The sequence below is a fragment of the Ornithorhynchus anatinus genome, chromosome 18, assembly GCF_004115215.2.
Source record: "Ornithorhynchus anatinus isolate Pmale09 chromosome 18, mOrnAna1.pri.v4, whole genome shotgun sequence".
NCBI lineage: Eukaryota > Metazoa > Chordata > Mammalia > Monotremata > Ornithorhynchidae > Ornithorhynchus > Ornithorhynchus anatinus.
The window spans coordinates 19,152,068-19,224,156 of record NC_041745.1 but is presented as its reverse complement, the minus strand read 5'-3'; the positions used below and the strand labels follow the sequence as shown (position 1 = coordinate 19,224,156).

General features: G+C 45.7%; 1 protein-coding gene across 1 annotated transcript; it reads right to left on the bottom strand.

Moving 5' to 3' along the window:
• Positions 1-33,745: 33,745 nt before the first annotated feature.
• SUCLG1 (succinate-CoA ligase GDP/ADP-forming subunit alpha) lies at positions 33,746-66,438 on the bottom strand. Its single transcript, XM_029046480.2, has 9 exons — positions 66,328-66,438; positions 60,047-60,150; positions 55,207-55,323; positions 50,143-50,355; positions 49,938-49,995; positions 40,922-41,005; positions 39,553-39,704; positions 35,797-35,985; positions 33,746-34,124 (listed from the first exon to the last, which is right to left on the bottom strand). The coding sequence occupies exons 1-9, from the start codon at positions 66,383-66,385 to the stop codon at positions 34,098-34,100; spliced, it is 1,002 nt and encodes a 333-aa protein (XP_028902313.1). The 5' UTR covers positions 66,386-66,438; the 3' UTR covers positions 33,746-34,097.
• Positions 66,439-72,089: the final 5,651 nt, after the last annotated feature.

Here is a 72,089-nt window from a genome sequence, read left to right as displayed (position 1 = left end):
CCTAAAACAAGCTTCCGGGTCACATTACCACCCCCCGCCAAACCCCTTCACAGTTGCCTTCTCTGGTAAACTCAGGTGGAAAAAGTAGGTCAGGGTTTAAAACCTCAGGTACTTCTGGAATTCCTTGTCCCAGAAGTATAGTATGTCTTCCTACTTAGACTATGGACCCCGTGTAGGACAGGGACTCTGTCAATCCTGATTAACTCGTATCTCCCCCAGTGCTTAGAACAGTGTTTGACATTAGTAAGCACTTAATAACTAAAATAATGATAATAATATGCTCTAAGCAGGCTCTCAGTACTGAGTCCATATGACTGAGCTTTCTCAGAGCCCTGCCAAACTAAATATTAAGTGGGAAAGGGCCACCCACAGCCCCTTGTGAACCAGAGACTCCTGAAGCACTGGAGACAAGTCCCCTATCATGAGTAAGGCACTCTCCAAGCTCGTGGAATCTTGGAACCAATGCATCTGCTATAGATATGCCCGCCTTATAACTCGGAGGGCTAGACCAGCAATTTAGCCAGAGTACTGTCTTCTAGCTTCTGTCTCTGTGACATCTTTGTCCATGCACCATGCTTAGAACTAGCAGAAAAAGGACCTTGAACACAATGCCATCTCTATCATTCTTAGACTGGTGCATTCCAGTTGCCACAGAATTATTTTCTGCCTGGATTGGCAGAAGGATGTCCTAGATGATCTTCTAAGGTCCCTGCCAGCCAATTCTGAAGGAGTGGCTTCCAATGTAGACAATCACTTACACACACACACACGCACACAAACACGCATGCACGCACACACAACTCTTCCTGGTTTCCTTAGCCTTGCTTTTTATTTCTCCTTAGTGGATAATCCAAAAGCTCTGAAAACTGAAGCTCTGCTGCACTTCAAAACCAGATTGCTTCTTGACCCTTCATGATTACAGTTCTAGTGGGACCCACTGGCACTGCACAGAAATGGAAAACAATCAGGACACCTCCACTCACAATGAGTAATTGATGGGTGGACCCTGAAAGAGCGCGAGTCCACACCTTCCATTAAGGGTGTATGGACTGGGGAGGAGAGGAGGAGGACTCCTATCGCCTTGGGAAATTAACTTAAAGATGAGATCTGGCAGCCCTTTAAACTGCCGTTTGTTAAAGCACTGACATATGAAGAGATGGACTCTTTCTAATTCTGTTTACTAACCAATTTTCAATGGATTGATATGAACCCTATGTTATTTCCTCCTGGGCACTGATGACTCTTCAGATTTTCAGCCAGAGGAACTTTAGTAGGACTAGGAGTAGTTGTCGTATTTATAAGAGTCTACCTGGTGCAGTACATTATACTAGGCATCATCATTATCATCATCATTGATATTTATTGAGCACTTATGATGTACAGAGCCCTCTACTAAGCACAAGGGAGAGTATGATCAACAGAGTTGCTAGACATGTTCCCTACCTACAATGAGCTTACAGTCTTAGAGGGACTTGGGAAATACAGAATACTGAAGTGACACATTCCATATTCAGCAGACTGGGCAAAGTCCCTGTTGTCAGCACAGGAGCAGGGCTAACTGGAGTTGGGACATTGAGGTTGCATGCAGGGGGTAGGAGAGAGGGGACTTCCTGAGATTGGTGATTCCTGGGTAAGAGCTCTAGGGGTCAGTTTTAATGATGGGGTGGAGGTGTAGATAGCCTGTATCTCCTTTCCCTGCTCCCCCAACTAGACAAAGGGCAGATTGCTCTGGGAACCACCAGGGTGACACTGGATCCTGCAGATTTCCTCCCCGTGAGGGCTCCAGCAGAGAATGACCCTGATCTGGAGATCAAGCCTCCACCCAACAGACCCCAGTAAGAACCTTGCCTACCTGTTTTCCAAACACAGATGACCATTGGGTTTGGCCTCAATTTGGTGATGAATCCCCAAAGTGGAGATGGAACCAAGCACAGTTTGAGTGAGTTCATGCCCAGTTCTGACCTGGGATTCACTTGGGATTCTTCACCCACATCTTATTGTTCAACTGTAAATGCTGACTATAGAAACAGGGAGCCCCATCCTACACCCCAGTGCTACTGGTTGGACAAAAACTCTTCTGAGATGGTTATCTATTTATCTGGCACTTGATTTTGGAATATGCCTACCAACTCTGTTGTTCTGTAATGTCCTAAACACTTAGTACAGTGCTTTGCACACATTGTGTTCAATAAATATGATCAGTTGATTGGCTGATTGGAGGAAAAAAGTGTTGGGATGGAATACCACCATGCTCAGAAAGAGTAGGCATTGTTAAGCGGGCACTTAAATGTCCAGAGATTGTCCAATTCTGAGCAGCGGCCAAACCCAAGCAGTCTGTAAAACCCTGAAGCCCATGATCTGTCAAGAGAGAAAGGACCTCTCTTTGGCTGAAGCAGACAGGCTAAACAGGTATTTGGACTTGACTGAAGACAAGAACCATTCTGAATAGCAAGCTTATTTGGCTATTGCAATCCAGCAGTTTAACAGCCACCAAGTTCAGTGAAAGAGGAAGCCTTTTATCTTCTTTGTAAATTAAGCTCTCGGAATCAGAAGCTAAGGAGCACTAATGAGGATCCAGAGGAATAGGAATGCTGAACTACATCCAGGGGACTATTGGGATTCACCAATTTCAAACAGCAAAATGTAGCCAACATAAATTCTAAGTTTAACCATTGCATTGAGCAGGGGAACAGAGACACAAGGGAGAAGGGAGAATGTCAGAGTGAGCTCCGGGCATGGGGAATTGAAGGTTGGGAAATGGAAAGAGATGGAGGGGGAGGAAAGGCAAAGACATTACACCATAAAACTGTCTGCTCCCTACCTCTGCCAGTTTCCTTCCCCTCCTCACACTCCCACAGTGGGAAATTTTGCTTCAAACTGTTTTCGAGTTCCAGGCTGGTCTGAGATAAGGGTGGGTCAAAATAGACACTCATTGCTTGGTTGGACTGAAGCTTCAGGTGGTTAAAAGTATTACCTCTTGGGGAAAGAGTGTGGAGTTGGGAGTTAGTAGGCCTAGATCCACCCCAGCTCACTGTAAGACCTTAAGCAAGTCACCTCAGTTCTTTGGGCTTCAGTTTCTTCATCTATAAAATGGGAATAATAAAATTGCTCCTCACGGGGATGTTGTGGGGATAAAATGATACAAATGATATGAATGCCCTTAGGGAACATAAAAACCCTCACACAAATTCAAGGTACTATTATCAGCACTTAGAATTCAAGTTCACTTCAGCTCCTTCCTTTTCTTTCCCAGTCCAAGGGCAAATATCTCTCCTCTCCCCCATATACCATGGGAGTCACTTGCATTGTGACTCTGCAGAACTTTTCCTGGAACATTGCAAATTTCAAGGAGATGAAAAAGGAAAGGGTCTCTGAATAAAGAAAGTCCATGAGGAATGAGGGAGAGAGGTTTGTAAGATGGAGCTTAAGGTCCTTGGAGCTGCCAGACTAGGGCACAATCTAGGTGGGCAGCTACGTTTGCTAAGCCTTACCCTCTTTCCCCAAGGTCAGTGAGGAGGGCAGGTCTCCGGTGCCTACCCCTATTTCGGGTTCTTCTTGCATCCTGACAGAGTCCCATTCTTCTGTTCCTTTTTCTCCGACAAGACCAGATCCTTTCCCAAAGAAGCATATTCACTTTTGGCTGGGTGCCCTACACTGGAGGCACATAAACTGGAAGCAGGAGGCCCAAGAGAAGAGAGCGGGACAATAAAAGTTAAAAACAGCAAAAGGCAAAGTCAGCGCACAATCAGAAGGATGGATGCTATGCTCAAGTAGCAACATATGCCAAAAATGACCTACTCTCTCCCTCTGAGTGTGGATTCAAAGTTTTGTAAATAGGTTTCATAAAACATATTTCTGGCTTGGTGAAGGCACCAGGCTTGCTGCAATTGCTGTTTAACTGATGGTGCTTAGGATGATGTATGAATTTAAAAGAGGCAAAGTCAAAGCACATCGCCCATTTATTTTGGTATTATTATTCATGAAGCCCATTCAGAGCTCAATTCTGAGGACATTTGTAAGCTGTTTCCAAAGACCTGGGACCCCTACTGTAATAAACAAGTCATTTAGATGGGGAAAATGAAAAACCTGCTCTGTCTGTGAGATGAAGACGTTACATGCATGAGCAGAGAAGGAGTGATGAAATGGGATTAGGGTAACCTAAACGCAAGGTTAAAATACGTGAAATTTACTGAGCGATGAAGAGAGCAAAACATCAAACAAATGCAAATAGCAATTGGAAAAGCCTGGGAAACACTGCTATTCAATAAGGAAACAGCATTGGGACTTGCAGGCAGACTCTGCTTTCTCTCTTCATGCTTTTGTCACGGCATACAGCTCAGATGTAATCGCTGCCCTTATTACAAGCTTCTATTCTCCTAGAAGCAAAGCAGACTAGGCACTGAACTAGATTTGTTTCTCACAGTGTTCGTGCAATAGAAATGCTGGGTTAGCACACCATTGAGTCTCATAAGTGTTACAGGAACTGCTATTACAGCCTTGGAAATAGTCACTCACCATCTCCAGAGGGGAAAAGAGTTTCTGCCAGATATGTAAAAATTATTGCTCATTTCATTCATTTTGTGGGCACTCTACTTTCCCAGGTGACAGATGGCCAAACTGAGGCTTGTTCTGTGAGGCTTCGGGTGAAAAGCCAGGCATCGTAGGCTTCATGGTTCTATTAGGAGTGAAAATAAACTGGAATGGGTCACAACAAAAATTCCTGGAATGACCATCATTTAATCAATCTATAGTATTTATTGATTGCTTACTCCTCCTTTTTCTCCACTCAAGACAGATACACACACACACACACACACACACACACACACACACACACACACCCCTAGACCACTTAATCTGCTGCTCTAGGACACAATTATATGCTTGGTTTACAGCCCTTCAGTTCATGAGGCTTGGACACCCTTGGTATATAGCCTTGACACCAGAATTTTGAAACCATTCCATGAGGTTCGGACACTTTTTTGTTTAATAGGATTTGTGAAGTGCTTACTATGTGCCAAGCACTGTACTAAACACTGGGGTAGATACAAGATAATCAAGTTGGACACAGTCCCTGTCCCACATGGGGCTCACAGTCTAAAAACTGTAAGTAGAACTCCTCATCTTCCCAATCAAACCCTGTCCTCCCCATGACTTTTCCATTACTGTGGACAAAACCACAATTCTCCCTACCCCGCCAGCCCAAAACCTTGGCATTATCCTCAGCTCATCTCTCTTTCAACCTACATATTCAATATGTCACCAAATCCTGTCAGTTCTACTTCACGACATTTCTAAAGTCCACCCTTTCCCCTCCATCCAAACTGCTACTATGCTGGTCTAAGCACTTATCCTATCCTGTCTCATTTGCTGAATCTGACTCCCTACTACTCTCCCTGCCTTCTCTTTCTCCCCACCCTAATCCTTACTTCACTCTACTGCCTAGATCATTTTGCTAAAAAAAAAAAAAGCCCAGTCCACATCTGCCCACTTCTCAAGAACCTCCTTTGGTTGCCCAACCACTTCTACATTAATCAGAAACTCTTTACCATCAGGTTTAAAGCACTCAATAAGCTTTCCCCCTCCTACCTTGCCTCACTGATTTCCCATTACAGCCCAGGTTGCACCCATTGCTCTTCAGAGCACCAGGTTTGCTCACTGTGCCCTGATTTTGTCTATCTCACTGCTGACTCTTTTCCCACATCCTCCTTCTGCCCTGAAACCTCTTCCCTCTCCATCTATGACAGACCACCACTCTCTCCACCTTCAAAGTCTCACCTCTCTCCTAAGAGACCTTCTACGATTAAGCCCTCTTCTCCCCAACTCCCTCTCCCTTCTGTGTCATGTTATACTTGAATCTATGCCCTTTGGATACTTGACAGTCACTCCACCCTCAGCCCCCAGCACTTATGCACATATCTGTAACATTTATATTAATGTCTGTCCTCCTGTAGACAGTTATGGACAGGAAGCATATCTCCCAACTCTGTTGTATTGTACTCTCCCTAGCACTTAATACAGTGCTCTGCACATAGTAAGTGTTCAATACATACTACTGACTGATTGCTTGACACATTCAATTTGAATTGTTGGTGGGACATCCAAGCGACCTATCTTGAAGGCTGGAGGAAAAACAAGAAGGCAGAGAAGGAGAAAGATCTGAGCTGGAGAGGTAGATTGAGGAATCATCAGCACAGATTTGGAAGCTGAAGCTGTGGGAGAAATAATTCTCCAAGAGAGCAAGAGAGAGGGAGTAGAGGGAGAATAGAAGCGAAGTTGGAACTGAGCCCTGAGGGACTACCACAGTAATGGGGGGAGATGCAGAAGAGGTTTGTTCCAATTTGTACATTCCAAGTACTTAGTACAGTGCTCTGCACATAGTAAGTGCTCAATAAATACTACTGAATGAAAAAGAGGTGTCAGTAAAAAAGACTGAGAAAGATCAGCCAGTGAGTTTAAGAGGACTACCAGGGGAAGACGGTGTCCGTGTAGCCAAGGTTACATAATGTTTCCAGCAGAAGGGACTGGTCCAGGGCTGAAAGCAGGATTAGGATAAGGTAGAGTCTATTTGTTTTGACAAGAAGGAGATCACTAATAATCTTGGAGAGGGTAATTTCACTGGAGTGGAGGGGCTGAATCCAGATTTCAGGGAGTAGGGGGAGGAATAGGAGCCTCAAGAGGGTCAGGAACTATGTCTGACAACTATACCTACGCCAGCGCTTAGGAACAGTTTTTGACACTTAAAAAGTGCTTAACAAATACCATTAAAAATAAAAAAGTAGGGCCCACACATAGTTCCTCCTCTTCCTACCAGCCATATCATCCAATTTGATGCCGGCCTAACACCTGCTCCCCCGTGCGTGTCCGTACTGCTGAGATGGATAGATAAGTCTGCCCCGTTGGGCCTAGTACTGGCAGCAGAATTCTCCAGTCTGGGAGTTGCTTCCATTCCTGACTGCTAGTAGCCCTGGGGGATTTATTTTTTGTTTGTTTAAATAAAGAGAATTTAGAAGAGAAGAGAAGAGAAGTCATCTCTTCTCCCTGGCTGCCCAAAACCAGGATCAGAGAGAGGGTTCAGGGTTTGGTGAGGAGCTACAGATGCTTTCCTGCTTTCCTCACTCTGGCTGCCGGTTAGGAGCCCACACTGACAAGTGGGGAGATGGACCGTGAGTGTCTGTGAAGTGCTTAGTACAGAGCTCCATCCAGAGTAAGCACTCAGGAAATGCTCTTGATTAATTGATTTACTGAGAATTAACCTGGTTATCTAGAAGCCCAAGGAGGGACCAGAGCAAGGTCTTATATATACCCAAAGGGAGAGCATGATTACCTCCTTCCAGAGTCAAGCCCCAAAACCATAAACTACCCACTTTCTGACACATTAGCCAGGGGGACAGTATACCCGCACCTGTCCAACCATCAACAATAGTGATTTTCTGACAGATGCCGCAAATGTCACCTTCAGAAAGTGTTGCTCAGGAGAAGAATGAGTTGAAAATGGAATCGAGATTTGCATGTTAACAGGCTCTGGCTCTCACACAGGAGAATTCTTTGAGGGAGGGAGGCATGAGTGAAAGGAGACATGACAATAAAAAAAGGGCTAAGGGTAATGAAGAACAATTGTGTGATAGCGGCAAAGGGAGGCACGCCAGATTGCACAAACCTAAGCAGTTGGTGGTTACTTTCCAGGGACTGTAGAGCCCAGTTCCTGGCAGGCAGAAACATCAAGCCCGGCGAGGTGAGATGTGAAGTGAAAAGCACTTGGCTAAGTCAGAGTCCCTAAGGTTAACTGGAAAGACTTCCACATGTTGACTTTGGGGCTGAAGAAGGCTGGAATGCCTCCAGGGTATGCCCTGAAAACTGGCAGGGAATGGAGTATGACCAAGACCCTGGCACAAGGTGAGAGATCAACTCAGGCTCCACAGGGTCCCTGGAGTGAATCTGTTCTAATAATAATAATAATGTTGGTATTTGTTAAGCGCTTACTATGTGCCGAGCACTGTTCTAAGCGCTGGGGTAGACACAGGGGAATCAGGTTGTCCCACGTGGGGCTCACAGTCTTCATCCCCATTTTACAGATGAGGGAACTGAGGCACAGAGAAGTTAAGTGACTTGCCCACAGTCACACAGCTGACAAGTGGCAGAGCTGAGATTCAAACCCATGACCTCTGACTCCAAAGCCCGTGCTCTTTCCACTGAGCCATGCTGCTTCTCTATTATTATGGTATTTGTTAAGCGCTCACTACGTGCCAAGCACTGTCTTAAGCGCTGGGGTAGGTACAGAGTAATCAGGTTGTCCCATGTGGGGCTCACACTTTTAATCCCCATTTTACAGATGAGGTCACTGAGGCACAGAGAGTTTAAGTGACTTGCCCACAGTCACACAGCTGACAAGCGGCAGAGCCGGGATTCAAACCCATGACCTCTGGCTCCCAAACCCGGGCTCTTTCCACTAAGCCACACTTCTACTCGGTCCCCTGTTAGGGCCAGTACGTTCCTAAGTCTGTCCGGTTCACAGAAAACTAATTGTAAGCTCCTGAGGGCAGGGATCATGTCTACCAACTCTGCTGTATTGTTGTCTCTTGAGTGCTTAGTACATTCATTCATTCATTTAATCATATTTATTGAGCGCTTACCCTGTGCAGAGCACTGAACTAAGCACTTGGAAAGTACAGTTCAGCAATAGAGACAACCCCTGCTCACTCTGGGCTTACAGTCTAGAAGGTCATCAAGAGTGGGTAGAATGGGTATGGAGGCTAGGTGGAGTGTGATGTGCTGAGAGAGATGGATGGGCTTGAGAGAGCAGAGGTCTCTGTGGGGGAATAGTACAGATTTACAGGGAAGAGGAGCGTGGGAGAGGAGGCAAGTGAGAAGGCTGTGGTCAGAGAGAGGGATTTCAGAGTTGGTGAGGGTGGAGATTGTTCAGCAGTTAGAGATGATGAGATCGAGTGTATGTCCAACTTGGTAGGTGGGGGAGGTGGGGTGAAGCAGGAGGTCAGCAGAGTTGAGAAGTAATAGAAGGCAGGCGACAAAGGGGTCACCGAGCTCTGCACACAATTAATGCTCAAAAAATACCCTTGACTGATGTGGAGTGGGTGGTTATCTGTCCAGCTTTTCCTAGACAGCCTAATATTCAGCTGTCCGCCCCCTGCCCAGGACTTATATACTTTAAATGCACACCCTCCCCAGACTTTGGTTCCTGAAGCTGAGATCTGTGGCTCAACACAAATGTCCTCACTGTTCACAGGGGACTGGAAGAGAAATCCAGTTACTCTGGAAGAAAGCAGGTAATCAGCTCAGCAATGGTAGAGTTCTGCCAACTTCTAAAAACGAACTTGGCCTGACCACCTATGACATTATCATGTTATGTGATGTGACCAGCATAACAATCATAACCTAAAGTACGTCTATAACTTCTGGATTGACAAAGGGGTGTCTGGTACTTGCAGTGGTCACCCTAACTATAGAACTGTGAGGGAGTCAGCTTGTTCACTCACAGGCAAGGAGGATGAGTTAGACTCCCTGCTATTTGTAACTACTGTTCTGTTGTTAAGATTATTAATGAGGTTGTTGGTTTTTGCCACTATTTCTGAGATCACCATTTCCCTGTACATGCAAGTAACCAGAAACCTATTTAATTTGCAGAGCCCTTTCAAAGGAGTTTCCAATTTGAAACTAATGGTGATTTAACTATGAAATGACCACGGAGTCTTAACCATGGGGCAATAGTTCTGAAAGGGGACAGAGCGAGGCAGATTTGTGGATAGAGCACGGGCCTGGGAGTCAGAAGGATCTGGGTTCTAAACCTGGTTCTGCCACATGTCTGCTGTGTGACTTTGGACAAGTCACTTAACTTCTCCGTGCCTCAGTTACCTCATCTGTAAAATGGGGATTGAGTGTTAGCCCCATGTGGGGCAGGAACTAATCTGAGTAACTTGTATCTACGCCAGGGCTTAGAACAGTGCTTGGCACATACAAAGTGCTTAACAAATACCATTATTATTATTCTTATTATCATGAGATAATATCATTATCATTAGTCAACTGGCCATATGAGTCAAGCAATCCTAGTTCTTCGTCGCCGAAGTCTCACTACTCTTCCATAGGCCTGTCATAATAATAATGTTGGTATTTGTTAAGCGCTTACTATGTGCGCTGGGGTAGATACAGGGGAATCAGGTTGTCCCACGTGAGGCTTACAGTTAATCCCCATTTTACAGATGAGGGAACTGAGGTCCAGAGAAGTGAAGTGACTTGCCCACAGTCACACAGCTGCCAAGTGGCAGAGCCGGGATTCAAACCCCTGACCTCTGACTCCGAAGCCCAGGCTCTTTCCACTGAGCCACGCCGCTTCCCATACTGTCATGGAGTATCAATCAATCGATCATATTTATTTAGTGCTTACTGTGTGAGTTCTGTGAGTTCTCTGTACTAAGTTCTGGACAGAGAACAATATAAAAGAATTAGTAGACACATTCCCTCCCCACGAGGAGTTTACAATCTAGGGGGGAGACAGACATTAAAATAAATTACAGGTATGGATGGATTCATTCATTCAATCGTGTTTATTGAGAGCTTACTGTGTGCACAGTAAGCATTTGATATAAGAGCTGTAGAGCTGAGGGTGGGGTGAATATAAAGTGCTTAAAGGGTACTAATCCAAATGCAAGGGCATTGAGAAAGGAAGAGGGAGTAGGTGACTCTTTTTGCCCACTGTGAATAATCCGGTGTTCTTCCTCCACCCCTTCTTCTGCCTTTTGGCCATTTCTCTGCTTGTGAATGCCTCCCATTGAGGGTGAGCTCGCGCAGAGAAAGGAAGGGAATCCCCAGTCAGACCCCCTGGGCCTGTTGTTAGCAGCTCTGGTCAGAGGTGTGGAAGGCCAGTTGGCTAAAATGCATGGCTAAAATGAGGCTGTTGCATTTTTTCTGCGGAGTTTGACTTTCTACATACTTCCTGATCATCATTAACCAATTCCCTTACGACCACAGGTAACTGAGAGTTATCCCTTTGTCTGATGAGATCTTTGTAAACCCAGAGCTGGTGATGACCAAGCAAAATCTAGGACTGTCCTCCTTCAGTGAGCATCTTTCAGTTTCTATCCTTTTATTTGACCCAAACAATCCTGGATCTGATTTACTTGGAAATACCATTTGATTCGAATCTGTCTCAACCAGGCAATAACAAACTGTTTTTGATGTTGGGTTCTCTCCAGAGGGGCTATGGGGAAGTGGGCATGGAGCATGGTAATTCTGGGATGTCCAGCTGTCTGTCACAGTTCAGAAACCAGGACAGTTCCTTCAATTTCCTATCCAGGATGCCCCCAGATGAACCTATGAAGAGAGAAGTCAGTCCCTTCACTCACCTGCCCCTTCAGAGCTCTGTTCCCTGGTAGGGCTGGGGCTAAGGGTGCAGGTGTGGCTAGTATAAGTGGATCCAGGGGATGTCATGGGATGGATTTGTACTAAATGTAACACTTTGGCAGGTTCATCTGAAGTTTGCTGACTGATACTATTCCTCATTTTTCATTTGTTCTGTTAATATAACATTTTTATTCACCTGCTGTTGCCAGTGACACACAACCAGCATTGCAACTATCTACTCACCCCAGGAAAGGAACTCACAAAAGCCAAGTAGGTTAAACAATACACTTCCACCCATTCTAATGGAAATGCAAGGCCTGATTCAGGAAACTGGAAGCTACTTCCTCCCACTCTTGGGTGCATACTGCAGACTGTTTCCCATTCTGCTGTAGAGGAACAAAGAGGCAAGGGAGTAGGTAAAATGAGTCAAGCTTCAGCCTACTCTCATCCTTGTGTTAGCTTTAAAAAGGGGACAGTCGGGGCATGATGGAGAGAGCTCAGGGGTATTTTGGGGTGAAGATTTATGGCTCTGTCCCCTCACAAACAGAGAGAGGCCCTTGCTGTTCCTTCCCTGGATTCCACAGACAGTGACTCTCCCCTGCTTCAAAACCTTATTAATAGTAATAAGGACGGTATTTGTTAAGCACTTACTATGGGCCAAGCACTGTTCCAAGCACTGCCATTGTTCTCATCTGTCCATCTCCCCCGATTAGACTGTAAGCCCGTCAAACGGCAGGGACTGTCTCTATCTGTTGCCGACTTGTTCATTCCAAGCGCTTAGTACAGTGCTCTGCACATAGTAAGCGCTCAATAAATACTATTGAATGAATGAATTAAACAATAGCCAATTCAAATGACTTTATTCTCTGGGAGGAAAGGCTGAAGTAAAACATTTCTGAAGCCCGGAAATAAGTTTTCAAGGCTCCAACTGACCAACCTAGCACCAGGAACCCTTCCCCTTTCCCTTGAAATCTAGCCTCTTCTGGACTGGAGAGATCTTAGACTGTAGGCTCGTTGTGGGCAAGGAATGTGTCTGTTATATTATTACATTGTACTCTCCCAAGTGCTTAGTACTCTTCACACAGTAAGCACTCAATAATTACAATTGACCAATTGGAGTGAAGCTTCCCACTGAATTCAGAATCAGGCAATTCAGAAGGGGATATAGCTGGCTAATTCTATTCCCCCATCTGAGAATGTGGCCTGTCTCTAAACAATTCACTCTTGCCTGGTTCAATATCAGGGAGCTTATCTCAGTTTTCTCATTCGCTTCTTTCCTCTTCTCTCTCTTTCTTCCTCTTCTTTTCCTGTCATCTATAATTCTCTCTACCACTCTCCTTGTTTTTAGTCATCCTCACTAATGAGGCCTAGTGGAAAGTGTGCCTGGGAGTCAGAGGACCTAGGTTCTAATTCCAGGAGCTCTACCAGTTGCCTGCTCTGTTACCTTGGGCAAGTCACTTATCTTCTCTGTGTTTCAGTTTCCTCAACTGTAAAATGGCGATTCAATTCCTTTTCTCCCTCCTACATACACTGTGAGCCCCATGTGGGACAGGGACTGTGTCCAACCTGATTATATTTATCTATCCCAGTGCTTGATTCAGAGTAAGTGCTTAACAAATACTGTAATTATTATTTATTATAACCATGAACACTTATGTGGCTATATCTGCCAGTCCCTTCTCTTTTTTACTTGTCTCTGCTGCCTATGCTCTCTTTCCTCCGTCTCTCATTCTCATCTTCCGTCTGCCTCTGTTTTTCTTATCTCTTTCCATGTCTCTTTCTCTCTGTTTCTGTTTTTCTCTTTGTCTCTTTCCTGTCTCCCTGGTCCAGCCTCCCCCACCTACCAGTGAGAAATCTGAACCGCTGAGGTGACTTCCAAGCCACATCAATCACCTCCAGTGCTGTGCTGCTTAGGCTTTTGGGAAGCTTCTGCCTCCAGGATGTTGCTTCCCCAAGCTGCAGCTGTAAAGAGCTTGTTCTTTTATAAATTAGGAAATGAAAACCCATTTCCCTAAATGGAAGAGAGGTCCGGATACTGTAATGTCAACGAGTGGCTCATCATCCCCCGCCTCCCCCTCCTTTCTCCTCTGCTCACGCCCTCCATGCAACTCAATTGGCTTATTTAACTACCCAAAAGCATCTCTGACTAGAGAACACTGAGCTCTGAAGTCTCCGCCAACTCTCAGAGGAAGGAGATGGCACAGCAGAGCTTGCATTTGATATTTCTTTTAAATGGTCGATGGGGAAGAATCCGAGGGAGGGAAAGCTTGGCATCCACAGCAATGACAAAAAGATTGAAAATTTTGGGTTTTCATTCATTTTCCCTAATCAAGGGATGACATTCTCCCACCCATGTTCTATCCCCACCTGGTTTGCCCCCCAACTTCATAATAAATCCTGCAGATTTGGTGGAAAAGACAGTAAAGGTGACTAAGAGCTACAGGAGTGGAGTCCTGTCAGAAACAATGAGGATAAAGGCCCCTAAATTAAATTAAAAGTTGGACAAGATGAGGATATGAAAGGAGAGCCCAAGGCCAATCATATGAAGGGAATGGTTGAAAACTCAGTTCTTAGGGGTCAATCAGCACCACCAGGTCCTCTTCAGTGGAAAGAGAAAGGGTCTAGCTCTGAAATGGCAGCAAGGGTAAAGCATGGCAGCAGTGGTATTTGAGAAGCAGCATGGCTTAGTGGAAAGAGCATGGGCTTGGGAGTCAGAGGTCATGGGTTCTAATCCTGCTCTGCCATTTGTCAGCTGTGTGACTTTGGGCACAACTTTTAAGAAATGATGCATGAAAGAGAATGCTCAGCATGTAATGAGATTGCAAAGTTAAATTAGATCAGGGTAATAATAATAATGACATTTGTTAGGCGCTTACTTTGTGGCAAGCACTGTTCTAAGTGCTGGGGTATACACAAGGTAATCAGGTTGTCCCACGTGGGGCTCACAGTCTTAATCCCCATTTTACAGATGAGGTAACTGAGGCACAGAGAAGTTAAGTGACTTGCCCAGAGTCAAACAACTGACAAGTGGTGGAGCTGGGATTAGACCCCATGACCTCTGACTCCCAAACCTGTGTTCTTTCCACTAAGCCATGTTGCTTCTAGAATTCTTATACCCAATTCTCTGGTGTACACAACCAAATATTTCCTAATTTCTTAAAAGTTGCTGGTAATAATAATGTTGGTATTTGTTAAGTGCCTACTGTGTGCAAAGCACTGTTCTAAGCGCTGGGATAGATACAAGGTGATCAGGTTGTCCCTCATGGGGCTCACAGTCTTCATCCCCATTTTACAGATGAGGTAACTGAGGCCCAGAGAAGTGAAGTGACTTGCCCAAAGTCACACAGCTGACAAGTGGCGGAGCCGGGATTAGAACCCATGACCTCTGAGTCCCAAGCCCGGGCTCTTTCCATTGAGCCACGCTGTACCACGTGTGATCCAGGTGTTGCTGTAGAACGATGAGAAAAGAGTGTTGTTACATAGAGCTTGAAACTATGCAAAGGAAGCGGGGGCTAGATTTAGAGTGGCCATTTGTAGCTCACTAAAATGCAGGACATCACTGTGCCTTCCCTCATTCTCCACATTTTTATATTTGCTTTTTTCCTCACAAATCACCTGTAATTTCAGTGGTTTGGGAGCTTCCAACTGTCTCTCAGCTAATAATAATAATAGCAAATAAAACAATTGCACCTGGAGAGTTTCCAGGACTCTACTAGTTTTGACTATGTCAGGGAGAGTCCAACAGAGGCATATCCATTCCAATTCTAGCTTGAGTAGTGGCTAGCGAGTGGAAGGCAAACTCACCTGTGCTGGGCAGCAGCGGCATGGGAGAGAGTCAAGGGCGGAGACTCAAGTTGACTGCGCCGAAGGAGGCAAAACACCACTTCTGTATTTTTACCAAGAAAACTCTATGGATCCACCCCCAGAACAATTGCAGATGGAGGTGGGGCATTCTGAGAGGGATATGTCCATGGTGTCCCTATGGGTTGGAGACAACTAGACAGCATAAGACAAGACAAGACCCAATTCTTGAGCCATTTCCTTTCTCCCTGCTTTGTCTTCCTAAAAAAGCCCTGACTTTGAACTGCCTCCAAATAAAGTAGCTGAATGTTTTCTCAACACAACCCAGCTCCTCCAGCTAATTCAGTCCCCTCCTTCAGGCACCTCAATAAGACGGTATGCTAATGAACTGGAAAGTTATTAAGGAAAGAAGTTCTTGGGTTGTGTACACTTTGTAATTATTGACCACCATGACTAATTTTCCCCAAGCAACCCAGCACAAAAATTGACTTAGGTTTATGAGTAGTGTTGTGTCTCTGAACGGGAAAGAACCCAGGTTTTTGATGGGAGCTATGACAGAGTTCAGTTCCCAAGAAGCCATGTTTCATTTTTCAGCCATATTGCATAAAGCTATCAAGAGAAACATTGCAGGACCCTGCAAGGGAGCAAGGGAGTCTGAAAAAGTGCAATCGATAGTCTTTTCATATTAATCCAAGCATAGATCTCCCAACATCTACTATGATGCTGACTTTATAGCAAACATAAAGCAGCTATGAAAAGTCCAAATGCACTTTCACTTTTTTGTTACCAAACTAAATAATGATAATAAAAATAATAGTATAATTGTGTGATTTGTTAAGTGCTTACTATGAGCAAAGTACTGTACTAAGTGCTGGGGTAGATATAAGATAGGTCTCACATGGGACTCACAATCTAAATAGGAGGGAGTTCTTCTTTCAACAGCATCTTGCTTTGAAACCAGCTAAAACCAAAATTGTCATGCTAAATGTCTGCTTGATGCCTAGTTACAGTGGCCACTGATTGCACTGGATAATACCAGATCTTCCTTTCCCTAACTAGAAATAAAAGCCACACCGTGCCTGCATTTATGTAGGTTGGATGATGTAACATTATGGAGTCATAAAGAATCTAACAAAGGCTATTTACAGAAACGAGCGAGGTTTGGACCACGCATCTGCAAGGGACCCCTGACCTTCTCCCTTGTGCCAGAGCATAAGAGATCCCTGTAAAAATAGGTCCTCATAACAAGCCCCAGGACCCAAAGGCAAGAGATGAGGCGGAAGGAATCTATGCGCTTAAAATAAAACTTCCAGACATAAAGTATCTAGTGAAGTGTCGATAACAGGCAGGGGACAGAACAGCTGAAAACCAGAGCAACTGGTATAAAACTGGACATCCTATACCTAGAGTGTGACCTTTTCACAAGGCACAGAAATAAGTGTTACTGTTCTGGCCTACAGCTTAGCGTTCTTCAAAATGTCTCAGACTGTGTGGAAATCGCAGGTAGAGCCAGAGGATAAAGAGGAAAGAAAAAGAGGGAAGATTTAAAAAGTGGGGTGCACAGAGACTGGCACTATGGATCTCCCAACAGGGGTGGAGGACTTGTCCCAAGCCAGTGGGGAGAGAAGAAAAAGAATCAGGAACTGATGCAGAGCAGATCACAGTAAGGATTTAAAAAGCTGGAAAATCCAATTCGTGAACAAATGTTCAAGAAACTGGGGCCATTTAGCCAAAGATGAAACATAGGAAATGTGTCCAGCTTTTCTCCATCGGCACTGGGGAGAGAAAACAAGAAAAACGGATTTCAATCACAATGTGAGGGATATAGAGGAGTTTAAACTAAGTGATCCTATAAGCATTTTAAAAACCCAGAATTCACCCTAATTCCACCTGGGACATCAGGATTTCAAGATAGCACAAGTTTCTTCATTACCCCATCCTGACATTCAGCATCCTGAATTCTGAAGCTTCCGGTTAGAGTATGTAGGGGTCCCTTCTCTGGGTAAGGTTGGGGTGGGAGGCGACTCAGGATCTGGAGTCTATTTCTACAAGAATGGAGGTGGGAGCTGTGAAAGGAACCAGTGGGTGATGGGGTTTGGGCAGGACAGGTCATGGGAAGGGCTTAGCTCGGTAGTCCTCATTCTCATTCTCAAGGCTATCTTTGAAACCAGAACTGCTGACCCACCCTCCAGGAAAATCTCCTCTGAATCCTAATGTTGCTTGTCCTTGTGATTTGGTAGTGTATAAGTAGCAAGTTTGAAGAATTCCAACTCGACAGGCTTTGAGCATTATGCAAAGTCCTAGAAACAATCATTTAAGAATTACTGAATGTAGATGGCTGCACTAGAGACCCACACCCAAAAAGACATGCAATTTTTTTTAAAGTGGTATTTGTTAAGTGTACATCATGTGCCAGGCATGGGGTTGATGCAAGATCATCAAATTGGGCACAGTCCACGTCTTACGTGTGATTCACGGTTTCAACCTCCATTTCACAGATGAGGCAACTAAGGTCTAGAGAAATTAAGTGATTTGTCACACAGCAGACAAGTGGGGACTCAGGATTAAAACCCAGGTCTTTCTTACTCCCAGGCCCATGCTCTATCCACTAGGCCATGACTGCTTCTTTCCACCAGGCCATGCTGTTCTTTCCATTACGCTACACTGCCAATGATTGTGATACATTTCAAAGAATCGGCAAGGTGCTAATGGGCTGACTATAAGTCTAAAGAAAGCTGAGGTGCAGCCTAGCCTAGTGTAAAGAATACTGAGGACCAGGGCTCTAATCCCGGCTCTGCCACTTGCCCGCCATGGAGCAGCGTAGCCTAGTGGATAGAGCATGGGCCTAGGAGTCAGAAGGTCATGGGTTCTAATTCTGCTTCACCACTTGCCTGCTGTGTGACCTTGGGCAAGTCACTTAACTTCTCTGTGCCTCAATTCCCTCACCTGAAAAATGGGAATTAAGACTGCGAGCACTACGTAGGACAGGAACTGTGTCCAACCCAAACATCTTGTATCTACCCCAGCGTTTAGAGCAGTGCCTGATACATAGTAAGCACTGAACAATACCATAATAATACCATAATTATTATTATTCTCTATGTCTGAGTTTCCTCATCTGTAAACTGCGGTTTCAATACCTGTTCTCCATCCTACTTAGACTATGAACCCCACGTGGGTCATTCATTCATTCATTCATTCATTCAATAGTATTTATTGAGCGCTTACTATGTGCAGAGCACTGTACTGGTCAGAGCACTGGTCAAGAACTGTGTCCAACCTGATTATCTTGCACTTACCTTAGTGCTTTGGCCTGTGTTTGGCAAGTACTAAAACTAACACCACAGTTATTATTAGAATCAGCCTAACACACATCCCAATATCCATACTAGAAATACAGAGTTAAAAGCTGACAGAATTCTGTTATCCAGGTAGCACACTAACCAACAAATAGATTACAAACTCTATGACAGCAGGGATTGTATCTACCAGCTGTACTGGATACTCTCAAATGCTTAGTACAGTGCTCTCTACTAAGAAAACCAAATCGAGTTGCTAGAACATCCTTTGGGAGATGGTCAGTGGGGCAGCAGTGTGGTACATTTAAGATCAAACTGAAAGCCTATGGCTTCTCTACCTCTGTAAGACCAAGACCACACACAGATCCACATCCAGCTACTTGAGCAGTTCCAACAACTTCACTGACGGGACTTACTCAATATCAAAGGCAAAACAGGATTCAGAACGATGAAGTTTTGGAACGTGGTCAGCCTTCTTGCACTGAAGCTGTAGCTACCTCAACAGAGCTATACTGGGTGGGACCTTTGAAGAGAAAGGGTGACAGCAGATAACCGAACAACTGATGTATGCAGAGTGAAAATTGGGAAAGGAAGGAGGGGGAAACATTTTAAGAAAATGATAAAATAAAGTCTCAGGCAACGCTGCATCCCAGCTGAAAATATGGAGTTATTTGCTGAGGCTAGACCAGCATGGCACATTACTACGAAGAAAGAAGTGGCTCCCTTTGAGTAAAACCTTCAATAAGAGACATGGAACGAGAGACAAAGGTGGACAAAGAATAAACAATGTCAGGCCCTACAAACATTAAGCATGGAAACCCAACAACGGACAGCCTTTTTATGCACACTATATAGCTGGGATTGGGGGAACCACACCGACCTTTTCAGCCACACACCCACACATAGGTCAGTCAATCAATCATATTATTTACTGAGTGCTTACTGTGTGCAGAGCACTTTACTAAGCACTTGAAACAATACAACGGAGTTGGTAGGCCCGTTCCTTGCCCACGGTGAGCTTAGAGTCTAGGGAGAGGGAGACAGACATTAATAAAAATGAATAAATTATGGCTATGTACATAAGTGCTGAGGGGCTGAGAGAGGAGTGAATAAATAGTATAAATCCAAGTGCAGAAGGGAGAAGAGGAAATGAGGGCTTAGTCGGGGAAGGTCTCTTGGAGATGGGCTTTAAATAAGGCTATGAAAGTGGGATGAGTCCGTCAGGTATGAAGAGGGAGTGTGTTCTAGGCCACAGGCAGGAGGTGGGTGAGAGGTTGGTGGAGACATAGATGAGTTCAAAGTACAGAAAATAGGTTGGCATTAAAGGATTGAATTGTGCAGGCTGGGAAATCAGAGTGGTAAGGTAGAAGGGGACAAGGTGATTGAGTGCTTTAAAGTCTACAGTAAGGACTTTCCGAAAGATGGGCACAGAAAGATGGGCAACCACTTCCTGAGGAGTGGGAAAACATTCACTGAATGCTTTTGTAGAAAAAAGATCCAAGCAGCAGAGTGAAGTATGGACCGAAGTGGGGAGAGATAGGTGGTAGGGAGGTTCCTGAGGAGGCTGATTCAGGAATTAGGGTAGAATAAGATAAATGCATGCCTTCATTTTTATGGAGACTAGGCACTGAGGTTGAGGGGTCCTATGGCCGAAGTTGGGGTACTCAAACTGGAGAACACCGGAAGGAGCAAGAGAATGTAGGAGGTGAGGGGCAGTTCCTGGCAGTAACAGAAAAAGGCAGGTATCAGGAGCCACACAGTAGTAAATAGAACACTAAAGGAGAACCAGGGCAGGACTGAGAAGGCTCAATAGGGTTACAGCAAATAATAGATCATCCCATCTCCACCAGGAAAACTACTGCTATTGGCAATAATGAACAGGCAGGAAATCTTCCCATGAATAATCAGCCCACTAGCAGAGCCAACCATGACCTTTTTACAAGAACTGCACAGGTTCCCAACCAGAGGACACCCTGAAATATATGGAAACACCTCAGGAACGCCCTTGTCTACTCAGAATAATTTCAGAGGTGAGGATGCCCACCTTCAGGGTGGAACCAGAGAAGGGCAAGAAATGTTCAGTCCATTAATCAATCAGACTGAATACTTACTATGTGCAGAACACTTTACTAAGTGCTTGGGAGAGAACAATACAACAGAGTTGGTAAGAATGTTGGAAAGGTGTAAAGGGGGTTCAGAGGTCAGTGGCTTTTGCTCTTTGGGCCAGAATCCACTGCTCTCTAAACCAGTGTACAGGTGTTCCAAGGTGAACTGGGTCACCCACCCTCTCAAGGTCAAAACCTACCTTATGACTGTCAGAGTTAGCGAATTGAAACTCCAAAGCACAAGCAGGATATTGCCCCCGCAGCCAAAACTGCTAGACAGACACCCAGGCCAGGAATACAGAAGGTGTCCCTTACACCTTGCCAACCAAAGGCAAGGGGTGGGTGGGTGCAGAGGGAAGGAACGGAGATTGGACAAGCAGAAATTACAAGCCCAAACGGCCTGGAAGGACTAGTGAGAAATACTTGCCACCTCCGATGTCCTGGACAGCGGATCGAGACTTGCGGCAGCCAGCTGCATGTCACCTCTGCCCAGAGTGTGGGATGCTCACGTGAGGAAGCATGGGACAGGTGAGTGTCCCGCTGAATGCTTGTGGGGCTGGAAGCTAGGGTGCTTCACCACATGCGTGTAATGCATAAGTTGATTCCTCCCATGAGGGAAATGTTTGTGGGTGGGAGCTAGACACTTCACCATGTGTAACACAACTGGATTCCTCCCATGTGGGAAGAAGCGTTCGTGGTTAGGAGGTAGGCGCTTTGCCATGTGAGAGAAACACATAAGTGAATTCCACCCAAGTGGGAAGCATTCGTGGGCGGGAGCAGGGTGTTTCACCATGTGTAACGTGCATTCCTCCTGAGAGGAAAGTTCTATTCGCTGCGTGTGAATAAATAAAAATAAGTGTATTCCTCCCTCACCACGTAGAATAAATTTTGCATGGCTCAGCCTGACTCCAGTCTCTCCCTCTCACCACACCGATCCTTTGACCTGTCCCCACATGACAGGTGACAGTGAGCGAGCCAGTAAATTACATTGTTGTGGACCTGTTGTTGACGTGTCATCTCATTCAGATCAGTAACTACGCTGGGGCGATGGGCAGGTCTTTTCCCTTTTAGGTGGAGATTCTCTTATAAGAACGCCTGCATGTTGCTGAGGGGATGAGGTTGTCAGCAACATTAAAGTGATAGCAGTATGGTTGGAGAGGAAAGGGCAGATTTTAAGTGATATTGTGAAGGTTGAACCGACAGGATTTGGTGGTAGGTGGAATATGTGAGTTGAATCAGTCAATCAGTGGTAATAATTGAGTGCTTACTATATGCAGAGCACGGTTCTAAGCGCTTGGGAGAATTACCAGACATATATCCTGCCCTTAATTGAATGAAAGAGATAAGTCAAGGATAACTCCAAGGTTATGGACTTGAGACAGGGAGGATGGTGGTGATGGGAAGAGTGATGGGAAAGTCAGAGGGAAAACTGAGTTTGGGTGGGAAGATGATGAGTTCTGTTTTGGACGTGTTAGGTTCGAGGGGTCAGCGAGACATACAAATAGAGATGTCCAAGTTGCTCTGTGGGCCAGACTCCACTGCTCTCTAAACCAGTGTACAGGTGTTCCAAGGTGAACTTGAGAAGCAGCGTGGCACAGTGGAAAGAGCACGGGCTTTGGAGTCAGGGCTCATGAGTTCGAATCCCAGCTCTGCCACTTGTCAGCTGTGTGACTGTGGGCAAGTCACTTAACTTCTCTGTGCCTCAGTTCCCTCATCTGTAAAATGGGGATTAAGACTGTGAGCCCCACGTGGGACAACCTGATTCCCCTGTGTTTACCCCAGCGCTTAGAACAGTGCTCTGCACATAGTAAGCGCTTAACAAATACCAACATTATTATTATTATTATTAACTGGGTCACCCACCCTCTCAAGGTCAAAACCTACCTTATGACTGTCAGAGTTAGCAAAATGAAACTCAAAAGCAAGTAGAAAGGATAACTTCACCTTTGGTGTCATCTGTTGAATACAAAGGGAAAATGTATCTAAGGATATGGACTACCAGCAAGCCCAGGGAAATTGTTACTGGGAGGACCAAGGATCGTTTCTGGATCTCGACACTTCAAATGGGGTTCCAGGACCTGCGGCAGCTCTTGTCCAAAATATGGCTGATAATCATCAGCAATTAGATTAAAAAGTCGAGAAGCAGCATGGCTCAGTGGAAAGAGCACGGGCTTTGGAGTCAGATGTCATGGGTTCGAATCCCGGCTCTGCCACTGGTCAGCTGTCTAACTGTGGGCAAGTCGCTTAACTTCTCGGTGCCTCAGTTCCCTCATCTGTGAAATGGGGATGAAGACTGTGAGCCCCAGTGGGACGACCTGATTCCCTTGTGTCTACCCCAGCGCTTAGAACAGTGCTCTGCACATAGTAAGCGCTTAACAAATACCAACATTATTATTATTAAGTCTCAAAGTCCCAAATATCAGGTTGTTTTCAGATTTCCTCACATTTCCTGCCAGCAGATGTGATCAGACACTGGAAGTGTGGATTTGGGGGTCTCATTTAGAATATAGATACTAGTTAGGTGTTCTGTTTAGGCATTCTAATAATAATGTTGGTATTTGTTTTGCGCTTACTATGTTTAGAGCACTGTTCTAAGCGCTGGGGGAGATACAGGGTAATCAGGTTGTCCCACGTAGAGCTCAAAGTCTTCATCCCCCATTTTACAGATGAGGTAACTGAGGCACCGAGAAGTGAAGTGACTTGCCCACAATCATACAGCTGACAAGTGGTGGAGCCAGGATTCGAACACATGATCTCTGACTCCCAAGCCCGGGCTCTTTCCACTGAGCCACGCTGCATTCTAGTGGGAAGAACGCAAGTTTGTGAGACAGGTAATGTATATTCTACTTCCACTAAAAGGCGTGGCTCAGTGGAAGGACCCCAGGCTTGGGAGTCAGAGGTCATGGGTTCGAGTCCCGGCTCTGCCACTTGTCAGCTGTGTGACTGTGGACAAATCACTTCACTTCTTGGTGCCTCAGTTACCTCATCTGGAAAATGGGGATTAACTGGGAGCCTCACGTGGGACAACCTGATTACCCTGTATCTACCCCAGCGCTTAGAACAGTGCTCTGCATATAGTACGTGCTTAACAAATACCAACATTATTATTATTATTGCTCTCATTCTCTAGGCTTCACACACCCTGATTTCTGGGTGCAACACATAGAGACAGAAAGGCTTCCAAAGTGACAAGGCAGAAACAGAAGATTGAACAGCAGGTCAGGTGGTGGCCTCAAGACTCATGGCCAGTGGCACTCCTGCCCCCAACCCACTGTCTCCCCCACTAAACAGCCCCAGACTCCCCAAGACTTCCACGGTGCTCTCCCCTGGCTAGCTTCTAGGTTTGGTTGTGACTGTTCAAACCACTGACTTCTCTCCCAAACAAGTGATAAATCAATCCCAACTTCATCAAGGACAACCCTAGAGTTTACGGAACAGAAGCAGTGTTTCCTTGTGGATAGCACACAGGCTTGGAAGTTAGAAAGACTTGCGTTCTAATCCCGGCTCCATCACGTGTCTGCTGTGTGACCTTGGGCAAGTGCACACAGTAAGTTTTTTTTTTTTATTTTGTTAATGAGATGTAGATCACCTTGATTCTATTTATTTGCTATTGTTTTATTGAGATGTTCTTCCCCTTGATTCTATTTATTGCCATTGTTCCTGTCTGTCTGTTTCCCCCGATTAGATTGTAAGCCCATCAAAGGGCAGGGACTGTCTCTGTTACCGATTTGTACATTCCAAGTGCTTAGTACAGTGCTCTGCAGCCTGGCAGTTCTCGGCAGCCTGGGGCAGGGGAACGAGGTGATGTATGAAATAGTAGAAGCAGGGAGTAGTGTTTTAACCAGCTCTGTTGTATTATGCTCATAGTACAGTGTTCTGCACACAGTAAGTGCTCGATAAATACCATTGATTGATTGTTAATAATAGTAGAGGTAACCGAGTGTTCTCTGGGTGTAATGCACTGTACTAGGAAGCAGGGAAGCAGTGTGGCTCAGTGGAAAGAGCACGGGCTTGGGAGTTAGAGGTCATGGGTTCTAATCTCCGATCCGCCGCTTGTCAGCTGTGTGACTTTGGGCAAGTCGCTTAGCTTCTCTGTGCCTCAGTTACCTCAGCTGTAAAATGGGGATTAAGACTAGGAGCCCACAAGGGACAACCTGATCACCTTGTATCCCTCCCAGCGCTTAGAACAGTGCTTTGCACATAGTAAGTGCTTAACAAATGCCATCATTATTATTATTAGGATTCTGGAAAAATACAACAAAAGCATACACATTTCCCCTGTCCACAAGGAGTTTACCCTCTAATGGGGGGAGACAAACATAACAAAACTTAACAAATAGGGTAATTACACATACACAAGTGCTTGGGGGAAGAGTGTTAATAAATATTTAAGTTCTATCCCTTGTCCTCCTCGACACTGTGGATCACCTCTGCCTAAGAAATACTACCTCACCTTGTTTTTTTCTGACACCACCTACTCCTGGTTCTCTTCCATCTCTAGCCAATCCTTCTCAGTGTCATTCTTCATCTTTTTTCTCTGTCTCCTAAATTTGGGAGTCTCAAGACTCAGTTCTGGGTCCCCTTCTATTCTCAATCTACACCAAATCCCTTGAAGCTCCAACTACCTCCTCCACACAGATGACTCCCAAATCTAACTCACTAGCCCCAACCTCTTTCCTACCAAACAAGCTCATATTTCCTCCTGTCTCCAGTACAACTCTGCTTGAATGTGTCATAGTCACCTCAAGCTCAACATGTTCAAAACTGAATTCCACATCTTCCCCTCCAAAACTGAATTCTTCCCTCCCAAATCCACTCCTCCATTAAACTTTTCCATTACAGTTAATACCACCATCCTCCCCTTCTTCCAATATTGTAACCATGGCATTATCCATGACTTCTCTCTCTCTCCTTCAGCCTCCATATTTAGTATGTCACCATATCCTGTCACTTCTTCCACTGTAACATTTCCAGAATCTATTCCTTCCTCCCCAAACTATCACTATGCTGGTCCAAGCAATCATAATAACCAGACTTGACTACTGCATCAAGCTTCCTCAATGATTTCAGTGCCTCTAGTTTCTTTCCAATTCAGTCCACGCTTCATTCTGCTGCCTCTGGAGTGTAAGCTTCTTGTGGTCAAGGAATGTGTCTTTCAACTCTACCATATTGTTCTCTCCTAAGTAGCTAGTACAGTGCATGGCATATAGTAAATACTCAAATACCATTGATCGATTTCCTGGATCGTTTTTTCTAAGACATCATTCTGTCGACAGCACCCAATCAATCAGCCAATGGTATTTATTGAACACTTTCTATGTGAGAGCACTGTACATCAAGCTTGGGAGAGGACAGTAGAGTTGGGGAGCACAATCTCTGCCCTTACAGACCTCCCCACTCCTCAGAACCCTCCAGTGCTTCCCATTCCTCTCTGCACCAAGCAGAAACTCTTTATAATGATCCTCCTCACTCTTTTCCCACGACGCTTCAATTTGTATGCTTCTCACTGTGCCTCGTCCTCATCTCCCCCACAGCTAATCTCATGCTCACATTCTCTCTCCTACCTGGAAATCCCTCCCCCTTCACAATACAAGGTCATTGGTAACATTAGAAAGTGCAGTTCTGTGGACTGAAGGGGCCAAAAAATGATCGTGGGCCAAGAGAAATGGTGGAAATGAAGGCAGTGGGAGCATAGGTATTGTTTAATAGTTTGGATGAGAATGGGAGCAGGGAGATGAGATAATAGTGGGAAAGGACTATGAGATTGAGAAAGGGCATTTTTAACATAGGGGAAACAAGCATTTTTGAAAGCAGAAGAGAGGGAGCCATCTGTACCCTTTAATTCCTCCCAACATAAGCCCCTCAACACTTATGTACATATTCATAATATACTGTAATGTCTGGAAATGTGTGTGCCAACTCTATCTTATTGTACTCCCCCAAGGGCTTATTATAGGCTCTCCACACAGTAAGCACTCAATAAATATCATTGACTGATTAGAAGGAAGTTGAAGATAGCAACTGAGGGGCTGGGAGGGAAAGGCTGAGAAGGAGCTTTAAGGAGATCAGAAGAGATAAGCCTGGAAAAGATAGCAAAAGTGGATTTAAAGAATAAGTGGGAGACTTTCTCTGAGAAATAGCATAGCTGTGGGAGAAAGATGAGGAAGGGGTAGTGGAATGCTGAGAAGGAGGATACATTTTGGGGACCTCACACCTAGTAGCTTCAATTTTGCCTAGTGGAATAATTGCACTGATAGATCACCAGATGCTAGGGTGGGAGATGGTGGGAATTTCGAGCAAGAGTAAGTTTTGCAAAAATTGGTAGGGTTTATGGGCATGGAAGTCAGTGAGGGAGGAATATACGATTTGACTGGCAGAAAAGAGAAAGAAGGTTATCTGCAATCACAGAAATCAAGCTGGGATCCGGGTTTCCACTAGCTACATTCAAGCTGCAGAGGCATAGAAGTGGAGGGAGCAGACCGCGGAGGGGGTCCAGGGCCGAGGGTTGGTGGTGCAAGAACAGCTAGGAGGAAAGGAGGAAAGTTTGAGTCCGCATTGCTGTTCATCTTCGTCCCTGTTACGAGCACAAGCGGAATGCAGGGGCCACTTTCCTGGGCCGGCTGATACTTGAGAGAAAGCAGCAAACACTTTTCAACTACTCTGTCCTGGACCGAGAACTCTAGCAAAAGATAGTGGTTGGGGGGAGAGAGTAACCTGAACAAGAACAAGAGTCAGGAGAAAAATAATTTCCCTCTTCCATGGGTCCTGCAAGCTACAACACCCAGACTACCTACATTAACCCAGACTGAGCCCCCCTTTTCCTTTGCTCCTCCTCCCCCCCCAATCACTCCGACTCCCTCCCTCTGCTCTACCTCCCTCCCCGTCCCACAGCACTTGTGTATATATGTACATATATATTCTATTAATTTTATTAATGATGTGTATATATCTGTAATCTTATTTATTTTGGTGCTATTGATGCTTGTCTACTCACTTTGTTTTGCTGCCTGTCTCCCCCTTCTAGACTGTGAGCCCATTGTTGGATAGGGATTATCTCTATCTGTTGCCAAACTGTACTAAGTGCTTAGTACAGTGCTTTGCCCATAGTAAGCACTCAATAAATACAATCAAATGACCTCCAGTACAGAGGGTAAATAGTGATTTTCCCATGAGCCTGGATTGAGTGTTTTCTCTCTGAATTCAGAGTGCACATTACCCATAGCTTGATCTTAGGCTTCGTGGTCCGTCAGTCTCCTATCAAAACAAATAGGTGATTAAAATAAGTGGTACCTTATTTTGCTGACAAACTCTCTTTCCAGATGTCAGGAAGGCAACCGTTACAGGCTACTTCCAAGCATTCTGTTGCCGATGCTGGAGACAGGATCCTGGACTGGATGTGCCAAAGGTTTGCCCCAGTGATGATGGGTTTATAGTAACCTGAACTATGACTTGTGGATAATTCCCCTGTTATTCAAAAATCTTTAAGGAAGGCAAGGAGGGTGAATCCATGGCTTTTCATGATTCAAACCTGTCTCTGGACACCCTTCAAATAGCAAGTTCTTCAATGTATCTATTCTTAATTTCTCCTGCTGTAAAAATTGTTGTTTCATTTCACTTCTTTGGTCCCCAACTTTTGCCTCAATCACCTCTCACCCTTGGCTTCTTCAGATATGTTATCCCAATTTACCAGGCTTAAGACATTCCATTTTCCAGCTCTTTTAAACCAACAGCATTATTTTTCTGGACCCCTCCCCTTTCTCAGCAGTCCTAAAATTGTGGAACAGTCATAGTGAGGACTAATTACGCTCTTGCTTCTAAAATTGCTTCTAATTGCAATCTTGTTCCTTCTCCTCTTAAGCACATTTCACCCAAGATGTTTAGGCTTGATGGGCCATATGACATGTGGCTAATCTGCATCTGTGCTCCTTGCATTAGAAGAGAAAGAGGGGCCCCAAACAGATAGTCAAATTGAGGGGGATTAAGCAGTAAACCAACTCAATTGTACTCTCCAAAGTACTTGGAACAATGCTCCCCACACAATGAGCACTCAATAAATACCACTGATCCAAGTACTTATGATCGCACATTGATTAGTGCATCACCCCACTGCTGACCTCCCTGCCCATTCCAATTCATACTTCTCTCTGCTGCCCGGATCACTTCTCTTGAAAAGCTGTTGAGTTCATACTTCCCCCTCTCCTCAAGAACTTGCAGTAGTTGCCCATCCACCTCAGCAACAAACAGAAACTCTTTACCCTTGGCTTTAAAGCACTCGACCACCTTGCTCCCTCCTACCTTAACCTTGCTGATTTTCTACTACAATCCAGCATGGTCACTACACTCCTTTAATGCCAACCTACTCACTGTACCTCCATCTCATCTATCTCACCACTGACCCCTTGTCCTAGTCTGCCATCTGGCCTGGAACTCCCCCTCCTCCCCGCCCCATCTTCATATCTGACAATCACTCTCCCCACTTTCTAAACCTTATTTATATCCCATCTCCTCCAAGTAGATTTCCTCGACAAAACCCACAATTCATCTACCCCTTCTCCTTTCTGCATCACCTCTGCACTTGGATTTGTACCCTTTATTCACCCAACACTCTGCCCCACAGCCCATAGGAACACATCCATAACGTATTTTAATGTCTGTCTCCCCTCTAGACTGTAAGCTCTTTGGAAGCAGGGCACATATCTACCAACTCTGTCATACTGTACTCTCTCAAGCACTTTAATACTGTGCTCTGCACACAGTAAGAGCTCATTAAATACCAATTATGATGATGATGAATAGAAAAGGACAACTTATGTGTTCATGCCAATATAATTTACTGAAACATTTTCACCAGCAAATGGTATTCCTCAACCTTCAACACTGAAGGCTCACCTATGGGTACATTACTGATCTGCTTTACCACTTCTACAGCTCAAAGGAGCTACTGGGCCCCAAATCAGAAATCCTAAGCAACCCAAGGTAATTTAAAATATCCTGACTTTCCCCACCTCAGGATACCTAACATCCCTTATTAAGTATCCCATTAGAGAAAAAAATGGTCTAGTTGATAGAGCATGGGCCTGGGAGTCACAAGGACCTGGTTGTAATCCTGGCTCTGCCATTTGTCTGCTATGTCACCTTGGGCAAGTTACTTCACTTCTCTGGGCCTCAGTTACCTCATCTGTAAACAGGAGATGAAAGCTGTGAGACCCATGTGGTACACGGACTGTGTCCAAGCTGATAGGTTTGAATCTACCCCAGTGCTTAGTACAGTGCCAGTACGTAGTAAGTGCTTAACAAATACCATTAAAAAAAATTAAATTAAAAAAACACACAGGTTCACCCCACCTGTGGGGATCTGGAGCAACACGCTGCTTATTTGAAGTTAAAGAGCTCCCTCTCACCATCTTCATCTCCAAAATTAATCCTGGGCATCTAATCATTCCAGCTCCTCCTAAGTGGTCGCAGCTATCTTGGCAAATTATCCCAGTCAATTATGGTTGACTGTTAAACTCTAGGCTTCTTCAATTCTGCTTTATGTCAACCTGCTTGCCTGGGAGGTGGTGTGTTCTAATGGAAAAAGGGAAGGAGGGTGGCCTAATGGAAAGAACAAGAGCCTAGGAGTACCCGAGTTCTAATCCTGCTCTGCCACTTGTCTGCTGTGTGCTCTTGGGAAATCACTTGACTTCCATTTCCTCAACTGTAAAATGGAGATTTAATACTCACTACTGTGAGCCCCATGTGGAACAGGGCCTATGTCCAACCTGTTTTGTATAAACCCCATTCATTCGTATTTACTGAGCGCCTATTGTGTGCAGAGCACTGTACTAAGTGCTTGGAAAGTATAATTCAGGCAACAAATAGAGACAATCCCTACCTAACAACAGGCTAGCATTTAGAACAGTGCTTGACCCATAGTAAACCTTTGACAAATACTATTTTCTTTAATAATAATAATAATGTTGGTATTTGTTAAGCACTTACTATGTGCAGAGCACTGTTCTAAGTGCTGGGGTAGACACAGGGGAATCGGGTTGTCCTACGTGGGGCTCACAGTCTTAATCCCCATTTTACAGATAAGGTAACTGAGGCACAGAGAAGTTGTGACTTGCCCACAGTCACACAGCTGAGAAGTGGCAGAGCCAGGATTCAAACCCATGACCTCTGACTCCAAAGCCTGTGCCCTTTCCACTGAGCCACGCTGCTTCTCCAAAAAAGAAAAGAGCCTGGGACTGGTAGTCGCAACACCCAGGTTCTAATCCAAGCTCCACCACTGGTCTACTATGTGATCTTGGATAACTCATTTAACCTAAGCGTCAAAATTTCCTCATCTGTAAAATGCTAATAAGGTTCCTGCTGTCCCCACCTCTTTCACTGAGTCCCAAGTGATAGAGGGTCAGTGCCAGGCATATAGAAAGCACTTAGTAAATATCATTTATTATTATGCCACTCCCCAGTTAGCCAATAAACACTATGATTGCCCAATCATATTTACTGAGCTAAATGCTGTGTGCAGGGTACTGTATTCGGTGCTTGGGAGAGTACAACAGAACAGTATTACAGAAACACTGTCTGCCCATGAGGAGCTTACAGCCAAAGATTAGGGCTCCTCATGGATTTCATATAATCAAAAGGTTTACCACCCCTTTTGGCTTCCCACGGTAAAGCCTTCCATTCCCAGTCAGAAATCTTTTCCAAAATGAATGGGCATTTCTGTAAATCATGTACACAGTTGTTTTTTTTTGCATTCAAACTTCTGCATCTGGCATTCACAAATTCACATTCAGTCTTGTTCTTCATTTGAGCTTCCCCAAACCTAGCAGGCATTGTGCACAGTAAAGCTTAAGAAGTTCAAATTATATTTATATCAAGTTCCTGAAATTTCATTTGTGAATTTCAGCACTGGAGGAAACAGCCTCCTAAACATTTCAACCACGTAACCTGTCCAAAACAGAACTCTGCATCTTCCCATGCAAACCCTGTTCTCCCCATGACTTTCCCATCACTAAATGGGATACACCACCATCCTCCCTGACTTACAAGCCCCCAATATTGGCATTATCCTAAATTCCTCTTTCTCATTCAACCCATATATTCGATGTCACCAAATCCTGTCAGTTCTACCTTCAGAACACCGCTAAAATACACCCCTTTCACTCCATCTAATCTACTGCAATGCTGATCAAAACACTTCTTTATCCCACCTTGACTAGCAAAACATCCTCCTTGCTGACCTCTCTGCTTCCTGTCTCTCCCTATTTCTGTCTGTAGTTCACTCTGCTGTCCAGATCATTTTTCAACTAAACCTTTCTGTTCATGTTTCCCCACTCCTCAAGAACCTCCAGTGGTTGCCCATCCACCTCTGCATCTAAATGAAACTCCTTACCACAGGTTTAAAGCACTCAATCACCTTGCCCCCTCAATTTCCTACTGTAGCACAGCCCAAACACTTCGCTTCTGTACCTCGATCTCGCCTATCTCCCTCCCGCCACTCCTTCATGTCCTGACTCTGGCCTAAAACGCCCTCCTCTTTCATATCCAAAATACAGCTTTTTTCCACACATCTTCTCCAAGAAGCCTTCCTCAACTAAACCCTCATTTCCTCTTGTCCCACTCCCTTCTGCATCGCCCTTGTACTTCGAATCGCACCCCTTGTTTACCCCCTCCCTCAGCCCCACAGCACTTGGGTGCAAATCTATAATTTCTTTACTGATATTAATGTCTGCCTCCGCCTCTCCACTGGAGGCTTGTTGTTACCAAGTCTGTTACATTGTACTCTCCCAAGCTCTGCACACAATAAGCACTCAATACATAGGACTCATTGATTGATTTCCAATGTCTAAGAAGCTAAACTCCTTAAGGCCTGGTACCACTGACTGAAGATCATCCACGACTTCTGGATCACTCTCTGGCAGAGATTAGTCCTGAATGCGAACAAAGCTTCTACTGTATTCTTCCCATCACCTACTAAAGTGGTCTGCACACACTTGCTAAAGAAAGTACTGAATGAACACTTATATAAAGTTCTCCTATACAAAGGTCAACCAAATTTTGGAACCAGAGGAAGATAAATTAGCAAAGGAAATTTGTTCTCAAGGAATAGTCAAAGGCTTGAGCCATTTACTTTGGGGACCAAAACAGTTGTCCATAAATGGATTAACCGCTTTTCTCAAGCTGTGAAGCCTGCTTCCCTCAAACTCTGGCGTTCAGTTGGCAGCAGACTCTTTCTACAGGCTTCTTTGCTTAAGGGCCATCTCACTGTCAAGACAGATTCTGGAGCTGATTCCTCCTACTGCCTCCTAGGCACGCAAGCCCGTCTTTACACGGTTGCACGGTTGCTGAAATGCAAGTTACTCTTCTTAGGCCTGCTTCGTCAATTTTCCATCCATGTTTCACAGGTTGGTTCAATGTAGTGAAACAGCTCTAAAGAGATCCTCCTACAGCATCCAAATGGTCTATGTTACCAGCTGTTAAAACTCCTCCTGCTGTGCCCATCCGGAGTAGTAAAGGTGGTGAGCAAATGATTCATCACAGTAACAAAAACTAGTTTGCCTTTCTTGGGGTGAGGTGTGGGGGGGGAGTAGATCAGTTGGGGGTGTTGAGGAAGGTAATCCAATACTACTATATGCTGCAATGCTTCTTTTCACGTGCTGGCATTTCGTCGATTGCTTCAGTGGATTTGGCAGTGATCTGACTGTGAAGTCTGTGACTTCGGAATTGTTTGTTTTTTTAACTACAGTCACTCTGACGGTATTAATATTTTATATCACACCACAGCACTATCTAGATAAGGTTAAAGAAAGTTGAAGGACTATAAATGTCCAAAGTGGTAGATCTTCCGAATTAGGGGCACAGTTTGAAAATACATTCTCATGGGAAACTAGAGTTACCCAAACTTGGGATGCAAATTATGCATGAAGCTGCACCACGGGGTACTGCAGGTGCACCGTGTAACTCCTGGAAATCATTTCCAATGGACTTCCAATCCCTTTTCAGGACAAAAATGCTTGCTCACAGCTATCCTTCTCCAATAGGGTTAGCCCTTTTCCTATTCTGGGAAAAATACCCAGATCCTTAAAGCTGTCTTACAGGGACAAAAATCGAAAGGTTCATATCTTCTGTTCTGGAGATCTTACCTGTCTAGATGTATTGATTACATTAATAAGAAGACTGTATTCAGAGTAATGATTTCGTATATCATTTAATAGCTTGTCTACTAACTCCAAAAGACACCAGACAGATCCGTTTATATGGTACCTAGTCACCTTCTATAAATTTTCGAAACTTCTCCCTTACCCATCATTGAATATCAGAAATCCAAGGTCAAATCAGATGGTAGATTTATTGATTGGCTACGATGAATAATCAGGAGAACACATCTGAGTTAAAGAGCAATCGAAACATTCCTTATGGCTTCACGTTGCATTGGGAGACCGATATCAACCATGTGCATGAGGCTGGGTTGGCATACAATGGCTACCCAGAAGCAGGGGCAGTGTTGGTTCACACTTGTCCAGTGTTTCCTGTCACAATGTTTTTAAAGAAGTTTCCTCTTCTCAAACTCCTGCAGGAAAAAAAAAGAGAAATGGGTGGGGAGGGAGAAGAGAAACAGACAACCAAATTATAAACCTCTCATTTGCACAATCCCATGAACCACCACAAAAGGCAAATGCAAAGAAGTACTGGTAACAGGACATCTGGGAAAAAAATCAGCTTTCAAAAGAATCCCTGTCAGCTTAAATTTCACTGAACTAGGTACCGGGCTTCAGCCTTATTCCTCCTAAATACCAAAAATGAGGCACACAGTTTTTCTCCTGCAGAATTATTATTTTGGGTTGGAGAATCTTATTGCTGGCCATTTGGACATAGGATGCAATAAGGGTGCCATTACTGGGTCCTTTCTGCCAACGAAAGATTGCCAAACTTGGGCTGCGTTTTCCAAGGGCAAGGATGAGGAGGGAGAAATTCAGACTGTTCAGATCTGAGAACAGCATAAATACTTAGAATACGATTGAATGAATGAAAGGAAACAACTTCTCAGATGGCATTTCTCAAGCTGGCCGGCAAAGGCGAGAATTTTAAAATGAAGACTTCTGCTGCCACACGATGGAGTAAACTGGTAACACGTGCACACAAATATCAATCAGTCTGTTTCTGCTCATTTTCTATAAAAACGTAAAATCCTTGTATTCTATTTACCACCACCTTCCTACACCCAACAACTCCAACAACCGACACCCCATCCACTGTCAGCCAATCATTCAGGAGAGTGCAAGGAGGGGAAAAAATATATCAGTCAAGTCACCTGTTTGCCCTTGAGATGAGGCACAAAGAAAATAATAGAAGGAAAATTTTCTTCCTTTTCCTACTGCTGACTGTGGTGGCCACCACCAACTTCAATTAAATGCTCAGGCCACTCACTGATAACAATGGGAAAGTCAGCCAGACTTTTATTATCTAAGAGCCAAGGTTCCCTTCTATCCTAGGAATAATACTCCTTTTCCCAATGTCACATAGGAGGCCAGGAATTTTAAGGCTTTTAACAATAAATGATGTTTCTGTTTTTCATAAAAGAAATGGCAAATCATTTCCAAAGAAAAGGATGATAGTAATACATCACAGAAGGGACCAATACAGTATTATTTCAAGGCCCACTTCTAGGACCAAAAAAAGCAGATGAGTAAGGGAAGTGATAGATGAATTGGCCAGACCCATGATATAAGCAGTAATTAAAGTCAAAAAACAATCCAAGGCAAATTAGAATTGAATACTGATATCCATGCTTCAAAAGACATTGGACAAGACATATCAGGTGTTCTGGTCAGGTCCAGCCCAGAAGCAACATTAAATAACCCAGCTGCCTGAAAAGCAACACCTTAACACCTCCTACGCCTGGGTAAGGAAGGAATATGGGGAGGGTTCCTCAGCAAGGGTTACACCTGGCTCAAAATCCCAAATAATGTGGAAAACACTCTGTGCCACACTCTGCGTCAACCGACATGGGCCACCTCCTCACTCCTTTGGAAAGAGCCTTTGAAAGAAGGAAACACTTTGCTTCAAAAAGTTATTTCCAGTCACGCCCAGATGGAATGCGAATGAGCTTCTGATGAGGTCAAGAAATTTACCTGAATGAAATAAAGCAGATGGAGATCCATCACTTTCAAGGGCCTAATTATGTGGTCACACACCGACAAACTAAATAACTCCCAGCATCTGATGAGGGTCTCGTAACTCACCTTGTACATGGTGCTTCCCAGCTGAGCCGGAGACATGCTGACGACGACGCCAGCGCTCTGGAGGGCAGCAATTTTTTCTTTAGCTCCACCTTTCCCACCAGCAATGATAGCCCCAGCGTGACCCATCCTCCTTCCCGGAGGAGCAGTCAAACCCGCAATGAAGGACACTACTGGCTTGGCATTTGGCCCCTGTGGAGGAAGTAGAACAACATTTTTAAACACTGAATGGCCCGCATCTGGGAAACAACCTAATGAAAAGAAATCAATCAAATATCAGTCACTAACTGAGGAACCACTGCCAGCAAATGGCCCTTGATAGTTCAGCCTGGCAGGAGCCTAATCACCTCCCAACAGTAATGGAAACACTACACCACGACTGGGGTCTCTTAGGACACTGCTGAGTTATTCCAAATTAACCCAAGGCAGCTTGGAAGAAGTCTTCAATCCATCAATTGCATGTATTGATTGCTTACTGTGTGCACAGCACTATATTATGTACTTGGAAGAGTACAAAGTAACAGATTTCAATCTAACCAAACTTCAGTGACACAAAGTTGTTTGATACATATCCACCTGCCCCTTCATAATCAATCAATGGCCCTATTTATTGAGCACTTATTGTGTGCCAAACTCTATGCTAACCTATACAATAAAGTGGTAGGCAAGATTCCCTGTCCTCAAGGAGTTTACAACTAATGGGAGAGATAAACATTAAAATAAAAGAGAAAGACGAGGTGGCAGACTATAGGATAAGTACATAAATGCTGCGGGGCTGAAGGATCAAAATGCTTAAGGAGTACAGATCTAAATGCAGAGGCAAAAGGTGGGAGGAGCAGATAAGACGGGGAAAAGAGGGGTCAGTCAGGGGTCAATCTTGAAAGCCCTACTAAAATAACCTCCTCTGGGAGGCTTTCTTTCCCCTATTTACCCCCCAACTCTACCATGAACTTATCTGTGTACGAGACTAAGTACTTTGACTCACCCCAGCCCCACAGCACTTTTATACATCTCCTTATACTCTGCCATTTTGCGTGGCTATAATGTGTTTTAGTCTTCCCTTGTATTCTGTGAGCTCCTTGTGGGAAGGAATCACATCTTCTAACTCTGTTGTAGTGTACTTTCCCAAGTGTTTCGTACAGTGCTCTGCACCCAGTGAGCGCTCCATAAATATCACTGACTGACTGGAAGGCCTCTTGGTGGAACAATGATTTCAGTAGGGCTTTGAGGATACGGAGAATGGAGATCTGTGTCAGAGAGGAAGTCGGAGGGAGTTCCGGGAAGGAAGGAGGGACATGAGCAAAGGAGTGGGGGGGTCTGGAGTTTGGGAGATTGATTCAGGCCCTGCAATAACCTGACCGGTCAGACTTTCGGGGTTTATCTTGATTAACAGGCAGGGTCCTGGGGTTTATCATGCCATTTCATATGATCCTGCATAAATTCTTAAAATAGCCAGCCCCCAGGTAACACTGAAGAAAGTTTCACTGGCTAGAAGCAGTACATTTCTTAATGGAAAGTGCTTCACATAGGCAGTTTTAATGTAGCAAAGTAACCCAATGCCAAACAGCAGACCACGGGAACATCACATTCCCTCGGGTTTCACCTCACCACCAAACTCTTATTCACCTACAAATTACAACTCTAAAGTTTTGCAGTTTATGAATAAAACACAGGGCCCAATTTTTAAGATGCATTCGTGTGGTGGACAGAATGGAGTGTTTAAAATCTCTCGTACACCCAGATTTGCCTTTTTTCACCAGCAGTGATGGTCTTCAAATGATTTCCTTGCCAATGGACCGAAATGGGGAGTGGGGTCAGTCAAATCTAAGAGAGGGAATACACTCTATCTTGCATTTTCTTTGCAGAACTGGCCTGAATCAATCAATGGTATTTATTGAGCACTTACTTTGTGCAGAGCAAGGTACTAAGTGCTTGGGAGAGTACAACAGAGTACGTAGCTACAATGCCTGCTCTCGAGGATCTTACACTTGCCAAGGAATTTAGGAAGCAAGTGAATACCTAAATGTCTTGGGGGTACAGACTCAAGTCCATGGATAATGCAGAAGGGAAGGAAAACTGGGTGAGGAGATGAGAGATTAGTCAGGGAAGGTTTTTTGGAGCAGATGTGATTTGAGTAAGACTCGGGAATACAGTGAGAGTGCTGGACTCGCTAGATTTGAGGTGGAAGGGAATTCTGAGCACAGGAGGGAAGGAGGGCACGAGCAAGGGATCGACAGTGAGAGAGACAAGATGGAGGCTGATGTTAGAGTGAAGTATTTATACTGGGTACTAATGGGAGAGAGCTGACTGCTTAAAGCCAACAGAGAGGAGCTTCTGCTTAACATGAAGATGGATGGGAGGCACACTGGAGGTTTTTGAGGAGTTGGGAGGCTTGCATGGATTGATTTTTTTAGAAAAATGACACGGACAGAGTGAGGGGTGGACTGCAGAAGGAGAGGCTGGAGACAGGAAGGTCAGTGATGGGACTGAGTAAAGTAACTGAGGTGGGATGTGACACGCTTGGACCAGTGTGACAGCAGTTTGGATGGAGAGGAAGGGGTGAATTCTGGAGAGGAAGATAGAACTGGCAGAATGAGGTGACTGACTAGATAAGTGGGTTGAAGGAAAGAGATATCATCAAGGACAATGCCAAGACTGTGCACTTGTACAACAGAGAGGATGATGATGCTGGTGAGAGTGATGGAAAAGTCAGGAGGAGAAGGATTGTGGGGGGAAGATGAGTTCAGTTTTGGGCATTTTTCCCAAACTACCCAAATAACTTAGAATATATTTTGGGGACATTAATTTGTAAGCTTGAGCCTAGCATGAGAATTGTCAGCATTAAGTAAAATGTACTATACTAAGTAGGTACTAGAGCTGTTGGGGAAAAAAAAAAATCAAACTTTCTATTAATCTTTCCTACTCAAGAGACTCAGTGATCATCTATTGTGAAGACCCAGTTTAAGTGAACTTCAGCCCTTGCTCTTAATTTTCCCTTTCTGTAGGCTTGGTCACATCTCCCCGCTGATGGAACTCCTTTCCTATTCAAATCCACTAATTTGTAAATTTTCCCATCTTCAAAACCCTCTTGTAACCCCACCTCTCCCAGCAGGCTTTCCTTGAATAACATTTTCTCAGCTTCGCCACTTGCTTGTTATGTGACCTTGAGTAAATCAATGAACTTCTCTGTGCCTCAGTTTCCTCTTCTGTAAAATGAGATTCAAGACCAGTTCTTTTTCCCCTCAGTCTATGAGCCCCATGTGGGACAGGGACTGTGTCCATCCTCATTATCTTGCATCTATCCCTGAGCTTAATATAGTGCTTGGCACATAGTAAGCACTTAAATATCACTATTATTATTTCCATTATCCTCCCCACTTATGAACCCACAGACCCCTATGGCATTTATGCACATATTGATTTGTGAACTTTACCACTTATTTTCTTTTCATTCTCTTGCTATAAGGAGTTGCACTGTTCTTTTACTTTTCAATTATAAATAACTTTGTGTCCATCCATCTTCCTGTTATATATCTTGAGAGCAGGGATTGTGTATTTTTCTTCCAATATACTCTTCCAAACAGTACAGTGCTCTGCACGTAGTAGGGGCTCGATAAACATTATTGACTGATTAATCTATTTTAGTGACACTAATGGGAATTAGAGTTGTAAAAAGGGGGAATGCTTTACAACCCACCTAAGATGTTCTTTTAGGAAGAAATAAGAATTCTCATTTTTTTTCCCCTATGTTACACTTACTGAATTGTGTTGCTTCAAATATGCTGCCGCATCCTCTTCAGCATTACCACCAATTTCACCAATTAGTATGATTCCTTCTGTGCTTGGATCTTTCAGAAAAACTTCAAGGCAGTCAATAAAATTTGTTCCATTAAAGGGATCACCTCCAATTCCTGAAAGGGAAAAGATTACTCACCTTTTCTGAAAATAGGATGTTGGATTTGAGTTTGGAAAAATCAAAACAGGAAGAGTTGACTTTTTAAGCATTCTCTTTAGAGTTGTTGGATATTTTCAGTAGGATCTACGATTATTTAAAAACTTTAAATTTTTTTGCTTTGTAAAGTCATCCTGAAAAAGTTCTAAAAATCAAAAACCTTAACTGTAGTGGGATTTGATGAGAAATGGCACACAAACTTTAGGGGGAAAGGAGGGGGCGAAAACCTACTTGGTAAAGAGAAAGTTGTCGCATTTTAATTAAACAATATTTTGGGGCTACTTAGAATAGCAATGCATAATTTGAAATTAAAAACTTGATTAAAATCTTCCACCCAATTTCACTTTCTAAAGTGAATTGAAAAGGACATTAAAAAAAATCACCAATGCGTACACAACAATAATAATGATATCAATAATAACTGTGATACTTTGTTAAGTTTTTGTGCAGCATTGTGCTAAGGGCTAGATTAAATACAATCAGCTCAGATACAGCCCCACATGGGGGACATCAGTCTAAAGGGAGGCGAAGAATGGATATTTCCTCCATATTTTACAACTGAGGGAATTGAGACACAGAGAAGTGAAGTGACTTATCCAAGATCGCACAGGAAGCAACTGGAAGAGCCAGGAGCAGAACCCAGGTCCTCTGACTCCAGGCCCATGCTCTTTCTGCTAAATCACACTTCAACTTTATAAGCATGTCTTTTTTGTAAAGCCTGGAAAATAGATGCCTCTAATGTCTATATATTAATTTTGCATCTCAGGAGCCAGTTGGACCATCTAAAACTTTGAAACAATTTTGCATCTTTACATAAACCAAAGGTTCCTCTATGTACATATAAATGGACTTCAAGGCTCCTTGACTTTTTAAGTTTTTTTTTAACGGTATTTGTTAAGTACTTACTATGTGCCAGGCACTTCACTAAGCACTGGAACAGATACAAGCTCATCAGGATGGACTCGGTCTAGGTCCCCATATGGAACTCAGAGTTATAATCCCCATTTTACAGTTGAGGTATCTGAGGCACAGAGCAGTGCCTTGACCAAGGTCACACAGCAGACAAGTGGTCCTTCAGACTTCCAGGCCCATGCTCTAGCCAGTGGACCACACTGCTTTCTCACTCCACTCCAGTGACTTCATCTTGAATAAAAATAATTCAAAGAAAGTACCCACCAACACAAAATGACTGTCCCAATCCAACTTGTGTTGTCTGATGAACCGCCTCGTATGTCAGGGTGCCAGATCGTGACACAATACCTTCGAGGAAAAGAAGTCAGACACATTTGGTCTACAGCAGAGTACTAGGAAACATATAAATTCTGAAATAATTTTACATTATTATAAAACTCGATTTACCAAACCAACACTGGGTCTTTGTCTGAAGGCCTTTGTAAATGGGTCAAACACTAGCCTGCCTGAGTTGGGAAGTTAAAAGCCTGTTGGGAAGCCTTTGCAGGACAAAGGAATATCCTGTGGACTAACAGTCTTGAAAACACTCCCCAGCGGCCTCAGTTTTACCATCCCCATAATCCTAGTCACCTCAACTCCCTTTATCAGTGAACAAAGATGCAACTATGTCCACTGGAAGATCACCTAATGGTCTTAAAGATGCTGCTCCCAAAGTGCCATAGGGCCAGGGATCAGCTTTAGATTCTGGAAGTTTTGGATTCAATGGATTAAAAAGCTCCAAGTTGGTTAAAACCACACTATCAACCCTGGAGTACGGAGCTGAATGCTGCAATAGCATCGGTGACATAGTTAAAATATATGGGCTCATCTAACTCCTGTCTTGTTACATCCCCTTGGGACTTATGAAGAGACTCTCTCCCAGGAAATAGCTTCTCTGCCGGGCAATTAAAATGCATGTCACACTGGGGGCTATAACTCTTAATTTCTCAGCATCGGCACATCTGAACTCGTAACCACAGTGCTGTGTTAGCATCACTATATCTGTTTGCAGCTAAGTTTAGGGTTTAGCTATAAATTAGCACTCCCTTTCATATCTGCATTTTGGATCAAGCCATTTTTACACCAGAGAAAGTCAAATTTGTGCGCCCCATTAGTCACAGTGATGACAAACCACCTTTTAGTCTGGAATTTAATCAAATAAAACTTTTACCAAAAGTATGATAGGCCTTTAAACTAGTTCCACCTTTAAAACATACATCCTCCCTAGGCCAGCATTTCTCTCGATGTGAACGCCGGGTCTGACTGACACTGCCAGCCAGCTTTCCATCACCACTCTTAAAGGAGCAAGCAATGAGAATATTATTTTTTTATGGTATTTGTTAAGTGCTACTATGTTGCCAGGCACTGTACTAAGAGGTGGGGGTAGATACAAGCTAATCAAATTGGACAGAGTTCGTGTCCCACAGTCTTAATCCCCATTTTACCGATGAGGTAACTGGCACAAAGAAGTTAAGTGACTTGTCCACTGTCAAACAGCACAGCAGTGGTGAAGCCGAGACTAGAACCCAGGTTCTGACTCCCAGACCTGTGCTCTATCCACTGTACCATACTGCTTCTCCTTAGAACACAGCACTCCACTACCAAGTCAAATTTGACGGAACAGAAAGGGGCTTCTTCCCCTCTGCCTTCAAACATGCTCATGTCTCCTGCATCCTAAAAAAACCCTCTCTTGACCCCACTTCCCCTTCCAGTTATCGCCCTATCTCCCTCCTACCCTTCCTTTCCAAACTCCTAGAACAAGTTGTCTACCCTTGCTGCCTTGAATTCCTCAACTCTCTCTCCTGGACCCCCTCCAGTCTGATTTCCATCCCCTCCACTCTACTGAGACTGCTCTCTCAAACGTCACCCATGAACTCAACTGTATATATTTTCATTACCCTATTTATTTTGTTAATGAATTGTACATCGCCTTGATTCTATTTAGTTGCCATTGTTTTTACGAGATGTTCTTCCCCTCGACTCTATTTATTGCCATTGTTCTTGTCTGTCCATCTCCCCCGATTAGACTGTAAGCCCGTCAAACGGCAGGGACTGTCTCTATCTGTTGCCGACTTGTTCATCCCAGCGCTTAGTACAGTGCTCTGCACATACTAAGCGCTCAATAAATACTATTGAATGAATGAATGAATGAACTCCTTCTTGCCAAATCCAATGGATCCTACTCTATCCTAATCCTCCTCGACCTCTCAGCTGCCTTGGACACTGTCGACCAACCCCTTCTCTTCCACACCTCATCTCACCTTGGCTTCACGGACTCCGTCTTCTCCTGGTTCTCCTCTTATCTTTCTGGCCGTTCATTCTCTGTCTCCTTCGAGGGCTCCTCCTCCCCCTCTCATCCACTAATGGTAGGGGTTCCTAATGGGTCAGTTCTTGGCTCTTTTCTGTTCTCCATCTACGCTCACTCCCTTGGTGAATTCATTCGCTCTCACGGCTTCAACTATCATCTCTATGCAGATGACACCCAAATCTACATCTCCTCCCCTTTCTCTCCCCCCTCTTCAGGCTCATATCTCCTCCTGACTCCGGACGTCTCCACCTGGATGTCTGCCTGCCACCTAAAACTCAACGTGTCCAAAACTGAGCTCATCTTCCCTCCCGAGTCCTGTCCTCTTCCTGACTTCCCTGTCACTGTGGATGGTACGACCATCTTTCCCATCTCTCAAGCCCACAACCTTGGTGTCATCCTTGACTCATTCACCCCACACATCCAATCCGTCACCAAAACCTGCCGGTCTCACCTATACAATATCGCCAAGATCCGCCCTTTCTTCTCCATCCAAACGGCTATCGTGCTGGTACAAGCTCTCATAATATCCCAGCTGGATTACTGTGTCAGCCTACTCTCTGATCTCCCTTCCTCCTGTCTCTCCCCACTCCAGTCTATTCTTCATTCCGCTATCCAGATCATCTTCCTACAGAAACGCTCTGGGCATGTCACTCCCCTCCTTAAAAACCTCCAGTGGTTGCCTATCAACCTCCGCACGGAATAAAAACTTCTCACTCTGGGCTTCAAGGCTCTCCATCACCTTGCCCCCTCCTACCTCTCCTCTCTTTTCTCTTTCTACTGCCCAACCAGCACGCTCCACTCCTCTGCCACTCACCTCCTCACCGTCCCCTAATAACGCCTAACCCACCGTCGACCTCTGGCCCACGTCCTACTGCTGTCCTGGAATGCCCTCCCTCCTCATCTCTATCAAACTAACTCTCTTCCCCTCTTCAAAGTCCTACTGAGAGCTCACCTCCTCCAGACTGAGCTTCACCTTTTCCCTCTGCTCCCTCTGCTCCCTCTGTGCTCCTCCTCCACCTTCTGCTCCCTCCCCCTTCCCCCCCTTCACTTCCCCTCAGCTAAGCCCCTTTTCCCTCTGCTCCTCTCCCTCTCCCTTCCCCTACCCTCAGCACTGCGCTCATTTGTATATTATTTATTACCCTATTTTATTTTGTTAATGACATGTACATCCCCTTGATTCTATTTATCGTGATTATATTGTCTTGTTTTTGTCCGTCTGTCTCCCCCGCTTAGACTGTAAGCCCGTCATTGGGCAGGGATTATCTCTGTTGCCAAATTGTACATTCCAAGCACTTAGTACAGTGCTCTGCACATAGTAAGCGCTCAATAAATACTACTGAATGAATGAATAAAAGGGAAGAAAAAGACAGAAGAGGGAAGGGAGAGTCAAAAAAAAAAAAAGCAAGAGACGCGATCCCCTATTTTCTGGCATAATTCAGTGAAACTACAGAAAACTCTTCTCTTGTCTCATTCTTTCATGCCTGTCTCTTTCCCCTCTATGTTGAAACACACTCTGTTCTTTCCCCATCATGAAAAGGTATCTCTCCCGCATAGCCACAGCCCCATATCATTCTTCTCTAAACTCCTTGAATAAACTGACACTTCTCACTTCTCCATCACCTCACGGTCATTTCGTTAATCCAGGCCCTTTTAATTAAAAGCTCATCTAACCAATTACTTCTTTATAACTGGAGTGGTAACTCCTCCACCCTCTTTCTCCTCAAAGGTTTCCCACAGGCCAGGTTCTATGCTTTCCTTCACCATTCTCTAAGCCCCCTCTTAGTCAGAGGTCTAAGTAAAAATGCTCTGTTTCTGGAAAGAGATGCCCGACAGTGGGGTTCGGGGGAGGAGGAGGGAGAGGCAGGCAAGAACTGCTCTGGTTCACAGTGCAAGAGGAAGATGGGAACCTCTGAGGTCCCCAGATGGATCACACCCAACCAGCCCAAATAGCTGGGGCAGTGGAAGGGCAGGGCCAGCTCCCCTCCCAGACCCACCCTAGAGGTGGGCCCATGCCCTGCCCAGAGCCCTGCCCAGAGCCCCGCCAGGCTTCTGGTGGGAGCAGACAACACTGCTCTTGGCTTCATACTGGAAGAGCTGCAGTGTGGTGCTCCGGTCAGGCACAGGGCAGCCTGGGCAGTTCCAGCTGGCTCCACCTTCGGTTGGGTTCTCCTCTTAAGCCTTCCTTCCAGGACCCCACCTTCCATTATTGGTAGAAATTCCTCAAGCATTTACTTCTAGGCCTTTTCTGTCACAGATTTCACTTCCTCTCACAGCTTTAACTTCCACTTCTTCAGAGAGGACACACAGCCTTCGATTTCCACTACGGAACACTTCTAATTTGCCAGCATCCCTGTCAAGTTGATGTTGCAAACACCGAAGTTAATGTCTCCTGTCTTTCTCCCTAAACTCTCCCTCATACCCAACTTCCCGGTTGCTCTGAACGATGTCATCTTTCCCAACCACCAAGGCTACAATTTCAGTCATCGTACACTTCTGCTTTTCCTAGGCCTTCCCAAAAATCAGACATCTCCTAGCTCTTTCCCAACGGTGCAGGCAATTCCAAGCCCAAGTCCCGGTGATACCTCAGATGAAGACCCAGAACCCGCTCCTCTCAATGTCTCTGATTCTAGCACTGCTCCCTGAATGTTCAGATACCACTTCTCTTGTCCATCTTGTCAGCATCAATCCGCATCTTAGAATTTTTCAGGAACCTCTCTTCACTCTTCTAACAAAACAAACGCTTATTCCCCCCAGATCCTTTAGCGATAGCCTCTGATGATCTCAACTCGCTTAACAGCCTCTTCGGTGCCCTTGGCCTTCCCATTTCCAACTCCCCATCCGAGCCCACCTCGCACCCTTTTCCTCAATCTGCTCTTACGACATGGAAGTCAGACTTGATTATTCCATCCAATCCTGGCACGGCATGTCACCTCAGTGCCTGCAGTTTCCAAGTATCCTGCAAAAATCTACCTTTATATTTTTAGATATCTTCATATAGAATCATCTAGTCTCCGTTGTTACTGTGAAGGACTGATTGCTCATTTCCGTTTGCCCCTGTCGATGTGATCCAATTCAGATCGAACACTCTTGGAAACAGGGATCCCAACTATCCGATTCACTATATACAGTGTCCAGCATATCACTCAGCGCATACAGAATTAATCAGCTATTTGTTGCTGATAAAGGGTTACAGAAAATGAATATGTGACTGGAACTTTTATTCAGCTTTAAAAAAAGATTTTCTGTTGACTCTGCAGATTAGATTATTTAAACAATAAAGGCAAATTACAGATTAAAAACATCAGAAAAAGGTTATTTTTGTACTGTAGTTTACTTCTTTCTCTCAAGCCTAAATTGTAAAACAGATGATCATAAAAAAATCTGTAATAGCAACCAAGACTTAGCACAAAAGTTAAATGTCACTCAATTTGGAATGTGTTCCCCTTCCTTCAAAAATATTCAATTAGCAGATGTGCTTTTTATTGCTCCTCATACCCACCACACACTGGAAATCTACAGTAAGATTCTACCACATTAAGTTGTTTGAATGCATTTAGAAATAACGAAAGAGTTTCTGGATTCTCCAATACTTGCACTTTTCATTATGTTGCTACAAGGCAAACTTTATGGTGATGCAAGTATCCGGTAGTGTGGCTGCCAAAGCAGTAGAGTGGTTAAAGGACACTTCAATCAGTGGTATTTACTGAGTGCTTACTGTGTGCAGAGCACTACACTAAGTGCTTGGGAAAATAAAATGCAACACTGTTGGCAGATGCAATCCCTGCCCTCAAGGAGTTTACAATCTACAGGGGAAGTCAGACCTTAAAAACGATTAGGGACAGGGGAAATAGCAGAGCGTAAGATTATTAAAAGGATTGTGGGGATCAGATGAGCATTAGAGTGCTAAAGGGGTACATAGCCGAGTTCATAATCAATGCAGAGGGGAGAGCAGATAGGGCAAATAAAGGGCTTAATCTGCAAAGGCTTCTTGGAGATGTGATCTTAAGAGGGTTTTTGAAGGTTGGGAAGAGCGGCGGACTGCCAGACACCAAGGGGGAAGGGGTTTCAGGCCCAAAGGAGAATGTGGGCGAGGATAGGTGAAGGGATAGACGAGATCGAGGTTACCGAGAATAGGTGTCACGGGAGTGCTGTGAGCAGGATGGGTTGTAGTAGGAGATAAGCGAGGTCAGGAAGGAAGGAGAGAGCTGGCTAAAGCTGATGGTGAGGAGCTTCTGTTTAATGCTGAAGTGGCTGGGCAATCTTGCAGGCTTTTGAGGGGGAGATATGGACTAAAAGGTTTTTCAGAAAAATGATCCAGGCAACGGAGTGAAGTACGGACTGGATTTGCCTCGCCATCCTTTATTCCTCTCTTTCCAAAAATTGTCAGATACTTTCTTTCAGGAACATTTAAGACAGTACTTTCTTAAAAGGAAATCCTGCCCAACACTTCAGAACACCACAGCAATACTCCATGGCCATAAAGAGAGCACATCTACAAAGGGCAAAACTGGCCTCCTCTTTCACTTTTCCATTATGGGTACCCTAGAAACTGGAGGAATAACTAGAATGCTAACTCTTCAGCCTATACCATCACCTCTTGTGCTCAACTTTACAGAAGACATAGACAGCAGTCTACAGAGTGGTCATATACAAGTAACAGACTTAGTGGATTTGCACATGGGCCATCTATGACATTCTGCCAGCCTTGTGATTACCATGTCCACCCCTCTGAAAGTGCCTGATAATACGTTTCTGCCATCCACACAGACCCTAAGGGACATTAGTGTATTCGAAAAAAAGGGCAACCCATCAACAAGACATTTGCTAAATGATATGGTCTCTCTTTAGTTGCCATGATGAATAATTCTTTTCAATGACTGACTACCAGTCGCAGTACTCAAAAAAGGGGCAAAAACACATTTGGCATTCCTGGAAAAGGTTCTCCTCCGACTGGTATTTAGAAAGTGAGTTGGAACTAAACACATGAATACTTGGGTCAATTTTGCAACAGTAGCTTAGTTTTTCAGTGAGGTTCAGTGCTGACATGTGCATTAAGACCACACTTCCTTTGATACCTAGGCTGGCCAAAAAACCCCAAGACTCGGTTTTTAAATTGTTAAATGGAAATAAAGGAGGACGGCTAAGAAAAGCAACTGAAAAGAGACAAACAGAGGGCAAAGTTTAACATCTTTAGGTCACTAACTCAATCCAGCCAACCTAGTAGTGAATCAGTCACTGACAATTTTTAATGATTTTTTTTTTTAGCACTTACTATGTACCACCCACTGTAGTAAGCACTGGGGTAGATCCAAGCTAATCAGGTTGGATTCAGTCCATGTCCCATATGGGGCTCACTGTCCTGTCTCTCCCCATTCCGGTCCATGCTTCACTCTGCTTCCATATCATTTCTCTACCAAAACATTCAGTCCGTGTTGCCCCACTCCTCAAGAACCTCCAAGGGTTGCCCATCCACTTCCCCATCAAACAGAAACTCCTTAGCATTGGCTTTAAATCACTCAATCACCTTGCCCCCTCTGACCTCACCTCACTGCTCCACCACAACCCAGCTCGCCCACTTCACTTTTCCAATGCCAACCTATTCGCTGCACTTCAACCTCACCACCAACCTCTCGCCCACGTCCTGCCTCTGGCTTGGAATGCCCTCTCTCTTCATATCCAACAATCACTCTCCCCATCTTCAAGGCCTCTTTAAAGGCACATCTCCTTCAAGAGACCTTCCCCAACTAAGCCCTCATTTCCCCTTTTCCCACTCCCTTCCAAGTCACCCTGATTTGCTCCCTTTATTCATCCCTCAGCCCCAGAGCACTTATAAATATAGCTGTAATTTATGTGTTTATAATAATGTCTGTCTCCCCCTCTAGACTGTAAACTCACTGTTGGCAGCAAATGTGTATACCGATACTGCTGTATTATACTCTCCCAAACGCTCAGTGCAGTGTTTTGCACACAGTAAGCACTAAATAACATTAATCAATCCCCATTTTACAGATGAGACACAGAGATGAGACACAGTGACTTGCCTAAGGTTACAGAGCAGACACGTGGCAGAGCTGGGATTAGAACTCAGGACCTTCTTACTCCCAGACTCGTGCTCTATCCACTAGGCCACACTACTCCAAAGAAAGAGAAAAGAGAAGAGACCCAGAATGAAGCTTTCAAATTTCATTCAGCTCTGATTTCCCGTTTTTCCATGGTGAAAGGAAAGGAAGGGTGGAAGGGGAAGAGAAGTGTGTGCTTGAGAGTGTAAGGCTGTGTCCCTTTGTTCTAATGTGAGGGAAACACAATTCAGCTAAAGAAAAATCAGACTCCCTCTCTATAACCTCCACTAGCCAGCCCAGCAGTCACCCTCTTCACCCTGCTGCTACTTTTTTTCACTCCACGATGAGGGCTGAGAGTGATAAGACTCCAGATGCTTTTTTTAAACAACTGATGTGTTCAGTCCAAGTAAAAGACGAACTTTCAAAAGAGTGCATTTTTGAAAAATGGCCCTACAATTGAGAGCTTTTACAAATTCAGACAGCCCTTCCAAAAAGAGATGTTATTGTATAAGGAGGAATTCACTGATACTGACCTTTTCCAGGGCTGAAACCTCTCACTAACTCTCAACTCACATTAAGGAAAAGGGTTTGAAAAACTACAAGTCCATTTCTTCCTGGATTTGGAGACACTCTTCCTTTTCTTTCCATGTCCAGTGTTATTTAACTCATGACATGGAAATGACAAAGCATCACTAGTGTTTTTCTGAGTCACTGCCATTTTTAGTTGAACCTTCTGTTCTTAACCCAGTGCTTGAAAAATTTATGGGTGGTTATGTCTTTCTGCATGAGCCATCTGGGCTGTTTTGACAAAGTCACTGTTTTCAATAAACTGAACAAATGATCACTGTACAGAACGTTAGTGCTCAACACTTACCAATTCTTCCTTTCTTGTGAATGTGGCCAGGCATGATGCCGATTTTGCATTCTCCAGGCTTAAGGAAAGTAAATTAGAAGCATATATTTTTTTAAAGGCTTTAAAAAAAAAAAAATCTCAGAACACTATAAACAGACGACCCGAAAACGTGTGGCTTAAATGTGTGGCTATGCACATGAAGAGACTGCTTTTTTAACTGACTTACATTGATAACTCCGGGGCAATTGGGACCAACTAGCCTTGTCTTGCTCTGTCGGGTCAGAGAGTGTTTCACTCGCACCATGTCCTGCTGTGGGATCCCTTCGGTAATGCACACAACTAGAGGCATTTCTGCTTCCACGGCTTCGTTGATTGCAGCAGCAGCAAACGGGGGAGGAACGTAGATTACAGACGCAGTGGCTCCTGTTTGTTCTTTGGCCTAAAACATTAACCACGATATTTTTACTAGAGACTGAGAAACATCATAAAACGCATTAAGTCCCCAAACCTCTGAGGCCACCAAATAACAAGGGCCTTCTTTCTCGTCACACCCAAGTTGCCATTAACCATCACCGCCTAGCAAAAGAGGTGCGGGGCTCAGTTTCTCTTATGTAGTAACTACACCTTATGCAGTAACTTTATGCTCCCTCACTGCCTGTGGTTTCCACTTGCAGAGATGGATAAGGCAACATTTCTTAAGGCAACACTGAGAAAGACAAGACTCCAGATGCTGTTTGAAACAATAGATGTTTTCAGTATGAGTAGAAGAGGAACTTTCAAGAGAGAGCATTTTTGAAAAATGACTCTATAATTCAGAGCTTTTACTAATTCAGACAACCCAAGCATTGGCTTGGTAAAATTTTTGACCACTTAGCAAAGCTTACCCTAAAATAACTGAAACAAATGTTTTAAAGACTCCAAATCAGTATTTTGCAGGGCGGTGGCCTTCAGAACACAATTCTAAAAAGTAACAGTGTAATTATATCAGTTAATTTGAGAAATATCTCAGGATCATCATGCAAAAAATTTTGAAAATGATCATGGCCTTTGCTGACTGTCCCAGATGGTACGGGAACAACAGCAGTCACACCTACACAATAAAACTGGTGATGCTTTCATGATCATTTCAATCACAGGAAAATTAAATGCAGAATATTTCAAGGTGTCTTTTAATAGAAGGCACGTTTTTCATTCCTTTCTTGGGCCAAGCATATATCATTCACTAAACTGGAAGCTCCTTTTGGGCAGAGACTGTGTATCCTAGTTCTTTTGTCCTCTCCCAAGTGCATAATTCATTCATTCAATAGTATTTATTGAGCGCTTACTATGTGCAGAGCACTGTACTAAGCGCTTGGGATGAACAAGTCGGCAACAGATAGAGACAGTCCCTGCCGTTTGACGGGCTTACAGTCTAATCGGGGGAGACGGACAGACAAGAACAATGGCACTAAACAGCGTCAAGGGGAAGAACATCTCGTAAAAACAATGGCAACTAAATAGAATCGAGGCGATGTACAATTCATTAACAAAATAAATAGGGTAACGAAAATATATACAGTTGGGCGGACGAGTACAGTGCTGTGGGGATGGGAAGGGAGAGGTGGAGGAGCAGAGGGAAAAGGGGAAAATGAGGCTTTAGCTGCGGAGAGGTAAAGGGGGGATGGCAGAGGGAGTAGAGGGGGAAGAGGAGCTCAGTCTGGGAACGCCTCTTGGAGGAGGTGATTTTTAAGTAAGGTTTTGAAGAGGGAAAGAGAATCAGTTTGGCGGAGGTGAGGAGGGAGGGCGTTCCAGGACCGCGGGAGGACGTGACCCAGGGGTCGAGGGCGGGATAGGCGAGACCGAGGGACGGCGAGGAGGTGGGCGGCAGAGGAGCGGAGCGTGCGGGGTGGGCGGTAGAAAGAGAGAAGGGAGGAGAGGTAGGAAGGGGCAAGGTGATGGAGAGCCTTGAAGCCTAGAGTGAGGAGTTTTTGTTTGGAGCGGAGGTCGATAGGCAACCACTGGAGTTGTTTAAGAAGGGGAGTGACAGGCCCATATCGTTTCTGCAGGAAGATGAGCCGGGCAGCGGAGTGAAGAATAGACCGGAGCGGGGCGAGAGAGGAGGAAGGGAGGTCAGAGAGAAGGCTGACACGGTAGTCTAGCCGGGATATAACGAGAGCCCGTAATAGTAAGGTAGCCGTTTGGGTGGAGAGGAAAGGGCGGATCTTGGCGATATTGTAGAGGTGAAACCGGCAGGTCTTGGTAACGGATAGGATGTGTGGGGTGAACGAGAGGGACGAGTCAAGGATGACACCGAGATTGCGGGCCTGCGGGACGGGAAGGATGGTCGTGCCATCCATGGTGATGGAGAAGTCTGGGAGCGGACCGGGCTTGGGAGGGAAGATGAGGAGCTCAGTCTTGCTCATGTTGAGTTTTAGGTGGCGGGCCGACATCCAGGTGGAGACGTCCCGGAGGCAGGAGGAGATGCGAGCCTGAAGGGAGGGGGAGAGGACAGGGGCGGAGATGTAGATCTGCGTGTCATCTGCGTAGAGATGGTAGTCAAAGCCGTGAGAGCGGATGAGTTCACCGAGGGAGTGAGTGTAAATGGAGAACAGAAGAGGGCCAAGAACTGACCCTTGAGGAACTCCAACAGTTAAAGGATGGGAGGGGGAGGAGGCTCCAGCGTAGGAGACCGAGAATGATCGGCCAGAGAGGTAAAAGGAGAACCAGGAGAGGACAGAGTCCGTGAAGCCAAGGTGAGATAAGGTATGGAGGAGGAGGGGATGGTCGACAGTGTCAAAGGCAGCAGAGAGGTCAAGGAGGATCAGAATGGAGTAGGAGCCATTGGATTTGGCAAGAAGGAGGTCATGGGTGACCTTAGAGAGAGCAGTCTCGGTAGAGTGGAGGGGACGGAAGCCAGATTGGAGGGGGTCTAGGAGAGAATGGGAGTTAAGGAATTCTAGGCATCGATTGTAGACGACTCGTTCTAAGATTTTGGAAAGGAAGGGTAGTAGGGAGATACGACGATAACTGGAGGGGGAAGTGGGGTCAAGAGCGGGTTTTTTTTAGGATGGGGGAGACGTGGGCGTGTTTGAAGGCAGAGGGGAAGGAGCCCTTGGAGATTGAGTGGTTAAAAATAGAAGTTAAGGAAGGGAGGAGGGCAGGGGCGATGGTTTTAAGAAGGTGAGAGGGAATGGGGTCCGAGGCGCAGGTGGAGGGGGTGGCACTTGCGAGGAGGGAGGAGATCTCCTCTGAGGATACTGCAGGGAAGGATGGGAAAGTAGGGGAGGGGGTTGTTGGGGGGGAGGGGAGAGGCGGAGGGGTGACTTTGGGGAGCTCAGACCTGATCGTGTTGATTTTCGTGAGGAAATAGGTGGCCAGATCATTAGGGGTGAGAGATGGGGGAGGGGGAGGAACAGGGGGCCTAAGGAGAGAGTTAAAGGTCCGGAACAATCGGCGGGGGTGACGGGCATGGGTGTCGATGAGGGAGGAGAAGAAGCTTTGCCTGGCGGAGGAGAGGGCAGAGTTAAGGCAGGAAAGGATAAATTTGAAGTGTGTGAGGTCGGCTTGGTGCTTGGACTTTCGCCAGCAGCGCTCAGCAGCTCGAGCATAGGAGCGTAGGAGGCGGACGGAGGAGGTGATCCAGGACTGTGGGTTAGTGGAGCGAGAGCGGCGGAGGGAAAGGGGGGCGAGAGAGTCGAGATGAGTAGAGAGGGTGGAGTTGAGAGCGGAGACCCGCTCGTCGAGAGTGGGAAGAGAGGACAGGGCGGCAAGGTGAGGAGAGATGCTATTGGAAAGACGGATGGGATCGAGAGAGCGGAGGTCTCTGTGGGGCAGTAGCGAAGATTTGCAGGGGGAGGGAGTGTGAGAGATGAGGCAGGTGAGAAGGTTATGGTCAGAGAGAGGCATTTCAGAGTTGGTGAGTGAGGAGATAGTGCAGCAGTAGGAGATGACGAGATCGAGGGTGTGACCGAGTCGGTGAGTGGGCGCGGTATGGTGGAGGAGGAGGTCGGCAGAGTCGAGGAGGGATAGCAGGCGGGCGGCAGAGGAGTCGTCGGGTACATCCGTATGGATGTTGAAGTCTCCAAGGATCAGAGTGGGCAGAGAGAAGGAGAGGAGGAAGGTGAGAAAGGGGTCAAGGTGGTTGAAGAAGTCGGAGGTGGGACCGGGAGGGCGGCAGATGACGGCGACAAGTAACTGGAGTGGGTGGTAGAGGCGAATGATATGGGCTTCGAAGGAGGGGAAGGAGAGGGAGGGGGGAGGAGGGATAGTGCGGAAGTGGCATCGGGGCGAGAGGAGGAAGCCGACGCCTCCTCCCTTACCGGGGATAAGACACAGCTCTGCATGCCATGGGCTTTCAGAAGATGCTATTAACTAATTAATCAATTGAGAAGTAGCTTGGCCTGGGGATAGAGCACGAGCCTGGGAGTCAGAAGGCTCTGGGTTCCAATCGTGTGACCTTGGGCAAGTCACTTCACTGGGCCTCAGTTATCTCATCTGTAAAATGGTGATGAAGACTGTGACCTCTTTGGAGGACAGGGACTGCGTCCACCGGATTTGCTTATATCCATCCCAGCGGTTAGTATAGTGCCCGGCACATTGTAAGTGCTTAAATACCATAGTAATAATAACTGTCATTATTATTATTAGTCTACAAAATTTGTATGTGAGAGAAACAAGTTTTTCTTAACATGAAATTAGTCATACACTGAGCTTGTTGATATTATTTTATGTGATTTCCAGTAGGGCTCTTCTGTATATCAAAACCAGGCAGATCATCCCTAGAAGGAGTTCGGGGGTGGAGAAGAATGAGACCGTCAACTCGGCGTGGGCAGAGTGTGTCTTATACTGTACGCTCCCAAGCGCTCAGTACAGTGCTCTGTATAGTGTAAGTGCTCAATAAATATGATTGACTGATGAAAAAAATAAGAAAGCTAGAGATTGTTATATTGGAAAAGTTTGATGATTCTGAAAGGAGCTGCCCCAGAAAAAACACTTTGGACTACTGTCTCCATCAGACAGCCTTTCCTGCTCTTCAGAGTGCTATCCTGAATCATAATCACCCTGAAAAGAATGCTGCTTATTCAACTCTCAGTTGTGCAGAGGGCACAGGCTGGCAATACACACCACAAGAAGCAGAAGGCATACAAAACACATACTTTTATTAGGTACTTTTAGGGCAGAAATGATATTCTGAACCCATACCCTTGGTCATGGACTTTTCCCAACTAGTATTTCTCTCCCTAAGTAAATAACGACGGGCTCACTTCCTCCTCCCTCTAGTCCCCGACCAGGCCCAACATCTATGGATTACCTCCTTCACAGTATTGAACACAGGGAGACCCAGGTGGGTCTTGCCTCCCTTCCCTGGAGAAGTTCCTCCAACTAAATTGGTTCCATAGTCCAACGCCTGCTGGCTGTGAAAGGTGCCCTGGAAAAAAAAAAGCACAAAAAAACTTGAGAAAAAGCCAACTCAAAAGACTAAACAGACCCTGCATGCTAAATCTATTCTTATTCATTCTCACAGAGGAACATACAAACCGGGAAAATCTATATCTGTTCCTAAATGAGGAACGGTCTGAGAGAAATAACAGCTCCCAAGAAGGTACAAGGGGAGAGAATGAGCAGGTTAGGACAGACTGACAGGCTGAACAGGACAGCAGTTTAAGACTTACTAGATCTAGACTGTAAGCTCCTCATAAGGCCGGGAAAGTATCCGCTAATTCTGTTGTATTGCACTTTCTCGACCACTTAATACGGTGCTCTGCATATAGTCGGTGCTCAGTACCATTTACTGATAGGTAGAGAAAGTCAAGAGGATTCATTCAATTCAGTAGTATTTACTGAGCACTTACTATGTGCAGAGCACTGTACTAAACCCTTGGAACATACAAGTCGGCAACAGATAGAGACAGTCCCTACCCTTTGACAGGCTTACAGTCTAATCGGGGGAGACAGGCAGACATGAACAATGGCAATACAGTCAAGGGGAAGAACATCTCATAAAAACAATGGCAAATGAATAGAATCAGGGTGATATACATCTCATTACACAAAATAAACAAAATAAATAGGGTGATGAAGATATATACAGTTGGCCAGACGAGTACAGTGCTGAGGGGGTGGGACGGGAGAGGGGGAGGAGGAGAGGGAAAGGGGGGAGAAGAGGGTTTAGCTGCGGAGAGGTGAAGGGGGAGGAGGGAGCAGAGGGGAAAAAAAGGGGGGAGCTCAGTCTGGGAAGGCCTCTTGGAGAAGGTGAGCTTTAAGTAGGGATTTGAAGAGGGGAAGAGAATTAGATTGTCGGAGGTGAGGAGGGAGGGCATTCCAGGACCGTGGGAGGATGTGGACCAGGGGTCGACGGCGGGATAGGCGAGACTGAGGGACGGTGAGGAGGTGGGCGGCAGAGGAGCAGAGCATGTGGGGTGAGCAGTAGAAAGAGAGAAGGGAGGAGAGGTAGGAGGGGGCAAGGTGATGGAGAGCCTTGAAGCCTAGAGTGAGGAGTTTTTGTTTGGAGCAGAGGTTGACAGGCAACCACTGGAGGTGTTTAAGAAGGGGAGTGACATGCCCAGAACGTTTCTGCAGGAAGATGAGCCGGGCAGCGGAGTGAAAAATAGACTGGAGCGGGGCGAGGGAGGAGGAAGGGAGATCAGAGAGAAGGCTGACACAGTAGTCTAGCCGGGATATAACAAGAGCCTGTAGCAGTAAGGTAGCCGTTTGGGTGGAGAGGAAAGGGTGGATCTTGGCGATATTGTAAAGGTGAGACTGGCAGGTCTCGGTAACGGATCGGATGTGTGGGGTGAACGAGAAAGACGAGTCAAAGATGACACCAAGGTTGCGGGCCTGAGAGACGGGAAGGATGGTCATACCATCCAGGATGATAGGGAAGTCTGGGAGAGGACCGGGCTTGGGAGGGAAGATGAGGAGCTCATTCTTGCTCATGTTGAGTTTTAGGTGGCGGGCAGACATACAGGTGGAGACGTCCTGGAGGCAGGAGGAGATGCGAGCCTGAAGGGAGGGGGAGAGGATAGGGGCAGAGATGTCGATCTGCGTGCCATCTGCGTAGAGATGGTAGAGCGAATGAGTTCACCAAGGGAGTGAGTGTAAATGGAGAACAGAAGAAGGCCAAGAACTGACCCTTGAGGAACTCCAACAGTTAAAGGATGGGAGGGGGAGGAGGCGCCTGCGAAGGAGACCGAGGAGACCGAGAAGGAGAGGAGACCGAGAATGACCGTCCAGAGAGATAAGAGGAGAACCAGGAGAGGACAGAGTCGTTAAGCCAAGGTGAGATAAGGTGTGGAGGAGGAGGGGATGGTCGACAGTGTCAAGGAAGCTGAGAGGTCAAGGAGGATTAGAATGGAGTAGGAGCCATTGGATTTGGCAAGAAGGAGGTCATGGGTGATCTTAGAGAGAGCAGTCTTGGTAGAGTGGAGGGGACGGAAGCCAGATTGGAGGGGGTCTAGGAGAGAATGGGAGTTAAGGAATTCTAAGCAGCGAGTGTAGATGACTCGTTCTAGGATTTTGGAAAGGAAGGGTAGTAGGGAGATAGGGCGATAACTGGAAGGGGAAGTGGGGTCGAGAGAGGGTTTTTTTAGGATGGGGAGACATGGGCATGTTTGAAGGCAGAGGGGAAGGAGCCATTGGAGATTGAGCAGTTAAAGATAGAAGTTAAGGAGGGGAGGAGGGCAGGGGCAATGGTTTTTATAAGGTGAGCGGGAATGGGGTCCAAGGCACAGGTGGAGGGGGTGGCACTTGCGAGGAGGGAGGAGGAGGATGATTTGCTAGCATCCTATATACTGGAAAAAAACAGTCTTTGCCCGGTTGTGATCTTTGTTGGTCTGGTTTGGATTTACTTCTCCCAGAATCATAAAATGGATGTTTGAAGTACTAAGAAAACAGATATGGTTTCAGATTCAATCACTAATAGTTGTAGAAATTGAATGCAAAATTATTTTGGCACATTATAAGCAAGCTAAAGAGCTGTTTACTTAAGCAAAAAGGCTATAGACCATCTTCCATTTTAAGATACTTCATAATTTTCTGTAGTACAACTCAAATAGCAATATTCTCTTGTCTACTAAAATCCTCTAAGCCAAGAGTATGCATCTAAGCAACTGAACCAAGGTCTTGGAGGGAACGGAGGGGAAGCTAGGCATGTGAACAAGTACACGGGAGCAGCCTGCTGAGTGGTCTAAAGAAGTTGAGGGAGGAGGAAAAGGTAGAGAGGGCTGAAAATGAGCAAGAGGGACGGGGGATGGGGATTGTCGAGACACATATCTGGTAACCTATCTCTGTCACCAGTAACTGAATTTCCTGGAAGTTTTTCAAGCACCAGTATTACCACTGGGAAAAGTCGTTTTGTGGGGTTTTTTTGTCCTCCATCACCCAATGCACAGTTTCAAGAACAGGCTCATATTTTACAATCCTTCAAAATATTTCAGCAGCTCATAATAAAGAGATTTATAACATGAATGCTGACAGCCACCACTGATTTTCCTGGCTCCATCAGACAAATTCAATTTTTGTTCATTCAAAAGTGTAGCAATGAGTGAATAAGAAAAGAGTGAAAAGAACATGGGCCTGGGAATCAGAGACCTGAGATTCGAACCCAGGGTTCTAATCCCAACTCTGCCACTTGTCTACAGTGAGACCTTGAGCAAGTCACTTCCCTTCTCTCTGTGCCTGAGTTACCTCATTTGTAAAATGGGGATTAAGATCGTGAGCCTTATGTGGGACAGGGACTGTGTCCAACATGATTATCTTGTATCTATCCCATCATTCACTACAGTGCCTAGCACACGGTAAGCGCTTAACAAATACAATTATTCCCTCCAGACTATAGCTTGTGGGCAGGGAACATGTCTACCAACTCTGTTATACTGTACTCTCCAAACTACTTAATACAGTGCTCTGCACAGAGTAAGCGCTCAATAAATGGCTAATGAATTTAAAAGAGTTAATGAACTGAGGTGAAATAAATACCCAGCGCTGGGGGGGTTACAAAGTATTTGAGTTGGAACAGTCCATATCTCACACAGGGCTCACGGTCTTAATCCCCATTTTACTGATCAGGTAACTGAGGCACAGAGAATTTAGGTGACAGGGCTGACACTATGGCAGAGCTGGGATTAGAATCCAGGTCCTGTGACTCAGGCCCTGTTCTTTCCACTAGGCCATGCTCCTTCTCCAAAATATATTTGGGGAACTGCATTTCAAAAATCAGTTGTAGAAAAATCCTTCCTCCCGCACCCATCCTCTAGCAACAAAGCACCTGCCGGAAATCTCTACCCTCCAGACCGTAACCCTTTGGTGGGCAGGATACATGCCTACAGACTCAGCTGTACATTCCCAAGTGCTTAATAAAGTGCTCTGCGCACAGAAAGCGCTCTATAAATCCCGCTAACTGATCACTGTGGTTTGTGACTCTGGGTAACTAGGCCCAGAATCTACTATTACCACTGTACACAGAAGGAGCGTGACTCAGTGGAAAGAGCACAGGTTTGGGAGACAGAGGATGTGGGTTCTAAACCCGGCTCCACCACGTGTCTGCTGTGTGACCTTGGGCAAGCCACTTAATTTCTCTGCGCCTGTTACCTCATCTGTAAAATGGGGATTAAGGCTGTGAGCCCCAAGTGGGACAGGCTGATCACCTTGTATCTGCCCCAGCGCTTAGAACAGTGCTCGGCACATAGTAAGCGCTTAACAAATACCATAATCATCATCATCATCATCATCATTAGAGTCTGGAACTAGGTTCTGTTTCATTTAAGTGGGCTCACTGTAAATTTATTTTATGTTTCGCAATCATAATACCAACTATTCAAATCTTAGAAAGAAACTTTTTTTGGCACACCACACACATTCTTGTTGCCATTCACTGAAAGAAGTAGTTTCTTGTACAAGAACTCTCAAAAGTTAAATAACTTGGGATGATTACAAGTTACTAAATTTCAGCCTAAAGATAAAACTGGAAAGGGATCACATGGACTATGGCATTGCCTGAGTCTGAGGTCCTTCTCTCAGCCTGTCACAAATGTTAATAAATACGACTGAATGACTGCTAAGGGAAAGGAGACCATAAAGCATGTATTAATACCAGGGTTTAAGCCCGAATAGTTGATTACTGTACATTACAAGAATGAGTTACTTAGGCATACCTGTTTGCCAGTGAAACCTTGGCAAATGACCTTTGTGGTTTTATTGACGTAGAGGTTATTCCGTGAGGCTGTATAGGAACAGTGCCGAATTCCATTCTGTTGCACTGAAAAATGCAAAAGATAATTACATATATTATACCATTTTCTGACCGACCCACATCAAATGTCCCAACGGTCCACACATGAAAACCCAAGACTTCGCAAACATTAAGGCCCTCCTGTGATCTTTCCCTTCACAACCTCAACTGCTAAGTGAGAGTCTTCAGGAGAAAGGGACAAGAGGTAGCCAATTCACTCCACTAGGGTTGTCTCCCTAACTGAATACTACCACCTTGAATTCACATCGCACATTCAACAAGTTGGAAAAGTGTTTTTAAATAATGAGCGCCTCCAAGGCACCACTGTGAACATGAGGCTCGGAAAGTCCTGGCCAAACTAACAGAATCACAACACAGCTCCGAAACCAAAACAACTGTGGGTTTAAATGATCCCTTGAAATCACACTTTCAGAATTTTAAAACATTCCTCACACTATCTTTAAAGCTACCCCCACAGTGACCATTTCTCTCCTTCTCCCCATTTCTTCTTCCAAAACTGACAGCCTATATCCACCTCACACCTGGATCAAAGCAGTCAGAGCGTGTTAGCTGGAGAAAATATCCAGAGGCAAACACAGAAACACAGTGAGACAGTATATTCCTGACCAATCCTTCCTTCCTGTAAGACATGCTGCACTAAAACTTTGCAACGTCCTGCAATGTTTCCTCTCTAGTACCAGAAAAAGACTTACAAGTTTTTATGTCACTTCATGTTTAAAAGAGGGTGACTGTAAGGATCAACAGCCAGGAAACTTGGGGTCAATCTCAATTCTCGGCATAAAACTTCAAGTCGTACTCAGAAAAAAAAAAAAAAAAGCCTCCAACAGCAGTGTTACAAAAATTAAACTCCCGGGACAAGATCAAGGGACGGAGTAAATAGTATCTGTTACTACACAGATACTAACGGTATCTATGATTAGCCTTGCCATGTTGCCCCAAGTTCATTCATTCATTCAATAGTATTTATTGAGCGCTTACTATGTGCAGAGCACTGTACTAAGCGCTTGGGATGAACAAGTCGGCAACAGATAGAGACAGTCCCTGCCGTTTGACGGGCTTACAGTCTAATCGGGGGAGAGGGACAGACAAGAACAATGGCACTAAACAGCGTCAAGGGGAAGAACATCTCGTAAAAACAATGGCAACTAAATAGAATCAAGGCGATGTACAAGTTCCCTGTTCCAACATTCCAACAACTGTTCCTGTTCCAACAACTGTCCCAAGTTCCCTGCTCAACATTCTGGAGCCTAATCAACACCCCTGGTTACTCCAGAGGGCCCCCCAAATTTCAATGCGGTCAAACTCCATACTGACCTTTGAATTTGTTTGGCTTTCATTAACTCCTCTCAAAAGTGATTTCCCAACTGTTAAAGAGTGCAAAGGTAAAGACCTTCCTTCCTAACAGAGTTGGTGCTTATGTTTTCCTGGATAAAGGCAAATAGAAAATTTATAAAACGCAGATATATAATCTTTAGACTATGAGGTTTAGGACTTGATGTTGTGTTTCTCTGGGAATTCCCTTCGGCACCCAGTAGAGTGCACCATTGCATTAAAAAAAAACCCAAATAAACCCACAAAATGAGGAAATGTGCTACCTATAAGGCAACTGGGTCAGAACATAAATATTCTCATTCACTACCACCTCAAATTCCACCCTCGACACACACACAAAAACTGGGGTTTGCTATTCTGGATGAGCACAGGCCCAATTTCGTTGAACATCTGAGCTGGCTTCGGTTCCAACGTCGAGTGAGTTTGGACAGAAAGACACTCCCTTAAATTGTACCTTAAATTGTAATCCGAAATAGGTACAGCTATAGATTACCCTACACAACTCCACAGTCTCACCTGTTATTTTACACTATATGTTTGTATTGGGTAGCTAGCCTGATATTCCATGAGGCCCCTTTTTAAAACTGGGAAAGTGGAGCAAAGGACAGAGCCAGTTGTTTGTTCCCCGATGAAGAGAGACGTGGGAAAGAACTTAACTCTGGTCTCTCGAAATACCAGGAAAGGGGGCTCACACCACAGGTCCATAAATGCCGCAGCAGGATCATTAAGGGTTGACCTGGAAGAGACTTCCCTTCCCTCTAAAATCAGAATCGAATCAGGTGGTAGCCATCCCCTCTAAGAGTGGTCTGGGGCCGGTCCCACCAGGGAGCAAGCACATGCCCCGACTGACCACTCACTGAAATTTTCAGCCCAGCAACTAAAAATCTCCACCTCTCCCGACAAGGGTATTTGTGAAGCGCTTACTATGTGCCGAGCACTGTTCTAAGCGCTGGGGGTAGACACAGGGGAATCAGGTTGTCCCACGTGGGGCTCACAGTCTTCATCTCCATTTTACAGATGAGATAACTGAGGCACCGAGAAGTGAAGTGACTTGCCCACAGTCACACAGCTGACGAGTGGCAGAGCCGGGATTCGAACCCATGACCTCTGACTCCAAAGCCCGTGCTCTTTCCACTGAGCCACCTAGAGTCCTGACCTCTCTCTCGAAGCGGCAGGAGGCAGGCACGGAATCGTGGCCAGAGCACGGGCCCTGGAATTAGAAGGCCCTACTTCTAATCCCAGCTCCTCTACACGCCTCCTGGGTGACCGTGGGCAAGTCATTTCACCGGGCCTCGGGCCTCGGTTATCTCGTCTGTAAAACGGAGGTACAAGTGTGAAGCCCCTAGAGGGATGGGGACTGGGTCCAACCTGACTAGTGTCTATCGACCCCAGTGCTTAGAACAGTGCTTGGCACTGAGTAAACGCTTAGCAGGTGCCATTATTATTATTATTATTAGATTTAAAATTTAGGGCTGCAGACCCAATCGACCCACCCAACACGGTGGCCTGGAAGCCCTGGCCAACCGGAGCGAGCAGGAGAGATGGTGGGGTGGGAATGAGGCCCCCTCCACCCCATGCGCTCAGACACGCGTGCAGAATGTCGGTACACACAAAACACGCCGGCCTAGGGGAAAGAGCAAGGCCTGGGAGGGAAAAGGACCTGGGTTCTGATCCCAGCTCTGCCACTTGTCCGCTGCGTGAACTCGGGTAAGTCACTTCACTTCTTTGTGCCTCAGTTACCTTGTTTGTAAAATGGGGATTGACCGCACTTACGTAAACATCTGCAATTTATTTATATTAGCACCTGAATGCCCCTCTAGACTCTAAGCTCCCTATGGGAAGGGATTGTGTCTGTTTACTGTTACAGTGTACTCTACCGAGCTTTTTTTTTTTTTTGGTATTTATTAAGCGCTTACTACATGCAGAGCACTGTTCTAAGCACTGGGGTAAATACAGGGTAATCAGGTTGTCCCACTTGGGGCTCAGTCTTAATCCCCATTTTACATATGAGGTAACTGAAGCACAGAGAGTTAAGTGACTTGCCCACAGTCACACAGCTGACAAGTGGCAGAGCCAGGATTCGAACCCATGACCTGACTCCCAAGCCCGGGCTCTTTCCACTGAGCCACGCTGCTTCTCTTGTACGTACACCAGTGTTTAGGACAGCGACTGCTGCGTAGTAAGCACTTAACGAATAGCATAAAATAAAATAAAAGATAGAAACGGCACCGACACGAAGTCAACGTGCAATGGCGTCAACCGCACTCGGCTCCCGGGGGTGAGGCTTGGTGGTGGGGAGGACGCAGGCCCCGATCTGGGTACTAAGCGGGTGGGGGGGCGGCCCACACATATACACCACACACACACACCCTAACACCCCTGGTCCATGTTACATGGGGGGGCGCACACCCACACATTCATTCAATCGTATTTACTGAGCACTTACTGTGTGCAGAGCACTGTACTAAGCGCTTGGAAAGTACAATTCAGCAACAGAGAGAGAGACAATCTCTGCCCACGATGAGCTCACAGTCTAAAATGGGGGAGACAGACAACAAAACAAGTAGAGAGGCATCCACGGCATCAATATAAGCAGAATTACATATATATATGTGTGTATATATATGTTTAGACTGTGAGCCCGCTGCTGGGTAGAGACTGTCTCTATCTGTTGTCGAATTGTACATTCCAAGTGCTTAGTCCAGTGTTCTGCACATAGTAAGCTCTCAATAAATATGATTGAACGAATATATATACATATGCCAAAACAAGAGGCACGCACACATACATATACATTTATATATAATAAATATATAGTATGTATATTTTAAATATAATATATATGTTATATATAATTATATTTGTGCATTTGTTTGTATATATAAATATATACAGATATATTTATACATATTTATATATATATATATAAATCTGGAGTGTGGCTGCCAGAAGCCTCCCTCGAAGAAACCGGGTACAGAGAGAAGGAGGACTAGCATGGCTCAAGAGCCCGGGCTTAGGAGTCTGCGGTCATGGGTTCTAATCTCAGCACCTGTCAGCTGTGTGACCCCTGGGCAAGTCACTTCACTTCTCGGTGCCTCAGTTCCCTCATCTGGAAAACAGGGTTGAAGACTGTGCGCCTCACAGGGGACAACCTGATGGCCTATGTATGTATCTGCCCCCAGCGCTTAGAACAGTGCTTGGCACAGAGTAAGCACTTAACAAACACCAACATTATTATCGGGAAGCAGCGTGGACCAGTTGAAAGAGCCTGGGCTTGGGAGTCAGCGGTCGTGGGTTCTAATCCCAGCTCCGCCTCTCGTCAGCCGTGTGGCTTTGGATATGTCACTTCACTTCTCTGGGCCTCAGTTACCTCATGTGTAAAATGCAGCGTGGCACAGTGGCAAGAGCTGGGGTTTAGGAGTCAGAGGTCACGGGTTCTAATCCTGCCCCCGCCACCTGCCAGCTGTGTGACTTTGGGCAAGTCACTTCACTTCTCGGTGCCTCAGTTCCCTCATCTGCAAAATGGGGATTCAGACCGTGCGCCTCACATGGACCAACCCCATGACCGTGTATCTCCCCCCGCGCTTAGAACAGTGCTCGGGACATAGTAAGCGCTTAACAAAAACCAACATTATTATGAAAATGGGGATGAGGACTGTGAGCCCCATGGGGGACAAACTGATCACCTTGTATTCCCCCCCCACCCTAGCGCTTAGAACAGTGTTTGGCACATTCTAAGTGCTTAAGAAAAACCAACATTATTATAATTATTATTATTAAAATGGGGATGAAAACTGTGAGCCCTAGGGGGGGGCAACCTGATCGCCTTGTATTTCCTGCCCCAGCGCTTAGAACAGTGCTTGGCACATAGTAAGCTCTTAACAAAAACCAACATTATTATTATTTACTAAAATGGGGACGAAGACTGAGCCCCACGGGGGACAACCTGATCACCTTGTATTCCCCCCCACCCCTGTGCTTAGAACAGTGTTTAGCACATAGTAAGTGCTTAAGAAAAACCAACATTATTATTATTATTATTATTACAGTGAGGATGAAGACTGTGAGCCCCACGGGGGATAACCTGATCACCTTGCATCTACCCCAGCGCTTAGAACAGTGCTTGGCACATAGGAAGCGCTTAATAAAAGCTGTCATCATTATTCTTATTATTATTATGAAAGAAGGAAGAGGCAGGGAGGACGGACGGAAAGGCGGGCGGGGGAGCGCGGCCGCCCCGATCAACGTTTCCCCCCGCCCCCCCGGGGCCGGGGTCCAGATAATAATACTACTAATAATGACGGCATTGGTTAAGAGCTTACTGTGTGCCAAGCACTGTTCTAAGCGCTGGGGGATACAAGGTGATCAGGCGTTCCCACATGGGGCTCTCAATCTTCATCCCCATTTTCCAGATGAGGCCGCTGAGGCCCAGACAAGTGAAGTGACCTGTCCAAAGTCACCCAGCTGACAAGCGGCGGAGCCGGGATTCGAACCCACGACCTCTGACTCCCAAGCCCGGGCCACGCTGCTTCTCGGAGGGAAGTTGCGGCCCCCAAAGCCAAGCCGGGCCGGGCCGGCCCGAACCCGTCCGAACCGACCCGAACCCGTCCGACCCGACTCGAACTGACCCGACCCGACCCGAACCTGTCCGAACCGACCCGACCCGACCCGAACCTGTCCGAACCGACCCGAACTGGCCCGAACCCGTCCGAGGGGCGGGAGGGGAGCGGGGGAGGGGGGTGCTCGGGCCGCGGGGCCCAAAGCGGCCTAGCGGGGAGACGGCGCCGAGCGAGGAGCCTGGGCTCGGAGGTCCCGGGCGGAGGGCGGCGGGCAGGGCCGGCGGCTACTCACGAAGGAAAGGGCGAGCCAGGAGGCGGGCGCCGGCGAGGCTACTGCTGCCCAGGGACATGGCGGCGTCGGCTGAAGCGACGACTGAGACGTCGTCGTCTGTCGCTCGGTCGGGTCATTCCCCAATGACACGGGGTCCACCGCCCCGAGGCGGGGGGAGGAGGGTGGCCGAACCACATGCCTGATGGAAAGGCGCCTCAGAGGAGCCTCGCCCCGGCCTCCGAACCCGCGGTGGAGGACAGCCATCTTCCCTAGGCGTCGTTCCTCCAGCTTCCCAAACGAATGCGCGCCTCCATCCTCACCGACGAGGGCCGACTGCCGGCTGACTCCTGCGGGCAGTGGAAGGGGCAGCCCGGAGGGAGGGCGGAAGGGGCCCCGTGGGGCGGCCCTGGGGATTCTGGGAATTGTAGTTTTCGGCTGCCGATGCCAAGGTGGGGGGAGGGAGGGGGGGGCGGGGGCGGAGTTGCCAGGCAGATTCCTGCTGCTCCAGCCGCTGCCCGTCACCTTGGGCTTGCACCTTCTCCTGCTCCCGGCCCGGGAGCCCTCTGCCCTCTGCCCTCTGCCCCCCCGGGATTTGTAAAGACCGGTCCTTTGCCCTGCCCGCTCCAAGGCATCATTGCAGCGCTGCGTGAGAAGCAGAGTGGCTCCGCGGCAAGAGCCCGGGCTTGGGAGGCGCAGGTGGTGGGTTCGAATCCCACCTCCGCCACGTGTCAGCTGCGTGACTGTGGGCAAGTCACTTCACTTCTCCGTGCCCTCATCTGTAAAATGGGGATTAAGACTGTGAGCCTCACGTGGGACAACCTCATCACCCTCTATAATAATAATGTTGGTATTTATTAAGCGCTTACTATGTGCCGAACACTGTTCTAAGCGCTGGGGTAGACACAGGGGAATCGGGTTGTCCCACGTGGGGCTCACAGTCTTAATCCCCATTTTACAGATGAGGGAACTGAGGCACAGAGAAGTTAAGTGACTTGCCCACAGTCACACAGCCGACAAGTGGCAGAGCTGGGATTCGAACTCATGAGCCCTGCCTCCAAAGCCCGTGCTCTTTCCCCTGAGCCACGCTGCTTCTCTATAATAATAATGTTGGTGTTTGTTAAGCGCTTACTCTGTGCCGAGCACTGTTCTAAGCGCTGGGGGAGATACAGGGGAATCAGGTTGTTCCACTTGAGGCTCACAGTCTTAGTCCCCCCCACCCCCCCACCCCCCCAGCGCTTAGAACGGTGCTCTGCACAGAGTAAGCGCTTAACAAATACCATTATTATTATTATCATTATTTGGCATCATATCATGTCCCCTCGAGACTACCGCATCCCTGCCCTCCCCCACCCCCCATAATAATAATAATCATGTTGGTATGGGTTAAGCCCCTACTGTGTGCCGAGCCCTGTTCTAAGCGCTAGGGGTGATACGGGCTCATCAGGTCATCCCACGAAGGGCCCACAGTCTTTATCCCCATCTCACAGATGAGGAGGCAGGGAGAAGTGAAGTGACTTGCCCAAGGTCACACAGCTGCCCCACTTCTCAGGGATTGTCCATCCATCTCCCCACCAAATGGAAACCCCTCAGCATTCATTCGTTCAATAGTATTTTTTGAGCACTTACTATGTGCAGAGCAATAATAACAATGTTGGTATTTGTTAACCGCTTACTATGTGCAGAGCGCTGTTCTAAGCCCTGGGGTAGATACAGGGTAATCAGGTTGTCCCACGTGAGGCTCACAGTCTTTATCCCCATTTTACAGATGAGGGAACTGAGGCACAGAGAAGTTAAGTGACGTGCCCCCAGTCACACAGCTGACAAGTGGCAGAGCCGGCATTCGAACCCATGACCTCTGACTCCCAAGCCCGTGCTCTTTCCACAGAGCTACGCTGCTTCTCTATACTAAGCGCCCGGAATGTAAAGTTCGGCCCCAGGTAGAGACAATCCCTGCCTAATGACGGGCTCACGGTCTAATCGGGAGAGACGGATGGCAGGGTAAAACAGAACGAAACAAAAATGACATTATCACGATAAATAAAATCAAGTGGATGTACACCTCATTACCAAAATAAATAGGGTAATAGCATCGGAAGGAGGGAAGCAGCGAGGCTTAGAGGAAATAGCCTGGGCCTGGGAGTTAGGAGCCCTGGGTTCCAATTCTGCCTCCACCACTTACCTGCTGTATGATCTGTACCTGCAAGTCACCTCTTTTCTCTGTGTCTCAGTTCCCTCATCTGCCAAATGGGGTTTCAACACTTATTCTCCTTCCTACTTAATCCGTGAGGCCCATGTGGGACCTGATTATCCTCCATCTACCCCAGCACTTAATACAGTGCTTAACAATTATTATTATTATATGATTATCGCTATCGGCCTTAAGGCCCTCAGTGAGCTTTCCCTCTCCTACTTTATTATCTCACTGACTTCCTACTACAACCCGGCCTAACACCAACTTGCTCCCTGTACTTTGATCTCATCTGTGCCGCAGGACAATCCCTCTGGTTTAAAACTCCCTCTTCCTTCGGTGCAGAACAGAACTCCATTCTCCCCACCTTCAAAGCCCTACTGAAATCACACTTCTTCTAAGAGGTCTTCCCCAACTAATCCCTCATTTCCCTTACTCCCTCTCCCTTCTGCATTATACACTTAGGTCGGTACCCTTTAAGCCCTTGATGTTCACCCCACCCTCAGCCCCACAGCACTTACATATATCTGTAATTTATTTGAATGTAGGTCTCCCCTCTAGGATATAATCTCCTTGTGAACAGGAAAGGTGTTTACCAAATCTGTTATAGTCCACTCTCCTAAACTCTCAGTACAGCGTTCTGCCCACGGTAAGCATTCAAGAATTGCAACTGATAGATCGACTGATTGATAATGCACTGTAGCTAAAATCAAAGAGGACACGTGATTCCTTTCAACACAAAACTTTCATTCCACAACCTAACTCTGGTGCTCTTCCTTGATCCAGATCCGTGGCTCAGTGGAAAGAGCACGGGCTGGGGAGTCAGAGGTCATGGGTTTGAATCCTGGCTTCTGCCACTTGGCAGCTGTGTGACTGTGGGCAAGTCACTTCACTTCTCTGTGCTCAATTACCTCATCTGTAAAATGGGGATTAAAACTGTGAGCCTCACGTGAGACAACCTGATCACCCTGAATCTCCCCCTGCACTGAGAACAGTGCTCTGCACATAGTAAGCGTTTAACAAATACCAACATTATTATTATTATTATTATTATTATCCTGAGTGAATATCTTCAAAGAGAAGCAGGTTTTGCAATAATTAATGAACACCTAGGAAGGATAAAGCACTAACCAAGGAGATAATTTATTTTTCAGAAATGTATACTGATATGTGTCTGCTTCCTCCTTCCTGCTTCCTCTCCTGCCATGATTACTGTATCAGCTTCCTTGCTGACCTCCCAGCCTCCTATCTCTCCCAACTCCAGTCCATTCTTTACTCTGCTGCCTGGATCATTTTTCTACAAAAACATTTTCCTCTCCTCAAGAAACACTGGTGATTGCCCATCCACTTCATTTCTTATTTTCATTTCATTTAATCGTATTTACTGAGTGCTTACTGGGTGCAAAGTACCGTACTAAGTTCTTGGGAGAGTACAGTATAACAATAAAGAGATAGATTCCCTGTCCACAAAGAGCCGGCAGCATGACGGAGAGATGGACATTAATATAAATAAATAAATACTGAGAAGCAGTGTGGCTTAATGGAAAGAGCACAGGCTTGGGAGTCAGAGGACATGGTTTCTAATCCCGGCTCTGACACTCGTCTGCTGTGTGACCTTGGGCAAGTCATTTAACTTCTCTTTGCTTCAGTTTCCTCATCTGTAAAATGAGAATTAAGACTGTGAGCCCCATGTAGGACAAGTTGATTACCTTGTATCTATCCCTGTGCTTAAGCTTGGCACATAGTAAGTGCTTTACAAATACCATAATAATTATTATTATTACAGATTTTGTAATTTTGTAAAAAACAAATTTTTCATTCTAGCTTGCACAAATTCATCTCCTTTTTCACCTTATGTATAAACTATGAAGCACGATTTCAACCTGAACTTTAAAACCTTGTTGTGGAATCGGTGCTGTGTGTGTTCCAGACACTTCTTCACATTCAGTAGAACAGAATAATAATAATAATAGAAATAGTGGTGTTTGTTAAGCTCTTACTAGGTGCCAGGCCCTTTACGAAGCACTGGAGTAGATACAAGGTTATCTGAGTGGACACAGTCCCTGTCCCACATGGTGCTCCTGGTTTTAATCCCCATTTTACAGATGATGTAACAGGCACAGAGCAATGAAGTGATTTGTCCAAGGTCACCCAGCAAACAAGTGACAGAGGTGGGGCTAGAACCCAGATCCTTCTGCCTCCCAGTCCTATGCTCTATCCGCTAGACGGCGCTGTTTCTCTTAAAATCCTTACAACTGGCTGGAAGAGGAAGTAGTAAAAGGAGAGATAGGCAAGGAAGTAGTCCCCTGACCATGAGACACGGTCTCTGCTCACACCCACAGGATCCTCATCCACAACCCTGCGGGGGCAGGAGCACTCAGGATCCTCATCCGAGCTGAGCACTGAGCTGAGCATTGTGAGAACACCAGCAGTAGGGGTGGCTCCTCTCTCTCCCTGACCTGTACCCACTGTGCACCAAGCCCTGAGCTCTGAAGATTTTTGGTTTATTTGTTGTTTGTGCATTTAATGGTACTTGTTGCATCAAACGAAAACTCCTCACCACTGGCTTTAAAGCATTTAATCACCTTGCCCTCTCTTACCTCACCTCCCTGCTCTCCTAATACAACCTAGTCCACACACTTCACTCCTTTAATGCTAACCTTCTCTCTGTACATCGACCTTGTCTATCTCGCCAACAATCCCTTGCTCATGTCCTTCCTCTGGCCTGGAATGCCCTCCCTCCTCATAGCTGATACTCTCCCCGACCTTCAAAGCCTTACTGAATGCTCATCTCTTCCAAGAGGGCTTCCCTGACTAAGCCCCCCTGCCCCTTTCCTCTTCTTCCACTCTCCTCTGCATCACCCTGACTTGATCCCTTTATTCAACCCCCCTCCCAGCCCCACAGCACTTACACACATATCTGTAGTTTATTTATGTATATTAATGTCTGTCTCCCCCTCTAGACTGTAGGCTCATTGTGTGCACAGAATGTGTCAGTTTACTGTTATATGGTACTCTCCCAAGCGCTTAGTACAGTGTTCTGCACAGAGTACGCTCTCAATAAATATGATTGAATGAATGGATGAACCTAACAATCTGCATCAGCACCTTCACCCTGTGGCAAAGAACATGAGAAAAAAACTAAATTGAAAGAGGCTTTCACACTGTCCATTCACTACTTTGGTGAAAAACTGTCTAAGGCTATAATCGGCAATTTGATTGGGAAAGAAAAGCTGGGCACATTTATTCCGGAATTGTACATGTCCATCCCCAAAATGGAGAACCATAATGGGGTCGGCAACGTTGTCATGTGTTCCTGAACTTCTACTTATTGCTTCAAGTGAGTTTTCTTCATAACCTTGTGGAGGCTTACATAGCATCTGTTTTCTCCATGTTGTATGGAGCGCTCCTTGAGTCCTTCACAAAGGGCACCATTCAGTATGGCTTATGTATTTTAACGTAGTTGTAACTTCTGAACTGAATCTGTGTATTCTCTTTGGCCAAAGGTTCCAATATTGCAGTTCAATATAGCCAGTGAGTGAATGGGAACTTGTGAACTAACCACTTATCTGGATCGCAGCCATCCATGAGTGAG

Coding starts and splice junctions, on each gene's coding strand:
- SUCLG1 (XM_029046480.2), bottom strand. CDS start 66,385: ATGTCCCTGGGCAGCAGTAGCCTCGCCGGCGCCCGCCTCCTGGCTCGC. Junction 60,151..66,327: donor CCTGGCTCGCCCTTTCCTTC/GTGAGTAGCCGC, acceptor TGCATTTTTCAG/TGCAACAGAATGGAATTCGG. Junction 41,006..49,937: donor TCACAAGAAAGGAAGAATTG/GTAAGTGTTGAG, acceptor TTTTCCTCGAAG/GTATTGTGTCACGATCTGGC.